This window comes from Dendrobates tinctorius, unplaced genomic scaffold (genome assembly GCF_039654945.1).
Source record: "Dendrobates tinctorius isolate UK_male_01 unplaced genomic scaffold, ASM3965494v1 ptg000109l, whole genome shotgun sequence".
NCBI classification, from domain to species: Eukaryota; Metazoa; Chordata; class Amphibia; order Anura; family Dendrobatidae; genus Dendrobates; species Dendrobates tinctorius.
Window position 1 is genome coordinate 885,539 of NW_027361777.1, and position 72,089 is coordinate 957,627.

Below are 72,089 nucleotides of genomic sequence, written 5' to 3' on the forward strand. Positions count from 1 at the left end.
CATCAAAAATTTCAGTCCTGCATGATTCTACCAAGAAATGTGTGTTCATTCAAACCGCTGGTTTTTGATAGTTTGGGCCCTATTGAATAATGAATGTTTTGAATTTTCTCCAAAAGTAAAGTAGTTGCAAACTCATCCTTTTAGAAACATGTTTGGGCTGTTGAGAGGAGTAAAAAACCATCAAAAATTTCAATCCTGCATGATTTTACCAAGAAATGTGATTCTTCATTCAAAACCTGATTTTTGCTATTGGGCTCTATTGAATAGTGAATGTTTTGAATTTTCTCCAAAAGTAAAGTAGTTGCAAACTCATGCTTTTAGAGACTTGTTTGGGCTCATGAGAGGAGTAGAAACACATCAAAAATTTCAGTCCTGCATGATTCTACCAAGAAATGTGTGTTCATTGAAACCACTGGTTTTTGATAGTTTGGGCCCTATTGAATAATAAATGTTTTGAATTTTCTCCAAAAGTAAAGTAGTTGCAAACTCATCCTTTTAGAAACTTGTTTGGGCTGTTGAGAGGAGTAAAAAACCATCAAAAATTTCAATCCTGCATGATTTTACCAAGAAATGTGATTCTTCATTCAAAACCTGATTTTTGCTATTGGGCTCTATTGAATAGTGAATGTTTTGAATTTTCTCCAAAAGTAAAGTAGTTGCAAACTCATACTTTTAGAGACTCGTTTGGGCTCATGAGAGGAGTAGAAAAACATCAAAAATTTCAGTCCTGCATGATTCTACCAAGAAATGTGTGTTCATTCAAACCGCTGGTTTTTGATAGTTTGGGCCCTATTGAATAATGAATGTTTTGAATTTTCTCCAAAAGTAAAGTAGTTGCAAACTCATGCTTTTAGAAACTTGTTTGGGCTGTTGAGAGGAGTAAAAAACCATCAAAAATTTCAATCCTGCATGATTCTACCAAGAAATGTGATTCTTCATTCAAAACACTGGTTTTTGCTATTGGGCTCTATTGAATAATGAATGTTTTGAATTTTCTCCAAAAGTAAAGTAGTTGCAAACTCATGCTTTTAGAGACTTGTTTGGGCTCATGAGAGGAGTAGAAAAACATCAAAAATTTCAGTCCTGCATGATTCTACCAAGAAATGTGTGTTCATTGAAACCGCTGGTTTTTGATAGTTTGGGCCCTATTGAATAATGAATGTTTTGAATTTTCTCCAAAAGTAAAGTAGTTGCAAACTCATCCTTTTAGAAACTTGTTTGGGCTGTTGAGAGGAGTAAAAAACCATCAAAAATTTCAATCCTGCATGATTTTACCAAGAAATGTGATTCTTCATTCAAAACCTGATTTTTGCTATTGGGCTCTATTGAATAGTGAATGTTTTGAATTTTCTCCAAAAGTAAAGTAGTTGCAAACTCATGCTTTTAGAGACTTGTTTGGGCTCATGAGAGGAGTAGAAACACATCAAAAATTTCAGTCCTGCATGATTCTACCAAGAAATGTGTGTTCATTGAAACCACTGGTTTTTGATAGTTTGGGCCCTATTGAATAATGAATGTTTTGAATTTTCTCCAAAAGTAAAGTAGTTGCAAACTCATCCTTTTAGAAACTTGTTTGGGCTGTTGAGAGGAGTAAAAAACCATCAAAAATTTCAATCCTGCATGATTTTACCAAGAAATGTGATTCTTCATTCAAAACCTGATTTTTGCTATTGGGCTCTATTGAATAGTGAATGTTTTGAATTTTCTCCAAAAGTAAAGTAGTTGCAAACTCATACTTTTAGAGACTCGTTTGGGCTCATGAGAGGAGTAGAAAAACATCAAAAATTTCAGTCCTGCATGATTCTACCAAGAAATGTGTGTTCATTCAAACCGCTGGTTTTTGATAGTTTGGGCCCTATTGAATAATGAATGTTTTGAATTTTCTCCAAAAGTAAAGTAGTTGCAAACTCATCCTTTTAGAAACATGTTTGGGCTGTTGAGAGGAGTAAAAAACCATCAAAAATTTCAATCCTGCATGATTTTACCAAGAAATGTGATTCTTCATTCAAAACCTGATTTTTGCTATTGGGCTCTATTGAACAGTGAATGTTTTGAATTTTCTCCAAAAGTAAAGTAGTTGCAAACTCATGCTTTTAGAGACTTGTTTGGGCTCATGAGAGGAGTAGAAACACATCAAAAATTTCAGTCCTGCATGATTCTACCAAGAAATGTGTGTTCATTGAAACCACTGGTTTTTGATAGTTTGGGCCCTATTGAATAATAAATGTTTTGAATTTTCTCCAAAAGTAAAGTAGTTGCAAACTCATCCTTTTAGAAACTTGTTTGGGCTGTTGAGAGGAGTAAAAAACCATCAAAAATTTCAATCCTGCATGATTTTACCAAGAAATGTGATTCTTCATTCAAAACCTGATTTTTGCTATTGGGCTCTATTGAATAGTGAATGTTTTGAATTTTCTCCAAAAGTAAAGTAGTTGCAAACTCATACTTTTAGAGACTCGTTTGGGCTCATGAGAGGAGTAGAAAAACATCAAAAATTTCAGTCCTGCATGATTCTACCAAGAAATGTGTGTTCATTCAAACCGCTGGTTTTTGATAGTTTGGGCCCTATTGAATAATGAATGTTTTGAATTTTCTCCAAAAGTAAAGTAGTTGCAAACTCATGCTTTTAGAGACTTGTTTGGGCTCATGAGAGGAGTAGAAAAACATCAAAAATTTCAGTCCTGCATGATTCTACCAAGAAATGTGTGTTCATTGAAACCGCTGGTTTTTGATAGTTTGGGCCCTATTGAATAATGAATGTTTTGAATTTTCTCCAAAAGTAAAGTAGTTGCAAACTCATCCTTTTAGAAACTTGTTTGGGCTGTTGAGAGGAGTAAAAAACCATCAAAAATTTCAATCCTGCATGATTTTACCAAGAAATGTGATTCTTCATTCAAAACCTGATTTTTGCTATTGGGCTCTATTGAATAGTGAATGTTTTGAATTTTCTCCAAAAGTAAAGTAGTTGCAAACTCATGCTTTTAGAGACTTGTTTGGGCTCATGAGAGGAGTAGAAACACATCAAAAATTTCAGTCCTGCATGATTCTACCAAGAAATGTGTGTTCATTGAAACCACTGGTTTTTGATAGTTTGGGCCCTATTGAATAATGAATGTTTTGAATTTTCTCCAAAAGTAAAGTAGTTGCAAACTCATCCTTTTAGAAACTTGTTTGGGCTGTTGAGAGGAGTAAAAAACCATCAAAAATTTCAATCCTGCATGATTTTACCAAGAAATGTGATTCTTCATTCAAAACCTGATTTTTGCTATTGGGCTCTATTGAATAGTGAATGTTTTGAATTTTCTCCAAAAGTAAAGTAGTTGCAAACTCATGCTTTTAGAGACTTGTTTGGGCTCATGAGAGGAGTAGAAACACATCAAAAATTTCAGTCCTGCATGATTCTACCAAGAAATGTGTGTTCATTGAAACCACTGGTTTTTGATAGTTTGGGCCCTATTGAATAATGAATGTTTTGAATTTTCTCCAAAAGTAAAGTAGTTGCAAACTCATACTTTTAGAAACTTTTTTGGGCTGTTGAGAGGAGTAAAAAACCATCAAAAATTTCAATCCTGCATGATTCTACCAAGAAATGTGATTCTTCATTGAAAACGCTGGTTTTTGCTATTGGGCTCTATTGAATAATGAATGTTTTGAATTTTCTCCAAAAGTAAAGTAGTTGCAAACTCATGCTTTTAGAGACTTGTTTGGGCTTATGAGAGGAGTAGAAAAACATCAAAAATTTCAGTCCTGCATGATTCTACCAAGAAATGTGTGTTCATTCAAACCGCTGGTTTTTGATAGTTTGGGCCCTATTGAATAATGAATGTTTTGAATTTTCTCCAAAAGTAAAGTAGTTGCAAACTCATCCTTTTAGAAACATGTTTGGGCTGTTGAGAGGAGTAAAAAACCATCAAAAATTTCAATCCTGCATGATTTTACCAAGAAATGTGATTCTTCATTCAAAACCTGATTTTTGCTATTGGGCTCTATTGAATAGTGAATGTTTTGAATTTTCTCCAAAAGTAAAGTAGTTGCAAACTCATGCTTTTAGAGACTTGTTTGGGCTCATGAGAGGAGTAGAAACACATCAAAAATTTCAGTCCTGCATGATTCTACCAAGAAATGTGTGTTCATTGAAACCACTGGTTTTTGATAGTTTGGGCCCTATTGAATAATAAATGTTTTGAATTTTCTCCAAAAGTAAAGTAGTTGCAAACTCATCCTTTTAGAAACTTGTTTGGGCTGTTGAGAGGAGTAAAAAACCATCAAAAATTTCAATCCTGCATGATTTTACCAAGAAATGTGATTCTTCATTCAAAACCTGATTTTTGCTATTGGGCTCTATTGAATAGTGAATGTTTTGAATTTTCTCCAAAAGTAAAGTAGTTGCAAACTCATACTTTTAGAGACTCGTTTGGGCTCATGAGAGGAGTAGAAAAACATCAAAAATTTCAGTCCTGCATGATTCTACCAAGAAATGTGTGTTCATTCAAACCGCTGGTTTTTGATAGTTTGGGCCCTATTGAATAATGAATGTTTTGAATTTTCTCCAAAAGTAAAGTAGTTGCAAACTCATGCTTTTAGAAACTTGTTTGGGCTGTTGAGAGGAGTAAAAAACCATCAAAAATTTCAATCCTGCATGATTCTACCAAGAAATGTGATTCTTCATTCAAAACACTGGTTTTTGCTATTGGGCTCTATTGAATAATGAATGTTTTGAATTTTCTCCAAAAGTAAAGTAGTTGCAAACTCATGCTTTTAGAGACTTGTTTGGGCTCATGAGAGGAGTAGAAAAACATCAAAAATTTCAGTCCTGCATGATTCTACCAAGAAATGTGTGTTCATTGAAACCGCTGGTTTTTGATAGTTTGGGCCCTATTGAATAATGAATGTTTTGAATTTTCTCCAAAAGTAAAGTAGTTGCAAACTCATCCTTTTAGAAACTTGTTTGGGCTGTTGAGAGGAGTAAAAAACCATCAAAAATTTCAATCCTGCATGATTTTACCAAGAAATGTGATTCTTCATTCAAAACCTGATTTTTGCTATTGGGCTCTATTGAATAGTGAATGTTTTGAATTTTCTCCAAAAGTAAAGTAGTTGCAAACTCATGCTTTTAGAGACTTGTTTGGGCTCATGAGAGGAGTAGAAACACATCAAAAATTTCAGTCCTGCATGATTCTACCAAGAAATGTGTGTTCATTGAAACCACTGGTTTTTGATAGTTTGGGCCCTATTGAATAATGAATGTTTTGAATTTTCTCCAAAAGTAAAGTAGTTGCAAACTCATCCTTTTAGAAACTTGTTTGGGCTGTTGAGAGGAGTAAAAAACCATCAAAAATTTCAATCCTGCATGATTCTACCAAGAAATGTGATTCTTCATTCAAAACGCTGGTTTTTGCTATTGGGCTCTATTGAATAATGAATGTTTTGAATTTTCTCCAAAAGTAAAGTAGTTGCAAACTCATGCTTTTAGAGACTTGTTTGGGCTCATGAGAGGAGTAGAAAAACATCAAAAATTTCAGTCCTGCATGATTCTACCAAGAAATGTGTGTTCATTGAAACCGCTGGTTTTTGATAGTTTGGGCCCTATTGAATAATGAATGTTTTGAATTTTCTCCAAAACTAAAGTAGTTGCAAACTCATCCTTTTAGAAACTTGTTTGGGCTGTTGAGAGGAGTAAAAAACCATCAAAAATTTCAATCCTGCATGATTCTACCAAGAAATGTGATTCTTCATTCAAAACACTGGTTTTTGCTATTGGGCTCTATTGAATAATGAATGTTTTGAATTTTCTCCAAAAGTAAAGTAGTTGCAAACTCATGCTTTTAGAGACTTGTTTGGGCTCATGAGAGGAGTAGAAAAACATCAAAAATTTCAGTCCTGCATGATTCTACCAAGAAATGTGTGTTCATTGAAACCGCTGGTTTTTGATAGTTTGGGCCCTATTGAATAATGAATGTTTTGAATTTTCTCCAAAAGTAAAGTAGTTGCAAACTCATCCTTTTAGAAACTTGTTTGGGCTGTTGAGAGGAGTAAAAAACCATCAAAAATTTCAATCCTGCATGATTTTACCAAGAAATGTGATTCTTCATTCAAAACCTGATTTTTGCTATTGGGCTCTATTGAATAGTGAATGTTTTGAATTTTCTCCAAAAGTAAAGTAGTTGCAAACTCATGCTTTTAGAGACTTGTTTGGGCTCATGAGAGGAGTAGAAACACATCAAAAATTTCAGTCCTGCATGATTCTACCAAGAAATGTGTGTTCATTGAAACCACTGGTTTTTGATAGTTTGGGCCCTATTGAATAATGAATGTTTTGAATTTTCTCCAAAAGTAAAGTAGTTGCAAACTCATCCTTTTAGAAACTTGTTTGGGCTGTTGAGAGGAGTAAAAAACCATCAAAAATTTCAATCCTGCATGATTCTACCAAGAAATGTGATTCTTCATTCAAAACGCTGGTTTTTGCTATTGGGCTCTATTGAATAATGAATGTTTTGAATTTTCTCCAAAAGTAAAGTAGTTGCAAACTCATGCTTTTAGAGACTTGTTTGGGCTCATGAGAGGAGTAGAAAAACATCAAAAATTTCAGTCCTGCATGATTCTACCAAGAAATGTGTGTTCATTGAAACCGCTGGTTTTTGATAGTTTGGGCCCTATTGAATAATGAATGTTTTGAATTTTCTCCAAAACTAAAGTAGTTGCAAACTCATCCTTTTAGAAACTTGTTTGGGCTGTTGAGAGGAGTAAAAAACCATCAAAAATTTCAATCCTGCATGATTCTACCAAGAAATGTGATTCTTCATTCAAAACACTGGTTTTTGCTATTGGGCTCTATTGAATAATGAATGTTTTGAATTTTCTCCAAAAGTAAAGTAGTTGCAAACTCATGCTTTTAGAGACTTGTTTGGGCTCATGAGAGGAGTAGAAAAACATCAAAAATTTCAGTCCTGCATGATTCTACCAAGAAATGTGTGTTCATTGAAACCGCTGGTTTTTGATAGTTTGGGCCCTATTGAATAATGAATGTTTTGAATTTTCTCCAAAAGTAAAGTAGTTGCAAACTCATCCTTTTAGAAACTTGTTTGGGCTGTTGAGAGGAGTAAAAAACCATCAAAAATTTCAATCCTGCATGATTTTACCAAGAAATGTGATTCTTCATTCAAAACCTGATTTTTGCTATTGGGCTCTATTGAATAGTGAATGTTTTGAATTTTCTCCAAAAGTAAAGTAGTTGCAAACTCATGCTTTTAGAGACTTGTTTGGGCTCATGAGAGGAGTAGAAACACATCAAAAATTTCAGTCCTGCATGATTCTACCAAGAAATGTGTGTTCATTGAAACCACTGGTTTTTGATAGTTTGGGCCCTATTGAATAATGAATGTTTTGAATTTTCTCCAAAAGTAAAGTAGTTGCAAACTCATCCTTTTAGAAACTTGTTTGGGCTGTTGAGAGGAGTAAAAAACCATCAAAAATTTCAATCCTGCATGATTTTACCAAGAAATGTGATTCTTCATTCAAAACCTGATTTTTGCTATTGGGCTCTATTGAATAGTGAATGTTTTGAATTTTCTCCAAAAGTAAAGTAGTTGCAAACTCATACTTTTAGAGACTCGTTTGGGCTCATGAGAGGAGTAGAAAAACATCAAAAATTTCAGTCCTGCATGATTCTACCAAGAAATGTGTGTTCATTGAAACCGCTGGTTTTTGATAGTTTGGGCCCTATTGAATAATGAATGTTTTGAATTTTCTCCAAAACTAAAGTAGTTGCAAACTCATCCTTTTAGAAACTTGTTTGGGCTGTTGAGAGGAGTAAAAAACCATCAAAAATTTCAATCCTGCATGATTCTACCAAGAAATGTGATTCTTCATTCAAAACACTGGTTTTTGCTATTGGGCTCTATTGAATAATGAATGTTTTGAATTTTCTCCAAAAGTAAAGTAGTTGCAAACTCATGCTTTTAGAGACTTGTTTGGGCTCATGAGAGGAGTAGAAAAACATCAAAAATTTCAGTCCTGCATGATTCTACCAAGAAATGTGTGTTCATTGAAACCGCTGGTTTTTGATAGTTTGGGCCCTATTGAATAATGAATGTTTTGAATTTTCTCCAAAAGTAAAGTAGTTGCAAACTCATCCTTTTAGAAACTTGTTTGGGCTGTTGAGAGGAGTAAAAAACCATCAAAAATTTCAATCCTGCATGATTTTACCAAGAAATGTGATTCTTCATTCAAAACCTGATTTTTGCTATTGGGCTCTATTGAATAGTGAATGTTTTGAATTTTCTCCAAAAGTAAAGTAGTTGCAAACTCATGCTTTTAGAGACTTGTTTGGGCTCATGAGAGGAGTAGAAACACATCAAAAATTTCAGTCCTGCATGATTCTACCAAGAAATGTGTGTTCATTGAAACCACTGGTTTTTGATAGTTTGGGCCCTATTGAATAATGAATGTTTTGAATTTTCTTAAACAATATTTTTATTGAGTTTTCAAAATAATAGAAATGTATAAACATACCTCATATATATCATGTTCGAATAGAGTCAAGGTAATGTACATCAGGACATCATCACATGGTATCTGAACATCATATCATCATTTAAAGTATGTACAATTAACATTAATTGAAATAGATTTGAAAAAACAGTTGCAACAGCACAGGCAAACACCAAATATATGTGAAATTTTGGCACACAAAAAGAGCAAAAATCAAGATATCAAGATATAAATTCTTCTTCTATCTTAGATTTGAGTTTCAACCATCTATGCCATCTGTCGTCAAATAACTTTATTGACATATTGTTGATGTAATGAATTATTTCATAAACACAATGTTTGTCCACCAACATGATCAATGTGGCAATGTTCGGAGGTTGCTTATTGTTCCAACCTTTCGCTATAAGGTATATTGCAGACATGAGAATGTGGGCAACCAAATACTTTGTTGTTTTGAATCTGCAAATATCTATAAGTAGTAAGGCCAAGGCAGGGTGCAACTGAACACGCCAGTTGCATATGATCGAAATCAAATTGGAGACCTTAAGCCAGTATGATTTCAATACCGGGCATCCCCAGAAAATATGGAGTAAGTCAGCCTGAGATCCGCATCCCCTCCAACATAGATCAGATCCCCCTTCCCCAAAATATTTAATCCTGTTTGGAGTCAAGTAATATCTGTGGACTAGTTTGTAATGTGTTTCCAGAATGTTCATGCAATTTGTAGACCTCACTGCAGTTTTAAAAGATAATGTCCACTGTGGGGCATAAATCTGCTTCTGCAGAGTAGTCTCCCATTTTTCAAAGCATCCACCCTTAGAGAAGGTGTATTTGCCGGTCAGGAAGTTATACAGGGGTTTAAGAGAACTCTTGTGCCTGGGGGTTGTGCTGGTTAGGAAATTATAAATGGTATGGTTGACCAAAACTATCTTGCAGAAGTATCTCTTAAATTTATTATATTCCTCTTTGAGTATGAGGTATTTCATATATTCCGTATTAGGGATTTTAAATTTAGCCTTGACCAACTCAAAAGGCATGACTTTATTATTGTCCAGTAAATCATCCACATAAGCAATGGGGAATGTTTTCCAATTATCAAACATGGGTCTCAGAGAAACCTTGACAGGTGCCAAAAAGTGAAGTCTTAGTCTTTTGGTTGTAACAGGGGAGACATTAAACCTTCTCCTGCACATATGTGACCAACTCTGCACAGAGGCTCTGAGTATTGGGTTTTCTATGTCTCCAATCTCTCCTCTGTGCAGAAGAAAATAGGAAACATAAAGTGTCGGTTCTTTATTAGGCATTAAATCTCTTTCAATTTTTGGCCATCCCAACTCTGTCTGTTCTGTGAGCCACATTTTTGTCAATTCAGTTGTGGTGGCAAAGTAATATGCCTCTAAGTCTGGAAGGGCTATCCCCCCATTTTCTCTAGATTTAAGTAATGTGTGTTTCTTTACTCTAGGCTTTTTATTATTCCAAATAAATCTGTTCATTTGATGAGTTAATTTTTGTATGTGTTGCATTGATAGAGGCAGAGGAACATTCCTATACAAAAACAACACTTTTGGGAGGCAGAACATTTTATATAATACTATTCTTCCCAACCAAGTGGCTGGGGCCTTTGACAATTCTCCCAACTTATTGTCAAGAGATTTCAAAAGGCAATCCATGTTTACCTCACTCGTGTGTGTGAGGTCGCTTGTGAGCCAAATTCCTAGATACGGGATTTTAGTGCAGTCCCAAGTAAAAGGGTACTTATCTTGTAGTTGCTGTTTTATAGGGGCTGAAACAAATAGTGACAAAACGTTAGTCTTTTTTACATTGAGTTTATAATATGATATTGAACCAAATAACTCTATGATATCCCAAGTCGCCTTCAATGACTCAACAGGATCTGTCAGTGTAAGTATGATATCGTCTGCATATAAATTTATTTTGTGCTCTACATCTCCCAACCGTACTCCCCTCACCTCACTCGAGTCCCTTATCCTTTGAGCCAGTGGTTCCAGACTCAGGATAAAAATAATTGGGGACAGAGGGCATCCCTGTCTTGTTCCGTTTGTTATGTCAAATTTCCCCGACATCGTGCTATTGACCAGCACAGAGGCAGACGGTTGGGAGTACAGAGTCTGAACACTTTTCAACATCTCCTCACCAAAACCCATCCTCTTTAATACTGCGAATGCATATGTCCAATTGATGCGGTCAAAAGCTTTCTCCGCATCAAGGGCCACAAACAGACTTGGAATTTTTTTCTTGTTACAAAAGTGTATATGGTGCAAGACACTTCTTGAACTGTCAGAAGTCTGTCTAAATTTTACAAAACCCACTTGATCGGGATGTATGAGATATTGGATAACATCTTGCACCCTTTCTGCCAGTATTTTTGCATATACCTTGATGTCTGCGTTCAGGAGGGATATGGGTCTATAGTTTTCTATCTTTGTGGGATCTTTGTCCGGTTTGGGGATTACCACTATGGTGGCTCTCAGCATATCTGCACTACATGTTCCTTTTGATTTTATAAAATTTAGGGTGTTTGTTAAGTGGGGGACCAGATTTTCCTGAAATGTTTTATAATATTCCACAGGGAATCCGTCTGGACCAGGAGCCTTATTACATTTGAGATTTTTTATTGCCAGAGACACCTCTCCCTCAGAGAAGGGTGCATCAAGCATTTCCCTTTGCTCCGAAGACAGAGATCTCAACTCTACTCCTCCCAAGAAATTATCTATCATCTCCTCTGTAGGAGGGGGATAAGTCCCATTTTTTCCTATATTGTAAAGGTTTGAGTAGTATTTTTCAAAAGCCAAAGCTATGTCCCTTGGCTTTTCTATATTCACTAAGTTCTGGGAAAGTTTTTTAATTAAATGCTTTTTATTTATGGGTTTGAATCTATTTGCCATAGTTTTTGAGTTTTTGTTGTTATTTATGTAAAACCCTGCCCTGTTAAACAGAGTCTTTTTTTCGTAAATGTTTATGAGAAGATTTCTAAATTCCAATCTAAGGGAGTATAACTCCTTGTATTTAGTAAAAAATTTTTCCACTTTGGCCTGGTCTTCTAGTTTTTTGATTTGTTCTAGTAACAACCTCTGTTTGCTCTCTCTTTCCCTCTTTTGTCTTGAGGCCATCTGAATTAAGTGGCCTCTGATGACACACTTATGTGCTAACCATAAGGTTTCAGGGGAGATTTCCTGGGAGTCATTTTCTTTAAAATAATTCATTATAGTGTTTTTTATTGTTGCTATATTATCTGGGGAGTCTACTACAAATTTGCTATATCTCCAATTGTAGTGTCTTTGAGTCGAAGAGGAAACCTGTAATGTTAATAGAATTGGAGCATGGTCCGACCATGTGATGGGGCCAGTTTGGAAATCTATATACGAATCTAGTAAGGAAAAACTGGTAAATATATGATCTATTTTGGTATAAGATCTGTTGTGTGGGCAGAATCTGGTGTATTCTCTAGAATTAGGGTTCAATATTTTACAACTGTCGTGTAGGTTAGCATTGCTCAGCCACCTCCCCAGATTCACACTTCTGTAGTATGGAGCAGAGGATGAGCAATCAGTGCTTGGGTCAACAATACAATTAAAGTCTCCCCCCCATATGATTTGTCCCTTGCTAAATTTAGATAATTTTCTTTTGACTTTATTGAGAAAGTTAATTTGTCTCACATTAGGGGCGTATACATTAACCACAGTGTATTCCATTCCCTCCAAGGTAAAATTGATGATTAAATATCTGCCTTTATTGTCTTTATAAACACCTGAAATAACCACTGGTAGGTCCCTGTGGAAGGCAATGGCCACCCCAGCTTTTTTCCCTCCCTCGTTATTGGAGAAGAAAATCTGAGGATAATCTTTGTTTTTAAATCTGTTATTATCAGTTTCCAGGAGGTGGGTTTCCTGTATCATAGCAACATTTGCTTTCAATCTTTTGATCTCCTTCCACAAAGCATACCTTTTAAAGGGACTATTAAGCCCATTTACATTAAATGATAGGATTTTCAACTCCATAATATATCAAAAAGAAAGAAATGTGTTAAATAACTCAATAAGATAGAATAGTCCATCTGGACATATATCCAAAAAGAGTGGTACTTCTCTAGAAATTTGTTGTCAGTGCCTGGTGTGCCTGTGAATAGAAACATGTTATAACCTGGAATAACCTAAAACAAAACAAACTTGTTAACAAGGAAGTTGAATTTCTCAAAAGAAATGATACCAAGAGAAATCTCTCGGTTAGTGTTTGGGGATAAAAGTTCAGGCCAAGAGCCAGGGTCAACACCTACCAAGTCCATTATCTTTTCTTTTGTGTGGTCCAGGACTGTGACAGACGTCTTGGCTGTTGTGAAGAGTTGCTCCTCTCTTGATTGTAGGATAAAGATGAGTTCTTCATTGGAGGAATACCAAGGTCCTGAAAGAATCTATCACAGTTATCAATGTTAGACAAGGCAAAAGTAGTGTTTTCCTTCATGACCAATATTTTTGTAGGAAAGCCCCATCTGTATAGCACCCTGTGCTCCCTTAGGTGTGCAGTGATAGGGAAAAAGTCTCTCCTTTTTTGCAACGTGGCTTTTGAAAAGTCTGCAAAGATCTTAATACCCTCATATGGTCTTGGTAAGATGGGTGACTGCTTGCTTTTCCTCAAAATGTCCTCCTTTGTCAGAAAATAGTGAAAAAATGCAATAACATCCCGTGGAGCTCTTTCAGGGGCATATTTGGACTTAGGTAGTCTGTGTATGCGTTCTATTAAGAGGTCTCCTTTGGAAGCACCTGGGAGCATAGCATGGAGCATTTTTTGCACATATGAATCAAGATCTCTGTCCTTGACATTCTCAGGTATTCCTCTGAATTTAAGGTTGTTTCTCCTACTCCTGTCCTCTTGTTCTATCAGTCTTGACTTTAGGAAGGTAACTTCTTTCTCTAAGGCATAATGTTCGTCTATCAAATTGTTGTGAGACTGGACTATCTCCTCCATTTTCGACTCCAAGTGATTCACCCTCTGGCCCAGACTGTCTATATTGTTTTGGAGGTTTGTATTATATCCCTCTAGTTGTTTTTGGAATGTCTTTGCAAGAAGGCATACCATATTTTTTATGAACAATTCTGAAGCTGCTTTGTTGGTAGCCTCTACCTCAGTCAAAACATGTAAAATGTTTTCAGGCATGGGGTTATCTGGAGTGCAGAAGTCCTCCATCTGCGTCTCACTTTGCAGCTCAGCCGAGCTACTGCTTAATCTGCAGCTATTTTGTGAGGCAGGGGACAGTTCCCTCTGTGGTGGCGTTAGAGGGGTGTCTGAAATGGTGGAGATATCTGGACAAGATGAGGAGGCCCTTATTGTATTTGTGGCCTCCATAGCAGCTGTGAGCGTTGCTGCTGTGCAAGATTTCACAGGCTGCGCAAGATTTTTGCTTAAGGTACGCAATTTGCGTACTTGCTGCGCAATCCCGTCTGTTTCCCGGTTAATCTCACGATATTTTGCCTCCTTCTTCTCAGCGCTACTTTTAACACTGGATTTAGCGCTTTCTTTAATATATGGAGCGGCGGTTTTTGCAAGGATGGGGGCAGACTTACCCCCTGACTTGAATACTGCATGTTTCAGTCTCTGTGGCGTTCTATCCCGCTGTGCGCCGCTCAGGCTGGGGCTGCAGGCTGTGGCTGCTGTGTGGCGGGCGCCATCTTGGCTCCTCAGCATGAGGGGAGAGCGCTCCAGATTTTTTGATTTTCCTGCTTTTCTATTAAGCGGATCCATTATGTGGGGGCACCGCTGGTGTCTATGGAGGTTCCCACAAGTTTTCAGCCAGTCCTGGCTTGTAAGTCGCTTGTTAATAGCGCTTGGTAGGCTGCCCTGTGGAGGAGCTCAGAGCTCAGGCTTCCATTCAGCTCAGACGCTGGCCACGCCCCCCCAATGTTTTGAATTTTCTCCAAAAGTAAAGTAGTTGCAAACTCATGCTTTTAGAGACTTGTTTGGGCTCATGAGAGGAGTGTAAAAACATCAAAAATTTCAGTCCTGCATGATTCTACCAAGAAATGTGTGTTCATTCAAACCGCTGGTTTTTGATAGTTTGGGCCCTATGGAATAATGAATGTTTTGAATTTTCTCCAAAAGTAAAGTAGTTGCAAACTCATCCTTTTAGAAACTTGTTTGGGCTTTTGAGAGGAGTAAAAAACCATCAAAAATTTCAATCCTGCATGATTCTACCAAGAAATGTGATTCTTCATTCAAAACGCTGGTTTTTGCTATTGGGCTCTATTGAATAATGAATGTTTTGAATTTTCTCCAAAAGTAAAGTAGTTGCAAACTCATCCTTTTAGAGACTTGTTTAAGCTCATGAGAGGAGTAGAAAAACATCAAAAATTTCAGTCCTGCACGATTCTACCAAGAAATGTGTGTTCATTCAAACCGCTGGCTTTTGATATTTTGGGCCCTATTGAATAATGAATGTTTTGAATTTTCTCCAAAAGTAAAGTAGTTGCAAACTCATCCTTTTAGAAACTTGTTTGGGCTGTTGAGAGGAGTAAAAAACCATCAAAAATTTCAATCCTGCATGATTCTACCAAGAAATGTGATTCTTCATTCAAAACCTGATTTTTGCTATTGGGCTCTATTGAATAATGAATGTTTTGAATTTTCTGCAAAAGTAAAGTAGTTGCAAACTCATGCTTTTAGAGACTTGTTTGGGCTCATGAGAGGAGTAGAAAAACATAAAAAATTTCAGTCCTGCATGATTCTACCAAGAAATGTGTGTTCATTGAAACCGCTGGTTTTGATAGTTTGGGCCCTATTGAATAATGAATGTTTTGAATTTTCTCCAAAAGTAAAGTAGTTGCAAACTCATCCTTTTAGAAACTTGTTTGTGCTGTTGAGAGGAGTAAAAAACCATCAACAATTTCAATCCTGCATGATTTTACCAAGAAATGTGATTCTTCATTCAAAACCTGATTTTTGCTATTGTGCTCTATTGAATAGTGAATGTTTTGAACTTTCTCCAAAAGTAAAGTAGTTGCAAACTCAAGATTTTAGAGACTTGTTTGGGCTCATGAGAGGAGTAGAAAAACATCAAAAATTTCAGTCCTGCATGATTCTACCAAGAAATGTGTGTTCATTGAAACCGCTGGTTTTTGATAGTTTTGGCCCTATTGAATAATGAATGTTTTGAATTTTCTCCAAAAGTAAAGTAGTTGCAAACTCATCCTTTTATAAACTTGTTTGGGCTGTTGAGAGGAGTAAAAAACCATCAAAAATTTCAATCCTGCATGATTTTACCAAGAAATGTGATTCTTCATTCAACACCTGATTTTTGCTATTGGGCTCTATTGAATAGTGAATGTTTTGAATTTTCTCCAAAAGTAAAGTAGTTGCAAACTCATGATTTTAGAGACTTGTTTGGGCTCATGATAGGAGTAGAAAAACATCAAAAATTTCAGTCCTGCATGATTCTACCAAGAAATGTGATTCTTCATTCAAAACCTGATTTTTGCTATTGGGCTCTATTGAATAATGAATGTTTTGAATTTTCTCCAAAAGTAAAGTAGTTGCAAACTCATCCTTTTAGAAACTTGTTTGGGCTGTTGAGAGGAGTAAAAAACCATCAAAAATTTCAATCCTGCATGATTCTACCAAGAAATGTGATTCTTCATTCAAAACGCTGGTTTTTGCTATTGGGCTCTATTGAATAATGAATGTTTTGAATTTTCTCCAAAAGTAAAGTAGTTGCAAACTCATGCTTTTAGAGACTTGTTTGGGCTCATGAGAGGAGTAGAAAAACATCAAAAATTTCAGTCCTGCATGATTCTACCAAGAAATGTGTGTTCATTGAAACCGCTGGTTTTTGATAGTTTGGGCCCTATTGAATAATGAATGTTTGGAATTTTCTCCAAAAGTAAAGTAGTTGCAAACTCATCCTTTTAGAAACTTGTTTGGGCTGTTGAGAGGAGTAAAAAACCATCAAAAATTTCAATCCTGCATGATTCTACCAAGAAATGTGATTCTTCATTCAAAACGCTGGTTTTTGCTATTGGGCTCTATTGAATAATGAATGTTTTGAATTTTCTCCAAAAGTAAAGTAGTTGCAAACTCATGCTTTTAGAGAGTTGTTTGGGCTCATGAGAGGAGTAGAAAAACATCAAAAATTTCAGTCCTGCATGATTCTACCAAGAAATGTGATTCTTCATTCAAAACCTGATTTTTGCTATTGGGCTCTATTGAATAATGAATGTTTTGAATTTTCTCCAAAAGTAAAGTAGTTGCAAACTCATCCTTTTAGAAACTTGTTTGGGCTGTTGAGAGGAGTAAAAAAACATCAAAAATTTCAATCCTGCATGATTCTACCAAGAAATGTGATTCTTCATTCAAAACGCTGGTTTTTGCTATTGGGCTCTATTGAATAATGAATGTTTTGAATTTTCTCCAAAAGTAAAGTAGTTGCAAACTCATGCTTTTAGAGACTTGTTTGGGCTCATGAGAGGAGTAGAAAAACATCAAAAATTTCAGTCCTGCATGATTCTACCAAGAAATGTGTGTTCATTGAAACCGCTGGTTTTTGATAGTTTGGGCCCTATTGAATAATGAATGTTTTGAATTTTCTCCAAAAGTAAAGTAGTTGCAAACTCATCGTTTTAGAAACTTGTTTGGGCTGTTGAGAGGAGTAAAAAACCATCAAAAATTTCAATCCTGCATGATTTTACCAAGAAATGTGATTCTTCATTCAAAACCTGATTTTGGCTATTGGGCTCTATTGAATAGTGAATGTTTTGAATTTTCTCCAAAAGTAAAGTAGTTGCAAACTCATGATTTTAGAGACTTGTTTGGGCTCATGAGAGGAGTAGAAAAACATCAAAAACTTCAGTCCTGCATGATTCTACCAAGAAATGTGATTCTTCATTCAAAACGCTGGTTTTTGCTATTGGGCTCTATTGAATAATGAATGTTTTGAATTTTCTCCAAAAGTAAAGTAGTTGCAAACTCATGCTTTTAGAGCCTTGTTTGGGCTCATGAGAGGAGTAGAAAAATATCAAAAATTTCAGTCCTGCATGATTCTACCAAGAAATGTGTGTTCATTGAAACCGCTGGTTTTTGATAGTTTGGGCCCTATTGAATAATGAATGTTTTGAATTTTCTCCAAAAGTAAAGTAGTTGCAAACTCATCCTTTTAGAAACTTGTTTGGGCTTTTGAGAGGAGTAAAAAACCATCAAAAATTTCAATCCTGCATGATTCTACCAAGAAATGTGTTTCTTCATTCAAAACGCTGGTTTTTGCTATTGGGCTCTATTGAATAGTGAATGTTTTGAATTTTCTCCAAAAGTAAAGTAGTTGCAAACTCATGCTTTTAGAAACTTGTTTGGGCTCATGAGCGGAGTAGAAAAACATCAAAAATTTCAGTCCTGCATGATTCTACCAAGAAATGTGTGTTCATTGAAACCGCTGGTGTTTGATAGTTTGGGCCCTATTGAATAATGAATGTTTTGAATTTTCTCCAAAAGTAAAGTAGTTGCAAACTCATCCTTTTAGAAACTTGTTTGGGCTGTTGAGAGGAGTAAAAAACCATCAAAGATTTCAATCCTGCATGATTTTACCAAGAAATGTGATTCTTCATTCAAAACCTGATTTTTGCTATTGGGCTCTATTGAATAGTGAATGTTTTGAATTTTCTCCAAAAGTAAAGTAGTTGCAAACTCATGCTTGTAGAGACTTGTTTGGGCTCATGAGAGGAGTGTAAAACATCAAAAATTTCAGTCCTGCATGATTCTACCAAGAAATGTGTGTTCATTCAAACCGCTGGTTTTTGATAGTTTGGGCCCTATGGAATAATGAATGTTTTGAATTTTCTCCAAAAGTAAAGTAGTTGCAAACTCATCCTTTTAGAAACTTGTTTGGGCTTTTGAGAGGAGTAAAAAACCATCAAAAATTTCAATCCTGCATGATTCTACCAAGAAATGTGATTCTTCATTCAAAACGCTGGTTTTTGCTATTGGGCTCTATTGAATAATGAATGTTTTGAATTTTCTCCAAAAGTAAAGTAGTTGCAAACTCATCCTTTTAGAGACTTGCTTGGGCTCATGAGAGGAGTAGAAAAACATCAAAAATTTCAGTCCTGCACGATTCTACCAAGAAATGTGTGTTCGTTCAAACCGCTGGCTTTTGATATTTTGGGCCCTATTGAATAATGAATGTTTTGAATTTTCTCCAAAAGTAAAGTAGTTGCAAACTCATCCTTTTAGAAACTTGTTTGGGCTGTTGAGAGGAGTAAAAAAACCATCAAAAATTTCAATCCTGCATGATTCTACCAAGAAATGTGATTCTTCATTCAAAACCTGATTTTTGCTATTGGGCTCTAATGAATAATGAATGTTTTGAATTTTCTGCAAAAGTAAAGTAGTTGCAAACTCATGCTTTTAGAGACTTGTTTGGGCTCATGAGAGGAGTAGAAAAACATCAAAAATTTCAGTCCTGCATGATTCTACCAAGAAATGTGTGTTCATTGAAACCGCTGGTTTTTGATAGTTTGGGCCCTATTGAATAATGAATGTTTTGAATTTTCTCCAAAAGTAAAGTAGTTGCAAACTCATCCTTTTAGAAACTTGTTTGGGCTGTTGAGAGGAGTAAAAAACCATCAAAAATTTCAATCCTGCATGATTTTACCAAGAAATGTGATTCTTCATTCAAAACCTGATTTTTCTATTGGGCTCTATTGAATAGTGAATGTTTTGAATTTTCTCCAAAAGTAAAGTAGTTGCAAACTCATGCTTTTAGAGACTTGTTTGGGCTCATGAGAGGAGTAGAAAAACATCAAAAATTTCAGTCCTGCATGATTCTACCAAGAAATGTGATTCTTCATTCAAAACCTGATTTTTGCTATTGGGCTCTATTGAATAATGAATGTTTTGAATTTTCTCCAAAAGTAAAGTAGTTGCAAACTCATCCTTTTAGAAACTTGTTTGGGCTGTTGAGAGGAGAAAAAAACCATCAAAAATTTCAATCCTGCATGATTCTACCAAGAAATGTGATTCTTCATTCAAAACGCTGGTTTTTGTTATTGGGCTCTATTGAATAATGAATGTTTTGAATTTTCTCCAAAAGTAAAGTAGTTGCAAACTCATGTTTTTAGAGACTTGTTTGGGCTCATGAGAGGAGTAGAAAAACATCAAAAATTTCAGTCCTGCATGATTCTACCAAGAAATGTGTGTTCATTGAAACCGCTGGTTTTTGATAGTTTGGGCCCTATTGAATAATGAATGTTTTGAATTTTCTCCAAAAGTAAAGTAGCTGCAAACTCATCCTTTTAGAAACTTGTTTGGGCTGTTGAGAGGAGTAAAAAACCATCAAAAATTTCAATCCTGCATGATTCTACCAAGAAATGTGATTCTTCATTCAAAACGCTGGTTTTTGCTATTGGGCTCTATTGAATAATGAATGTTTTGAATTTTCTCCAAAAGTAACGTAGTTGCAAACTCATGCTTTTAGAGACTTGTTTGGGATCATGAGAGGAGTAGAAAAACATCAAAAATTTCAGTCCTGCATGATTCTACCAAGAAATGTGTGTTCATTGAAACCACTGGTTTTTGATAGTTTGGGCCCTATTGAATAATGAATGTTTTGAATTTTCTCCAAAAGTAAAGTAGTTGCAAACTCATCCTTTTAGAAACTTGTTTGGGCTCTTGAGAGGAGTAAAAAACAATCAAAAATTTCAATCCTGCATGATTTTACCAAGAAATGTGATTCTTCATTCAAAACCTGATTTTTGCTATTGGGCTCTATTGAATAGTGAATGTTTTGAATTTTCTCCAAAAGTAAAGTAGTTGCAAACTCATGCTTTTAGAGACTTGTTTGGGCTCATGAGAGGAGTAGAAAAACATCAAAAATTTCAGTCCTGCATGATTCTACCAAGAAATGTGTGTTCATTCAAACCGCTGGTTTTTGATAGTTTGGGCCCTATTGAATAATGAATGTTTTGAATTTTCTCCAAAAGTAAAGTAGTTGCAAACTCATCCTTTTAGAAACTTGTTTGGGCTGTTGAGAGGAGTAAAAAACCATCAAAAATTTCAATCCTGCATGATTTTACCAAGAAATGTGATTCTTCATTCAACACCTGATTTTTGCTATTGGGCTCTATTGAATAGTGAATGTTTTGAATTTTCTCCAAAAGTAAAGTAGTTGCAAACTCATGATTTTAGAGACTTGTTTGGGCTCATGAGAGGAGTAGAAAAACATCAAAAATTTCAGTCCTGCATGATTCTACCAAGAAATGTGATTCTTCATTCAAAACCTGATTTTTGCTATTGGGCTCTATTGAATAATGAATGTTTTGAATTTTCTCCAAAAGTAAAGTAGTTGCAAACTCATCCTTTTAGAAACTTGTTTGGGCTGTTGAGAGGAGTAAAAAACCATCAAAAATATCAATCCTGCATGATTCTACCAAGAAATGTGATTCTTCATTCAAAACGCTGGTTTTTGCTATTGGGCTCTATTGAATAATGAATGTTTTGAATTTTCTCCAAAAGTAAAGTAGTTGCAAACTCATGCTTTTAGAGACTTGTTTGGGCTCATGAGAGGAGTAGAAAAACATCAAAAATTTCAGTCCTGCATGATTCTACCAAGAAATGTGTGTTCATTGAAACCGCTGGTTTTTGATAGTTTGGGCCCTATTGAATAATGAATGTTTTGAATTTTCTCCATAAGTAAAGTAGTTGCAAACTCATCCTTTTAGAAACTTGTTTGGGCTGTTGAGAGGAGTAAAAAACCATCAAAAATTTCAATCCTGCATGATTCTACCAAGAAATGTGATTCTTCATTCAAAACGCTGGTTTTTGCTATTGGGCTCTATTGAATAATGAATGTTTTGAATTTTCTCCAAAAGTAAAGTAGTTGCAAACTCATGCTTTTAGAGACTTGTTTGGGCTCATGAGAGGAGTAGAAAAACATCAAAAATTTCAGTCCTGCATGATTCTACCAAGAAATGTGTGTTCATTGAAACCGCTGGTTTTTGATAGTTTGGGCCCTATTGAATAATGAATGTTTTGAATTTTCTCCAAAAGTAAAGTAGTTGCAAACTCATCGTTTTAGAAACTTGTTTGGGCTGTTGAGAGGAGTAAAAAACCATCAAAAATTTCAATCCTGCATGATTTTACCAAGAAATGTGATTCTTCATTCAAAACCTGATTTTGGCTATTGGGCTCTATTGAATAGTGAATGTTTTGAATTTTCTCCAAAAGTAAAGTAGTTGCAAACTCATGATTTTAGAGACTTGTTTGGGCTCATGAGAGGAGTAGAAAAACATCAAAAACTTCAGTCCTGCATGATTCTACCAAGAAATGTGATTCTTCATTCAAAACGCTGGTTTTTGCTATTGGGCTCTATTGAATAATGAATGTTTTGAATTTTCTCCAAAAGTAAAGTAGTTGCAAACTCATGCTTTTAGAGCCTTGTTTGGGCTCATGAGAGGAGTAGAAAAATATCAAAAATTTCAGTCCTGCATGATTCTACCAAGAAATGTGTGTTCATTGAAACCGCTGGTTTTTGATAGTTTGGGCCCTATTGAATAATGAATGTTTTGAATTTTCTCCAAAAGTAAAGTAGTTGCAAACTCATCCTTTTAGAAACTTGTTTGGGCTTTTGAGAGGAGTAAAAAACCATCAAAAATTTCAATCCTGCATGATTCTACCAAGAAATGTGTTTCTTCATTCAAAACGCTGGTTTTTGCTATTGGGCTCTATTGAATAGTGAATGTTTTGAATTTTCTCCAAAAGTAAAGTAGTTGCAAACTCATGCTTTTAGAAACTTGTTTGGGCTCATGAGCGGAGTAGAAAAACATCAAAAATTTCAGTCCTGCATGATTCTACCAAGAAATGTGTGTTCATTGAAACCGCTGGTGTTTGATAGTTTGGGCCCTATTGAATAATGAATGTTTTGAATTTTCTCCAAAAGTAAAGTAGTTGCAAACTCATCCTTTTAGAAACTTGTTTGGGCTGTTGAGAGGAGTAAAAAACCATCAAAGATTTCAATCCTGCATGATTTTACCAAGAAATGTGATTCTTCATTCAAAACCTGATTTTTGCTATTGGGCTCTATTGAATAGTGAATGTTTTGAATTTTCTCCAAAAGTAAAGTAGTTGCAAACTCATGCTTGTAGAGACTTGTTTGGGCTCATGAGAGGAGTGTAAAACATCAAAAATTTCAGTCCTGCATGATTCTACCAAGAAATGTGTGTTCATTCAAACCGCTGGTTTTTGATAGTTTGGGCCCTATGGAATAATGAATGTTTTGAATTTTCTCCAAAAGTAAAGTAGTTGCAAACTCATCCTTTTAGAAACTTGTTTGGGCTTTTGAGAGGAGTAAAAAACCATCAAAAATTTCAATCCTGCATGATTCTACCAAGAAATGTGATTCTTCATTCAAAACGCTGGTTTTTGCTATTGGGCTCTATTGAATAATGAATGTTTTGAATTTTCTCCAAAAGTAAAGTAGTTGCAAACTCATCCTTTTAGAGACTTGCTTGGGCTCATGAGAGGAGTAGAAAAACATCAAAAATTTCAGTCCTGCACGATTCTACCAAGAAATGTGTGTTCGTTCAAACCGCTGGCTTTTGATATTTTGGGCCCTATTGAATAATGAATGTTTTGAATTTTCTCCAAAAGTAAAGTAGTTGCAAACTCATCCTTTTAGAAACTTGTTTGGGCTGTTGAGAGGAGTAAAAAAACCATCAAAAATTTCAATCCTGCATGATTCTACCAAGAAATGTGATTCTTCATTCAAAACCTGATTTTTGCTATTGGGCTCTAATGAATAATGAATGTTTTGAATTTTCTGCAAAAGTAAAGTAGTTGCAAACTCATGCTTTTAGAGACTTGTTTGGGCTCATGAGAGGAGTAGAAAAACATCAAAAATTTCAGTCCTGCATGATTCTACCAAGAAATGTGTGTTCATTGAAACCGCTGGTTTTTGATAGTTTGGGCCCTATTGAATAATGAATGTTTTGAATTTTCTCCAAAAGTAAAGTAGTTGCAAACTCATCCTTTTAGAAACTTGTTTGGGCTGTTGAGAGGAGTAAAAAACCATCAAAAATTTCAATCCTGCATGATTTTACCAAGAAATGTGATTCTTCATTCAAAACCTGATTTTTCTATTGGGCTCTATTGAATAGTGAATGTTTTGAATTTTCTCCAAAAGTAAAGTAGTTGCAAACTCATGCTTTTAGAGACTTGTTTGGGCTCATGAGAGGAGTAGAAAAACATCAAAAATTTCAGTCCTGCATGATTCTACCAAGAAATGTGATTCTTCATTCAAAACCTGATTTTTGCTATTGGGCTCTATTGAATAATGAATGTTTTGAATTTTCTCCAAAAGTAAAGTAGTTGCAAACTCATCCTTTTAGAAACTTGTTTGGGCTGTTGAGAGGAGAAAAAAACCATCAAAAATTTCAATCCTGCATGATTCTACCAAGAAATGTGATTCTTCATTCAAAACGCTGGTTTTTGTTATTGGGCTCTATTGAATAATGAATGTTTTGAATTTTCTCCAAAAGTAAAGTAGTTGCAAACTCATGTTTTTAGAGACTTGTTTGGGCTCATGAGAGGAGTAGAAAAACATCAAAAATTTCAGTCCTGCATGATTCTACCAAGAAATGTGTGTTCATTGAAACCGCTGGTTTTTGATAGTTTGGGCCCTATTGAATAATGAATGTTTTGAATTTTCTCCAAAAGTAAAGTAGCTGCAAACTCATCCTTTTAGAAACTTGTTTGGGCTGTTGAGAGGAGTAAAAAACCATCAAAAATTTCAATCCTGCATGATTCTACCAAGAAATGTGATTCTTCATTCAAAACGCTGGTTTTTGCTATTGGGCTCTATTGAATAATGAATGTTTTGAATTTTCTCCAAAAGTAACGTAGTTGCAAACTCATGCTTTTAGAGACTTGTTTGGGATCATGAGAGGAGTAGAAAAACATCAAAAATTTCAGTCCTGCATGATTCTACCAAGAAATGTGTGTTCATTGAAACCACTGGTTTTTGATAGTTTGGGCCCTATTGAATAATGAATGTTTTGAATTTTCTCCAAAAGTAAAGTAGTTGCAAACTCATCCTTTTAGAAACTTGTTTGGGCTCTTGAGAGGAGTAAAAAACAATCAAAAATTTCAATCCTGCATGATTTTACCAAGAAATGTGATTCTTCATTCAAAACCTGATTTTTGCTATTGGGCTCTATTGAATAGTGAATGTTTTGAATTTTCTCCAAAAGTAAAGTAGTTGCAAACTCATGCTTTTAGAGACTTGTTTGGGCTCATGAGAGGAGTAGAAAAACATCAAAAATTTCAGTCCTGCATGATTCTACCAAGAAATGTGTGTTCATTCAAACCGCTGGTTTTTGATAGTTTGGGCCCTATTGAATAATGAATGTTTTGAATTTTCTCCAAAAGTAAAGTAGTTGCAAACTCATCCTTTTAGAAACTTGTTTGGGCTGTTGAGAGGAGTAAAAAACCATCAAAAATTTCAATCCTGCATGATTTTACCAAGAAATGTGATTCTTCATTCAACACCTGATTTTTGCTATTGGGCTCTATTGAATAGTGAATGTTTTGAATTTTCTCCAAAAGTAAAGTAGTTGCAAACTCATGATTTTAGAGACTTGTTTGGGCTCATGAGAGGAGTAGAAAAACATCAAAAATTTCAGTCCTGCATGATTCTACCAAGAAATGTGATTCTTCATTCAAAACCTGATTTTTGCTATTGGGCTCTATTGAATAATGAATGTTTTGAATTTTCTCCAAAAGTAAAGTAGTTGCAAACTCATCCTTTTAGAAACTTGTTTGGGCTGTTGAGAGGAGTAAAAAACCATCAAAAATATCAATCCTGCATGATTCTACCAAGAAATGTGATTCTTCATTCAAAACGCTGGTTTTTGCTATTGGGCTCTATTGAATAATGAATGTTTTGAATTTTCTCCAAAAGTAAAGTAGTTGCAAACTCATGCTTTTAGAGACTTGTTTGGGCTCATGAGAGGAGTAGAAAAACATCAAAAATTTCAGTCCTGCATGATTCTACCAAGAAATGTGTGTTCATTGAAACCGCTGGTTTTTGATAGTTTGGGCCCTATTGAATAATGAATGTTTTGAATTTTCTCCATAAGTAAAGTAGTTGCAAACTCATCCTTTTAGAAACTTGTTTGGGCTGTTGAGAGGAGTAAAAAACCATCAAAAATTTCAATCCTGCATGATTCTACCAAGAAATGTGATTCTTCATTCAAAACGCTGGTTTTTGCTATTGGGCTCTATTGAATAATGAATGTTTTGAATTTTCTCCAAAAGTAAAGTAGTTGCAAACTCATGCTTTTAGAGAGTTGTTTGGGCTCATGAGAGGAGTAGAAAAACATCAAAAATTTCAGTCCTGCATGATTCTACCAAGAAATGTGATTCTTCATTCAAAACCTGATTTTTGCTATTGGGCTCTATTGAATAATGAATGTTTTGAATTTTCTCCAAAAGTAAAGTAGTTGCAAACTCATCCTTTTATAAACTTGTTTGGGCTGTTGAGAGGAGTAAAAAACCATCAAAAATTTCAATCCTGCATGATTCTACCAAGAAATGTGATTCTTCATTCAAAACGCTGGTTTTTGCTATTGGGCTCTATTGAATAATGAATGTTTTGAATTTTCTCCAAAAGTAAAGTAGTTGCAAACTCATGCTTTTAGAGACTTGTTTGGGCTCATGAGAGGAGTAGAAAAACATCAAAAATTTCAGTTCTGCATGATTCTACCAAGAAATGTGTGTTCATTGAAACCGCTGGTTTTAGATAGTTTGGGCCCTATTAAATAATGAATGTTTTGAATTTTCTCCAAAAGTAAAGTAGTTGCAAACTCATCCTTTTAGAAACTTGTTTGGGCTGTTGAGAGGAGTAAAAAACCATCAAAAATTTCAATCCTGCATGATTTTACCAACAAATGTGATTCTTCATTCAAAACCTGATTTTTGCTATTGGGCTCTATTGAATAGTGAATGTTTTGAATTTTCTCCAAAAGTAAAGTAGTTGCAAACTCATGCTTTTAGAGACTTGTTTGGGCTCATGAGAGGAGTAGAAAAACATCAAAAATTTCAGTCCTGCATGATTCTACCAAGAAATGTGTGTTCATTCAAACCGCTGGTTTTTGATAGTTTGGGCCCTATTGAATAATGAATGTTTTGAATTTTCTCCAAAAGTAAAGTAGTTGCAAACTCATCCTTTTAGAAACTTGTTTGGGCTGTTGAGAGGAGTAAAAAAACATCAAAAATTTCAATCCTGCATGATTCTACCAAGAAATGTGTTTCTTCATTCAAAACGCTGGTTTTTGCTATTGGGCTCTATTGAATAATGAATGTTTTGAATTTTCTCCAAAAGTAAAGTAGTTGCAAACTCATGCTTTTAGAAACTTGTTTGGGCTCATGAGAGGAGTAGAAAAACATCAAAAATTTCAGTCCCGCATGATTCTACCAAGAAATGTGTGTTCATTGAAACCGCTGGTGTTTGATAGTTTGGGCCCTATTGAATAATGAATGTTTTGAATTTTCTCCAAAAGTAAAGTAGTTGCAAACTCATCCTTTTAGAAACTTGTTTGGGCTGTTGAGAGGAGTAAAAAACCATCAAAAATTTCAATCCTGCATGATTTTACCAAGAAATGTGATTCTTCATTCAAAACCTGATTTTTGCTATTGGGCTCTATTGAATAGTGAATGTTTTGAATTTTCTCCAAAAGTAAAGTAGTTGCAAACTCATGATTTTAGAGACTTGTTTGGGCTCATGAGAGGAGTAGAAAAACATCAAAAATTTCAGTCCTGCATGATTCTACCAAGAAATGTGATTCTTCATTCAAAACCTGATTTTTGCTATTGGGCTCTATTGAATAATGAATGTTTTGAATTTTCTCCAAAAGTAAAGTAGTTGCAAACTCATCCTTTTAGAAACTTGTTTGGGCTGTTGAGAGGAGTAAAAAACCATCAAAAATATCAATCCTGCATGATTCTACCAAGAAATGTGATTCTTCATTCAAAACGCTGGTTTTTGCTATTGGGCTCTATTGAATAATGAATGTTTTGAATTTTCTCCAAAAGTAAAGTAGTTGCAAACTCATGCTTTTAGAGACTTGTTTGGGCTCATGAGAGGAGTAGAAAAACATCAAAAATTTCAGTCCTGCATGATTCTACCAAGAAATGTGTGTTCATTGAAACCGCTGGTTTTTGATAGTTTGGGCCCTATTGAATAATGAATGTTTTGAATTTTCTCCATAAGTAAAGTAGTTGCAAACTCATCCTTTTAGAAACTTGTTTGGGCTGTTGAGAGGAGTAAAAAACCATCAAAAATTTCAATCCTGCATGATTCTACCAAGAAATGTGATTCTTCATTCAAAACGCTGGTTTTTGCTATTGGGCTCTATTGAATAATGAATGTTTTGAATTTTCTCCAAAAGTAAAGTAGTTGCAAACTCATGCTTTTAGAGAGTTGTTTGGGCTCATGAGAGGAGTAGAAAAACATCAAAAATTTCAGTTCTGCATGATTCTACCAAGAAATGTGTGTTCATTGAAACCGCTGGTTTTAGATAGTTTGGGCCCTATTGAATAATGAATGTTTTGAATTTTCTCCAAAAGTAAAGTAGTTGCAAACTCATCCTTTTAGAAACTTGTTTGGGCTGTTGAGAGGAGTAAAAAACCATCAAAAATTTCAATCCTGCATGATTTTACCAAGAAATGTGATTCTTCATTCAAAACCTGATTTTTGCTATTGGGCTCTATTGAATAATGAATGTTTTGAATTTTCTCCAAAAGTAAAGTAGTTGCAAACTCATCCTTTTAGAAACTTGTTTGGGCTGTTGAGAGGAGTAAAAAACCATCAAAAATTTCAATCCTGCATAATTCCACCAAGAAATGTGATTCTTCATTCAAAACGCTGGTTTTTGCTATTGGGCTCTATTGAATAATGAATGTTTTGAATTTTCTCCAAAAGTAAAGTAGTTGCAAACTCATGCTTTTAGAGACTTGTTTGGGCTCATGAGAGGAGTAGAAAAACATCAAAAATTTCAGTCCTGCATGATTCTACCAAGAAATGTGTGTTCATTCAAACCGCTGGTTTTTGATAGTTTGGGCCCTATTGAATAATGAATGTTTTGAATTTTCTCCAAAAGTAAAGTAGTTGCAAACTCATCCTTTTAGAAACTTGTTTGGGCTGTTGAGAGGAGTAAAAAACCATCAAAAATTTCAATCCTGCATGATTTTACCAAGAAATGTGATTCTTCATTCAAAACCTGATTTTTGCTATTGGGCTCTATTGAATAGTGAATGTTTTGAATTTTCTCCAAAAGTAAAGTAGTTGCAAACTCATGCTTTTAGAGACTTGTTTGGGCTCATGAGAGGAGTAGAAAAACATCAAAAATTTCAGTCCTGCATGATTCTACCAAGAAATGTGTGTTCATTGAAACCGCTGGTTTTTCATAGTTTGGGCCCTATTGAATAATGAATGTTTTAAATTTTCTCCAAAAGTAAAGTATTTGCAAACTCATCCTTTTAGAAACTTGTTTGGGCTGTTGAGAGGAGTAAAAAACCATCAACAATTTCAATCCTGCATGATTTTACCAAGAAATGTGATTCTTCATTCAAAACCTGATTTTTGCTATTGGGCTCTATTGAATAGTGAATGTTTTGAATTTTCTCCAAAAGTAAAGTAGTTGCAAACTCATGATTTTAGAGACTTGTTTGGGCTCATGAGAGGAGTAGAAAAACATCAAAAATTTCAGTCCTGCATGATTCTACCAAGAAATGTGTGTTCATTCAAACCGCTGGTTTTTGATAGTTTGGGCCCTATTGAATAATGAATGTTTTGAATTTTCTCCAAAAGTAAAGTAGTTGCAAACTCATCCTTTTAGAAACTTGTTTGGGCTGTTGAGAGGAGTAAAAAAACATCAAAAATTTCAATCCTGCATGATTCTACCAAGAAATGTGATTCTTCATTCAAAACCTGATTTTTGCTATTGGGCTCTATTGAATAGTGAATGTTTTGAATTTTCTCCAAAAGTAAAGTAGTTGCAAACTCATGCTTTTAGAGACTTGTTTGGGCTCATGAGAGGAGTAGAAAAACATCAAAAATTTCAGTCCTGCATGATTCTACCAAGAAATGTGATTCTTCATTCAAAACCTGATTTTTGCTATTGGGCTCTATTGAATAATGAATGTTTTGAATTTTCTCCAAAAGTAAAGTAGTTGCAAACTCATCCTTTTAGAAACTTGTTTGGGCTGTTGAGAGGAGTAAAAAACCATCAAAAATTTCAATCCTGCATGATTCTACCAAGAAATGTGATTCTTCATTCAAAACGCTGGTTTTTGCTATTGGGCTCTATTGAATAATGAATGTTTTGAATTTTCTCCAAAAGTAAAGTAGTTGCAAACTCATGCTTTTAGAGACTTGTTTGGGCTCATGAGAGGAGTAGAAAAACATCAAAAATTTCAGTCCTGCATGATTCTACCAAGAAATGTGTGTTCATTCAAACCGCTGGTTTTTGATAGTTTGGGCCCTATTGAATAATGAATGTTTTGAATTTTCTCCAAATGTAAAGTAGTTGCAAACTCATCCTTTTAGAAACTTGTTTGGGCTGTTGAGAGGAGTAAAAAACCATCAAAAATTTCAATCCTGCATGATTTTACCAAGAAATGTGATTCTTCATTCAAAACCTGATTTTTGCTATTGGGCTCTATTGAATAGTGAATGTTTTGAATTTTCTCCAAAAGTAAAGTAGTTGCAAACTCATGCTTTTAGAGACTTGTTTGGGCTCATGAGGAGTAGAAAAACATCAAAAATTTCAGTCCTGCATAATTCTACCAAGAAATGTGTGTTCATTCAAACCGCTGGTTTTTGATAGTTTGGGCCCTATTGAATAATGAATGTTTTGAATTTTCTCCAAAAGTAAAGTAGTTGCAAACTCATCCTTTTAGAAACTTGTTTGGGCTGTTGAGAGGAGTAAAAAACCATCAAAAATTTCAATCCTGCATGATTCTACCAAGAAATGTGATTCTTCATTCAAAACGCTGGTTTTTGCTATTGGGCTCTATTGAATAATGAATGTTTTGAATTTTCTCCAAAAGTAAAGTAGTTGCAAACTCATGCTTTTAGAGACTTGTTTGGGCTCATGAGAGGAGTAGAAAAACATCAAAAATTTCAGTCCTGCATGATTCTATCAAGAAATGTGTGTTCATTGAAACCGCTGGTTTTTGATAGTTTGGGCCCTATTGAATAATGAATGTTTTGAATTTTCTCCAAAAGTAAAGTAGTTGCAAACTCATCCTTTTAGAAACTTGTTTGGGCTGTTGAGAGGAGTAAAAAACCATCAAAAATTTCAATCCTGCATGATTCTACCAAGAAATGTGATTCTTCATTCAAAACGCTGGTTTTTGCTATTGGGCTCTATTGAATAATGAATGTTTTGAATTTTCTCCAAAAGTAAAGTAGTTGCAAACTCATGCTTTTAGAGACTTGTTTGGGCTCATGAGAGGAGTAGAAAAACATCAAAAATTTCAGTCCTGCATGATTCTACCAAGAAATGTGTGTTCATTGAAACCGCTGGTTTTTGATAGTTTGGGCCCTATTGAATAATGAATGTTTTGAATTTTCTCCAAAAGTAAAGTAGTTGCAAACTCATCCTTTTAGAAACTTGTTTGGGCTGTTGAGAGGAGTAAAAAACCATCAAAAATTTCAATCCTGCATGATTTTACCAAGAAATGTGATTCTTCATTCAAAACCTGATTTTTGCTATTGGGCTCTATTGAATAGTGAATGTTTTGAATTTTTTCCAAAAGTAAAGTAGTTGCAAACTCATGCTTTTAGAGACTTGTTTGGGCTCATGAGAGTAGAAAAACATCAAAAATTTCAGTCCTGCATGATTCTACCAAGAAATGTGTGTTCATTCAAACCGCTGGTTTTTGATAGTTTGGGCCCTATTGAATAATGAATGTTTTGAATTTTCTCCAAAAGTAAAGTAGTTGCAAACTCATCCTTTTAGAAACTTGCTTGGGCTGTTGTGAGGAGTAAAAAACCATCAACAATTTCAATCCTGCATGATTTTACCAAGAAATGTGATTCTTCATTCAAAACCTGATTTTTGCTATTGGGCTCTATTGAATAGTGAATGTTTTGAATTTTCTCCAAAAGTAAAGTAGTTGCAAAGTCATGATTTTAGAGACTTGTTTGGGCTCATGAGAGGAGTAGAAAAACATCAAAAATTTCAGTCCTGCATGATTCTACCAAGAAATGTGATTCTTCATTCAAAACCTGATTTTTGCTATTGGGCTCTATTGAATAATGAATGTTTTGAATTTTCTCCAAAAGTAAAGTAGTTGCAAACTCATCCTTTTAGAAACTTTTTTGGGCTGTTGAGAGGAGTAAAAAACCATCAAAAATTTCAATCCTGCATGATTCTACCAAGAAATGTGATTCTTCATTCAAAACCTGATTTTTGCTATTGGGCTCTATTGAATAATGAATGTTTTGAATTTTCTCCAAAAGTAAAGTAGTTGCAAACTCATGCTTTTAGAGACTTGTTTGGGCTCATGAGAGGAGTAGAAAAACATCAAAAATTTCAGTCCTGCATGATTCTACCAAGAAATGTGTGTTCATTGAAACCGCTGGTTTTTGATAGTTTGGGCCCTATTTAATAATGAATGTTTTGAATTTTCTCCAAAAGTAAAGTAGCTGCAAACTCATCATTTTAGAAACTTGTTTGGGCTGTTGAGAGGAGTAAAAAACCATCAAAAATTTCAATCCTGCATGATTCTACCAAGAAATGTGATTCTTCATTCAAAACGCTGGTTTTTGCTATTGGGCTCTATTGAATAATGAATGTTTTGAATTTTCTCCAAAAGTAAAGTAGTTGCAAACTCATGCTTTTAGAGACTTGTTTGGGCTCATGAGAGGAGTAGAAAAACATCAAAAATTTCAGTCCTGCATGATTCTACCAAGAAATGTGTGTTCATTGAAACCGCTGGTGTTTGATAGTTTGGGCCCTATTGAATAATGAATGTTTTGAATTTTCTCCAAAAGTAAAGTAGTTGCAAACTCATCCTTTTAGAAACTTGTTTGGGCTGTTGAGAGGAGTAAAAAACCATCAAAAATTTCAATCCTGCATGATTTTACCAAGAAATGTGATTCTTCATTCAAAACCTGATTTTTGCTATTGGGCTCTATTGAATAGTGAATGTTTTGAATTTTCTCCAAAAGTAAAGTAGTTGCAAACTCATGCTTTTAGAGACTTGTTTGGGCTCATGAGAGGAGTAGAAAAACATCAAAAATTTCAGTCCTGCATGATTCTACCAAGAAATATGTGTTCATTGAAACCGCTGGTTTTAGATTGTTTGGGCCCTATTGAATAATGAATGTTTTGAATTTTCTCCAAAAGTAAAGTAGTTGCAAACTCATCCTTTTAGAAACTTGTTTGGGCTGTTGAGAGGAGTAAAAAACCATCAAAAATTTCAATCCTGCATGATTTTACCAAGAAATGTGATTCTTCATTCAAAACCTGATTTTTGCTATTGGGCTCTATTGAATAGTGAATGTTTTGAATTTTCTCCAAAAGTAAAGTAGTTGCAAACTCATGCTTTTAGAGACTTGTTTGGGCTCATGAGAGGAGTAGAAAAACATCAAAAATTTCAGTCCTGCATGATTCTACCAAGAAATGTGTGTTCATTCAAACCGCTGGTTTTTGATAGTTTGGGCCCTATTGAATAATGAATGTTTTGAATTTTCTCCAAAAGTAAAATAGTTGCAAACTCATCCTTTTAGAAACTTGTTTGGGCTGTTGAGAGGAGTAAAAAACCATCAAAAATTTCAATCCTGCATGATTTTACCAAGAAATGTGATTCTTCATTCAAAACCTGATTTTTGCTATTGGGCTCTATTGAATAGTGAATGTTTTGAATTTTCTCCAAAAGTAAAGTAGTTGCAAACTCATGCTTTTAGAGACTTGTTTGGGCTCATGAGAGGAGTGTAAAAACATCAAAAATTTCAGTCCTGCATGATTCTACCAAGAAATGTGTGTTCATTCAAACCGCTGGTTTTTGATAGTTTGGGCCCTATTGAATAATGAATGTTTTGAATTTTCTCCAAAAGTAAAGTAGTTGCAAACTCATCCTTTTAGAAACTTGTTTGGGCTTTTGAGAGGAGTAAAAAACCATCAAAAATTTCAATCCTGCATGATTCTACCAAGAAATGTGATTCTTCATTCAAAACTCTGGTTTTTGCTATTGGGCTCTATTGAATAATGAATGTTTTGAATTTTCTCCAAAAGTAAAGTAGTTGCAAACTCATCCTTTTAGAGACTTGTTTGGGCTCATGAGAGGAGTAGAAAAACATCAAAAATTTCAGTCCTGCACGATTCTACCAAGAAATGTGTGTTCATTCAAACCGCTGGCTTTTGATATTTTGGGCCCTATTGAATAATGAATGTTTTGAATTTTCTCCAAAAGTAAAGTAGTTGCAAACTCATCCTTTTAGAAACTTGTTTGGGCTGTTGAGAGGAGTAAAAAACCTTCAAAAATTTCAATCCTGCATGATTCTACCAAGAAATGTGATTCTTCATTCAAAACCTGATTTTTGCTATTGGGCTCTATTGAATAATGAATGTTTTGAATTTTCTGCAAAAGTAAAGTAGTTGCAAACTCATGCTTTTAGAGACTTGTTTGGGCTCATGAGAGAAGTAGAAAAACATCAAAAATTTCAGTCCTGCATGATTCTACCAAGAAATGTGTGTTCATTGAAACCGCTGGTTTTTGATAGTTTGGGCCCTATTGAATAATGAATGTTTTGAATTTTCTCCAAAAGTAAAGTAGTTGCAAACTCATCCTTTTAGAAACTTGTTTGGGCTGTTGAGAGGAGTAAAAAACCATCAACAATTTCAATCCTGCATGATTTTACCAAGAAATGTGATTCTTCATTCAAAACCTGATTTTTGCTATTGGGCTCTATTGAATAGTAAATGTTTTGAATTTTCTCCAAAAGTAAAGTAGTTGCAAACTCATGCTTTTAGAGACTTGTTTGGGCTCATGAGAGGAGTAGAAAAACATCAAAAATTTCAGTCCTGCATGATTCTACCAAGAAACGTGTGTTCATTCAAACCGCTGGTTTTTGATAGTTTGGGCCCTATTGAATAATGAATGTTTTGAATTTTCTCCAAAAGTAAAGTAGTTGCAAACATCCTTTTAGAAACTTGCTTGGGCTATTGAGAGGAGTAAAAAACCATCAAAAATTTCAATCCTGCATGATTTTACCAAGAAATGTGATTCTTCATTCAAAACCTGATTTTTGCTATTGGGCTCTATTGAATTGTGAATGTTTTGAATTTTCTCCAAAAGTAAAGTAGTTGCAAACTCATGATTTTAGAGACTTGTTTGGGCTCATGAGAGGAGTAGAAAAACATCAAAAATTTCAGTCCTGCATGATTCTACCAAGAAATGTGATTCTTCATTCAAAACCTGATTTTTGCTATTGGGCTCTACTGAATAATGAATGTTTTGAATTTTCTCCAAAAGTAAAGTAGTTGCAAACTCATCCTTTTAGAAACTTGTTTGGGCTGTTGAGAGGAGTAAAAAACCATCAAAAATTTCAATCCTGCATGATTCTACCAAGAAATGTGATTCTTCATTCAAAACGCTGGTTTTTGTTATTGGGCTCTATTGAATAATGAATGTTTTGAATTTTGTCCAAAAGTAAACTAGTTGCAAACTCATGCTTTTAGAGACTTGTTTGGGCTCATGAGAGGAGTAGAAAAACATCAAAAATTTCAGTCCTGCATGATTCTACCAAGAAATGTGTGTTCAGTGAAACCACTGGTTTTTGATAGTTTGGGCCCTATTGAATAATGAATGTTTTGAATTTTCTCTAAAAGTAAAGTAGCTGCAAACTCATCCTTTTAGAAACTTGTTTGGGCTGTTGAGAGGAGTAAAAAACCATCAAAAATTTCAATCCTGCATGATTCTACCAAGAAATGTGATTCTTCATTCAAAACGCTGGTTTTTGCTATTGGGCTCTATTGAATAATGAATGTTTTGAATTTTCTCCAAAAGTAAAGTAGTTGCAAACTCATGCTTTTAGAGACTTGTTTGGGCTCATGAGAGGAGTAGAAAAACATCAAAAATTTCAGTCCTGCATGATTCTACCAAGAAATGTGTGTTCATTGAAACCACTGGTTTTTGATAGTTTTGGCCCTATTGAATAATGAATGTTTTGAATTTTCTCCAAAAGTAAAGTAGTTGCAAACTCATCCTTTTAGAAACTTGTTTGGGCTGTTGAGAGGAGTAAAAAACCATCAAAAATTTCAATCCTGCATGATTCTACCAAGAAATGTGATTCTTCATTCAAAACGCTGGTTTTTGCTATTGGGCTCTATTGAATAATGAATGTTTTGAATTTTCTCCAAAAGTAAAGTAGTTGCAAACTCATGCTTTTAGAGACTTGTTTGGGCTCATGAGAGGAGTAGAAAAACATCAAAAATTTCAGTCCTGCATGATTCTACCAAGAAATGTGTGTTCATTCAAACCGCTGGTTTTTGATAGTTTGGGCCCTATTGAATAATGAATGTTTTGAATTTTCTCCAAAAGTAAAGTAGTTGCAAATTCATCCTTTTAGAAACTTGTTTGGGCTGTTGAGAGGAGTAAAAAACCATCAAAAATTTCAATCCTGCATGATTTTACCAAGAAATGTGATTCTTCATTCAAAACCTGATTTTTGCTATTGGGCTCTATTGAATAGTGAATGTTTTGAATTTTCTCCAAAAGTAAAGTAGTTGCAAACTCGTGCTTTTAGAGACTTGTTTGGGCTCATGAGAGGAGTAGAAAAACATCAAAAATTTCAGTCCTGCATGATTCTACCAAGAAATGTGTGTTCATTCAAACCGCTGGTTTTTGATAGTTTGGGCCCTATTGAATAATGAATGTTTTGAATTTTCTCCAAAAGTAAAGTAGTTGCAAACTCATCCTTTTAGAAACTTGCTTGGGCTGTTGAGAGGAGTAAAAAACCATCAAAAATTTCAATCCTGCATGATTTTACCAAGAAATGTGATTCTTCATTCAAAACCTGATTTTTGCTATTGGGCTCTATTGAATAGTGAATGTTTTGAATTTTCTCCAAAAGTAAAGTAGTTGCAAACTCATGATTTTAGAGACTTGTTTGGGCTCATGAGAGGAGTAGAAAAACATCAAAAATTTCAGTCCTGCATGATTCTACCAAGAAATGTGATTCTTCATTCAAAACCTGATTTTTGCTATTGGGCCCTATTGAATAATGAATGTTTTGAATTTTCTCCAAAAGTAAAGTAGTTGCAAACTCATCCTTTTAGAAACTTGTTTGGGCTTTTGAGAGGAGTAAAAAACCATCAAAAATTTCAATCCTGCATGATTCTACCAAGAAATGTGATTCTTCATTCAAAACTCTGGTTTTTGCTATTGGGCTCTATTGAATAATGAATGTTTTGAATTTTCTCCAAAAGTAAAGTAGTTGCAAACTCATCCTTTTAGAGACTTGTTTGGGCTCATGAGAGGAGTAGAAAAACATCAAAAATTTCAGTCCTGCACGATTCTACCAAGAAATGTGTGTTCATTCAAACCGCTGGCTTTTGATATTTTGGGCCCTATTGAATAATGAATGTTTTGAATTTTCTCCAAAAGTAAAGTAGTTGCAAACTCATCCTTTTAGAAACTTGTTTGGGCTGTTGAGAGGAGTAAAAAACCATCAAAAATTTCAATCCTGCATGATTCTACCAAGAAATGTGATTCTTCATTCAAAACCTGATTTTTGCTATTGGGCTCTATTGAATAATGAATGTTTTGAATTTTCTGCAAAAGTAAAGTAGTTGCAAACTCATGCTTTTAGAGACTTGTTTGGGCTCATGAGAGAAGTAGAAAAACATCAAAAATTTCAGTCCTGCATGATTCTACCAAGAAATGTGTGTTCATTGAAACCGCTGGTTTTTGATAGTTTGGGCCCTATTGAATAATGAATGCTTTGAATTTTCTCCAAAAGTAAAGTAGTTGCAAACTCATCCTTTTAGAAACTTGTTTGGGCTGTTGAGAGGAGTAAAAAACCATCAACAATTTCAATCCTGCATGATTTTACCAAGAAATGTGATTCTTCATTCAAAACCTGATTTTTGCTATTGGGCTCTATTGAATAGTAAATGTTTTGAATTTTCTCCAAAAGTAAAGTAGTTGCAAACTCATGCTTTTAGAGACTTGTTTGGGCTCATGAGAGGAGTAGAAAAACATCAAAAATTTCAGTCCTGCATGATTCTACCAAGAAACGTGTGTTCATTCAAACCGCTGGTTTTTGATAGTTTGGGCCCTATTGAATAATGAATGTTTTGAATTTTCTCCAAAAGTAAAGTAGTTGCAAACATCCTTTTAGAAACTTGCTTGGGCTATTGAGAGGAGTAAAAAACCATCAAAAATTTCAATCCTGCATGATTTTACCAAGAAATGTGATTCTTCATTCAAAACCTGATTTTTGCTATTGGGCTCTATTGAATTGTGAATGTTTTGAATTTTCTCCAAAAGTAAAGTAGTTGCAAACTCATGATTTTAGAGACTTGTTTGGGCTCATGAGAGGAGTAGAAAAACATCAAAAATTTCAGTCCTGCATGATTCTACCAAGAAATGTGATTCTTCATTCAAAACCTGATTTTTGCTATTGGGCTCTACTGAATAATGAATGTTTTGAATTTTCTCCAAAAGTAAAGTAGTTGCAAACTCATCCTTTTAGAAACTTGTTTGGGCTGTTGAGAGGAGTAAAAAACCATCAAAAATTTCAATCCTGCATGATTCTACCAAGAAATGTGATTCTTCATTCAAAACGCTGGTTTTTGTTATTGGGCTCTATTGAATAATGAATGTTTTGAATTTTGTCCAAAAGTAAACTAGTTGCAAACTCATGCTTTTAGAGACTTGTTTGGGCTCATGAGAGGAGTAGAAAAACATCAAAAATTTCAGTCCTGCATGATTCTACCAAGAAATGTGTGTTCAGTGAAACCACTGGTTTTTGATAGTTTGGGCCCTATTGAATAATGAATGTTTTGAATTTTCTCTAAAAGTAAAGTAGCTGCAAACTCATCCTTTTAGAAACTTGTTTGGGCTGTTGAGAGGAGTAAAAAACCATCAAAAATTTCAATCCTGCATGATTCTACCAAGAAATGTGATTCTTCATTCAAAACGCTGGTTTTTGCTATTGGGCTCTATTGAATAATGAATGTTTTGAATTTTCTCCAAAAGTAAAGTAGTTGCAAACTCATGCTTTTAGAGACTTGTTTGGGCTCATGAGAGGAGTAGAAAAACATCAAAAATTTCAGTCCTGCATGATTCTACCAAGAAATGTGTGTTCATTGAAACCACTGGTTTTTGATAGTTTTGGCCCTATTGAATAATGAATGTTTTGAATTTTCTCCAAAAGTAAAGTAGTTGCAAACTCATCCTTTTAGAAACTTGTTTGGGCTGTTGAGAGGAGTAAAAAACCATCAAAAATTTCAATCCTGCATGATTCTACCAAGAAATGTGATTCTTCATTCAAAACGCTGGTTTTTGCTATTGGGCTCTATTGAATAATGAATGTTTTGAATTTTCTCCAAAAGTAAAGTAGTTGCAAACTCATGCTTTTAGAGACTTGTTTGGGCTCATGAGAGGAGTAGAAAAACATCAAAAATTTCAGTCCTGCATGATTCTACCAAGAAATGTGTGTTCATTCAAACCGCTGGTTTTTGATAGTTTGGGCCCTATTGAATAATGAATGTTTTGAATTTTCTCCAAAAGTAAAGTAGTTGCAAATTCATCCTTTTAGAAACTTGTTTGGGCTGTTGAGAGGAGTAAAAAACCATCAAAAATTTCAATCCTGCATGATTTTACCAAGAAATGTGATTCTTCATTCAAAACCTGATTTTTGCTATTGGGCTCTATTGAATAGTGAATGTTTTGAATTTTCTCCAAAAGTAAAGTAGTTGCAAACTCGTGCTTTTAGAGACTTGTTTGGGCTCATGAGAGGAGTAGAAAAACATCAAAAATTTCAGTCCTGCATGATTCTACCAAGAAATGTGTGTTCATTCAAACCGCTGGTTTTTGATAGTTTGGGCCCTTTTGAATAATGAATGTTTTGAATTTTCTCCAAAAGTAAAGTAGTTGCAAACTCATCCTTTTAGAAACTTGCTTGGGCTGTTGAGAGGAGTAAAAAACCATCAAAAATTTCAATCCTGCATGATTTTACCAAGAAATGTGATTCTTCATTCAAAACCTGATTTTTGCTATTGGGCTCTATTGAATAGTGAATGTTTTGAATTTTCTCCAAAAGTAAAGTAGTTGCAAACTCATGATTTTAGAGACTTGTTTGGGCTCATGAGAGGAGTAGAAAAACATCAAAAATTTCAGTCCTGCATGATTCTACCAAGAAATGTGATTCTTCATTCAAAACCTGATTTTTGCTATTGGGCACTATTGAATAATGAATGTTTTGAATTTTCTCCAAAAGTAAAGTAGTTGCAAACTCATCCTTTTAGAAACTTGTTTGGGCTGTTGAGAGGAGTAAAAAACCATCAAAAATTTCAATCCTGCATGATTTTACCAAGAAATGTGATTCTTCATTCAAAACCTGATTTTTGCTATTGGGCTCTATTGAATAGTGAATGTTTTGAATTTTCTCCAAAAGTAAAGTAGTTGCAAACTCATGCTTTTAGAGACTTGTTTGGGCTCATGAGAGGAGTAGAAAAACATCAAAAATTTCAGTCCTGCATGATTCTACCAAGAAATGTGTGTTCATTGAAACCGCTGGTTTTAGATTGTTTGGGCCCTATTGAATAATGAATGTTTTGAATTTTCTCCAAAAGTAAAGTAGTTGCAAACTCATCCTTTTAGAAACTTGTTTGGGCTGTTGAGAGGAGTAAAAAACCATCAAAAATTTCAATCCTGCATGATTTTACCAAGAAATGTGATTCTTCATTCAAAACCTGATTTTTGCTATTGGGCTCTATTGAATAGTGAATGTTTTGAATTTTCTCCAAAAGTAAAGTAGTTGCAAACTCATGCTTTTAGAGACTTGTTTGGGCTCATGAGAGGAGTAGAAAAACATCAAAAATTTCAGTCCTGCATGATTCTACCAAGAAATGTGTGTTCATTCAAATCGCTGGTTTTTGATAGTTTGGGCCCTATTGAATAATGAATGTTTTGAATTTTCTCCAAAAGTAAAGTAGTTGCAAACTCATCCTTTTAGAAACTTGTTTGGGCTGTTGAGAGGAGTAAAAAACCATCAAAAATTTCAATCCTGCATGATTTTACCAAGAAATGTGATTCTTCATTCAAAACCTGATTTTTGCTATTGGGCTCTATTGAATAGTGAATGTTTTGAATTTTCTCCAAAAGTAAAGTAGTTGCAAACTCATGCTTTTAGAGACTTGTTTGGGCTCATGAGAGGAGTGTAAAAACATCAAAAATTTCAGTCCTGCATGATTCTACCAAGAAATGTGTGTTCATTCAAACCGCTGGTTTTTGATAGTTTGGGCCCTATTGAATAATGAATGTTTTGAATTTTCTCCAAAAGTAAAGTAGTTGCAAACTCATCCTTTTAGAAACTTGTTTGGGCTTTTGAGAGGAGTAAAAAACCATCAAAAATTTCAATCCTGCATGATTCTACCAAGAAATGTGATTTTTCATTCAAAACTCTGGTTTTTGCTATTGGGCTCTATTGAATAATGAATGTTTTGAATTTTCTCCAAGAGTAAAGTAGTTGCAAACTCATCCTTTTAGAGACTTGTTTGGGCTCATGAGAGGAGTAGAAAAACATCAAAAATTTCAGTCCTGCACGATTCTACCAAGAAATGTGTGTTCATTCAAACCGCTGGCTTTTGATATTTTGGGCCCTATTGAATAATGAATGTTTTGAATTTTCTCCAAAAGTAAAGTAGTTGCAAACTCATCCTTTTAGAAACTTGTTTGGGCTGTTGAGAGGAGTAAAAAACCATCAAAAATTTCAATCCTGCATGATTCTACCAAGAAATGTGATTCTTCATTCAAAACCTGATTTTTGCTATTGGGCTCTATTGAATAATGAATGTTTTGAATTTTCTGCAAAAGTAAAGTAGTTGCAAACTCATGCTTTTAGAGACTTGTTTGGGCTCATGAGAGAAGTAGAAAAACATCAAAAATTTCAGTCCTGCATGATTCTACCAAGAAATGTGTGTTCATTGAAACCGCTGGTTTTTGATAGTTTGGGCCCTATTGAATAATGAATGTTTTGAATTTTCTCCAAAAGTAAAGTAGTTGCAAACTCATCCTTTTAGAAACTTGTTTGGGCTGTTGAGAGGAGTAAAAAACCATCAACAATTTCAATCCTGCATGATTTTACCAAGAAATGTGATTCTTCATTCAAAACCTGATTTTTGCTATTGGGCTCTATTGAATAGTGAATGTTTTGAATTTTCTCCAAAAGTAAAGTAGTTGCAAACTCATGCTTTTAGAGACTTGTTTGGGCTCATGAGAGGAGTAGAAAAACATCAAAAATTTCAGTCCTGCATGATTCTACCAAGAAATGTGTGTTCATTGAAACCGCTGGTTTTAGATTGTTTGGGCCCTATTGAATAATGAATGTTTTGAATTTTCTCCAAAAGTAAAGTAGTTGCAAACTCATCCTTTTAGAAACTTGTTTGGGCTGTTGAGAGGAGTAAAAAACCATCAAAAATTTCAATCCTGCATGATTTTACCAAGAAATGTGATTCTTCATTCAAAACCTGATTTTTGCTATTGGGCTCTATTGAATAGTGAATGTTTTGAATTTTCTCCAAAAGTAAAGTAGTTGCAAACTCATGCTTTTAGAGACTTGTTTGGGCTCATGAGAGGAGTAGAAAAACATCAAAAATTTCAGTCCTGCATGATTCTACCAAGAAACGTGTGTTCATTCAAACCGTTGGTTTTTGATAGTTTGGGCCCTATTGAATAATGAATGTTTTGAATTTTCTCCAAAAGTAAAGTAGTTGCAAACATCCTTTTAGAAACTTGCTTGGGCTATTGAGAGGAGTAAAAAACCATCAAAAATTTCAATCCTGCATGATTTTACCAAGAAATGTGATTCTTCATTCAAAACCTGATTTTTGCTATTGGGCTCTATTGAATTGTGAATGTTTTGAATTTTCTCCAAAAGTAAAGTAGTTGCAAACTCATGATTTTAGAGACTTGTTTGGGCTCATGAGAGGAGTAGAAAAACATCAAAAATTTCAGTCCTGCATGATTCTACCAAGAAATGTGATTCTTCATTCAAAACCTGATTTTTGCTATTGGGCTCTACTGAATAATGAATGTTTTGAATTTTCTCCAAAAGTAAAGTAGTTGCAAACTCATCCTTTTAGAAACTTGTTTGGGCTGTTGAGAGGAGTAAAAAACCATCAAAAATTTCAATCCTGCATGATTCTACCAAGAAATGTGATTCTTCATTCAAAACGCTGGTTTTTGTTATTGGGCTCTATTGAATAATGAATGTTTTGAATTTTGTCCAAAAGTAAAGTAGTTGCAAACTCATGCTTTTAGAGACTTGTTTGGGCTCATGAGAGGAGTAGAAAAACATCAAAAATTTCAGTCCTGCATGATTCTACCAAGAAATGTGTGTTCAGTGAAACCACTGGTTTTTGATAGTTTGGGCCCTATTGAATAATGAATGTTTTGAATTTTCTCTAAAAGTAAAGTAGCTGCAAACTCATCCTTTTAGAAACTTGTTTGGGCTGTTGAGAGGAGTAAAAAACCATCAAAAATTTCAATCCTGCATGATTCTACCAAGAAATGTGATTCTTCATTCAAAACGCTGGTTTTTGCTATTGGGCTCTATTGAATAATGAATGTTTTGAATTTTCTCCAAAAGTAAAGTAGTTGCAAACTCATGCTTTTAGAGACTTGTTTGGGCTCATGAGAGGAGTAGAAAAACATCAAAAATTTCAGTCCTGCATGATTCTACCAAGAAATGTGTGTTCATTGAAACCACTGGTTTTTGATAGTTTTGGCCCTATTGAATAATGAATGTTTTGAATTTTCTCCAAAAGTAAAGTAGTTGCAAACTCATCCTTTTAGAAACTTGTTTGGACTGTTGAGAGGAGTAAAAAACCATCAAAAATTTCAATCCTGCATGATTCTACCAAGAAATGTGATTCTTCATTCAAAACGCTGGTTTTTGCTATTGGGCTCTATTGAATAATGAATGTTTTGAATTTTCTCCAAAAGTAAAGTAGTTGCAAACTCATGCTTTTAGAGACTTGTTTGGGCTCATGAGAGGAGTAGAAAAACATCAAAAATTTCAGTCCTGCATGATTCTACCAAGAAATGTGTGTTCATTCAAACCGCTGGTTTTTGATAGTTTGGGCCCTATTGAATAATGAATGTTTTGAATTTTCTCCAAAAGTAAAGTAGTTGCAAATTCATCCTTTTAGAAACTTGTTTGGGCTGTTGAGAGGAGTAAAAAACCATCAAAAATTTCAATCCTGCATGATTTTACCAAGAAATGTGATTCTTCATTCAAAACCTGATTTTTGCTATTGGGCTCTATTGAATAGTGAATGTTTTGAATTTTCTCCAAAAGTAAAGTAGTTGCAAACTCGTGCTTTTAGAGACTTGTTTGGGCTCATGAGAGGAGTAGAAAAACATCAAAAATTTCAGTCCTGCATGATTCTACCAAGAAATGTGTGTTCATTCAAACCGCTGGTTTTTGATAGTTTGGGCCCTATTGAATAATGAATGTTTTGAATTTTCTCCAAAAGTAAAGTAGTTGCAAACTCATCCTTTTAGAAACTTGCTTGGGCTGTTGAGAGGAGTAAAAAACCATCAAAAATTTCAATCCTGCATGATTTTACCAAGAAATGTGATTCTTCATTCAAAACCTGATTTTTGCTATTGGGCTCTATTGAATAGTGAATGTTTTGAATTTTCTCCAAAAGTAAAGTAGTTGCAAACTCATGATTTTAGAGACTTGTTTGGGCTCATGAGAGGAGTAGAAAAACATCAAAAATTTCAGTCCTGCATGATTCTACCAAGAAATGTGATTCTTCATTCAAAACCTGATTTTTGCTATTGGGCACTATTGAATAATGAATGTTTTGAATTTTCTCCAAAAGTAAAGTAGTTGCAAACTCATCCTTTTAGAAACTTGTTTGGGCTGTTGAGAGGAGTAAAAAACCATCAAAAATTTCAATCCTGCATGATTTTACCAAGAAATGTGATTCTTCATTCAAAACCTGATTTTTGCTATTGGGCTCTATTGAATAGTGAATGTTTTGAATTTTCTCCAAAAGTAAAGTAGTTGCAAACTCATGCTTTTAGAGACTTGTTTGGGCTCATGAGAGGAGTAGAAAAACATCAAAAATTTCAGTCCTGCATGATTCTACCAAGAAATGTGTGTTCATTGAAACCGCTGGTTTTAGATTGTTTGGGCCCTATTGAATAATGAATGTTTTGAATTTTCTCCAAAAGTAAAGTAGTTGCAAACTCATCCTTTTAGAAACTTGTTTGGGCTGTTGAGAGGAGTAAAAAACCATCAAAAATTTCAATCCTGCATGATTTTACCAAGAAATGTGATTCTTCATTCAAAACCTGATTTTTGCTATTGGGCTCTATTGAATAGTGAATGTTTTGAATTTTCTCCAAAAGTAAAGTAGTTGCAAACTCATGCTTTTAGAGACTTGTTTGGGCTCATGAGAGGAGTAGAAAAACATCAAAAATTTCAGTCCTGCATGATTCTACCAAGAAATGTGTGTTCATTCAAATCGCTGGTTTTTGATAGTTTGGGCCCTATTGAATAATGAATGTTTTGAATTTTCTCCAAAAGTAAAGTAGTTGCAAACTCATCCTTTTAGAAACTTGTTTGGGCTGTTGAGAGGAGTAAAAAACCATCAAAAATTTCAATCCTGCATGATTTTACCAAGAAATGTGATTCTTCATTCAAAACCTGATTTTTGCTATTGGGCTCTATTGAATAGTGAATGTTTTGAATTTTCTCCAAAAGTAAAGTAGTTGCAAACTCATGCTTTTAGAGACTTGTTTGGGCTCATGAGAGGAGTGTAGAAACATCAAAAATTTCAGTCCTGCATGATTCTACCAAGAAATGTGTGTTCATTCAAACCGCTGGTTTTTGATAGTTTGGGCCCTATTGAATAATGAATGTTTTGAATTTTCTCCAAAAGTAAAGTAGTTGCAAACTCATCCTTTTAGAAACTTGTTTGGGCTTTTGAGAGGAGTAAAAAACCATCAAAAATTTCAATCCTGCATGATTCTACCAAGAAATGTGATTTTTCATTCAAAACTCTGGTTTTTGCTATTGGGCTCTATTGAATAATGAATGTTTTGAATTTTCTCCAAAAGTAAAGTAGTTGCAAACTCATCCTTTTAGAGACTTGTTTGGGCTCATGAGAGGAGTAGAAAAACATCAAAAATTTCAGTCCTGCACGATTCTACCAAGAAATGTGTGTTCATTCAAACCGCTGGCTTTTGATATTTTGGGCCCTATTGAATAATGAATGTTTTGAATTTTCTCCAAAAGTAAAGTAGTTGCAAACTCATCCTTTTAGAAACTTGTTTGGGCTGTTGAGAGGAGTAAAAAACCATCAAAAATTTCAATCCTGCATGATTCTACCAAGAAATGTGATTCTTCATTCAAAACCTGATTTTTGCTATTGGGCTCTATTGAATAATGAATGTTTTGAATTTTCTGCAAAAGTAAAGTAGTTGCAAACTCATGCTTTTAGAGACTTGTTTGGGCTCATGAGAGAAGTAGAAAAACATCAAAAATTTCAGTCCTGCATGATTCTACCAAGAAATGTGTGTTCATTGAAACCGCTGGTTTTTGATAGTTTGGGCCCTATTGAATAATGAATGTTTTGAATTTTCTCCAAAAGTAAAGTAGTTGCAAACTCATCCTTTTAGAAACTTGTTTGGGCTGTTGAGAGGAGTAAAAAACCATCAACAATTTCAATCCTGCATGATTTTACCAAGAAATGTGATTCTTCATTCAAAACCTGATTTTTGCTATTGGGCTCTATTGAATAGTGAATGTTTTGAATTTTCTCCAAAAGTAAAGTAGTTGCAAACTCATGCTTTTAGAGACTTGTTTGGGCTCATGAGAGGAGTAGAAAAACATCAAAAATTTCAGTCCTGCATGATTCTACCAAGAAATGTGTGTTCATTCAAATCGCTGGTTTTTGATAGTTTGGGCCCTATTGAATAATGAATGTTTTGAATTTTCTCCAAAAGTAAAGTAGTTGCAAACTCATCCTTTTAGAAACTTGTTTGGGCTGTTGAGAGGAGTAAAAAACCATCAAAAATTTCAATCCTGCATGATTTTACCAAGAAATGTGATTCTTCATTCAAAACCTGATTTTTGCTATTGGGCTCTATTGAATAGTAAATGTTTTGAATTTTCTCCAAAAGTAAAGTAGTTGCAAACTCATGCTTTTAGAGACTTGTTTGAGCTCATGAGAGGAGTAGAAAAACATCAAAAATTTCAGTCCTGCATGATTCTACCAAGAAACGTGTGTTCATTCAAACCGCTGGTTTTTGATAGTTTGGGCCCTATTGAATAATGAATGTTTTGAATTTTCTCCAAAAGTAAAGTAGTTGCAAACATCCTTTTAGAAACTTGCTTGGGCTGTTGAGAGGAGTAAAAAACCATCAAAAATTTCAATCCTGCATGATTTTACCAAGAAATGTGATTCTTCATTCAAAACCTGATTTTTGCTATTGGGCTCTATTGAATTGTGAATGTTTTGAATTTTCTCCAAAAGTAAAGTAGTTGCAAACTCATGATTTTAGAGACTTGTTTGGGCTCATGAGAGGAGTAGAAAAACATCAAAAATTTCAGTCCTGCATGATTCTACCAAGAAATGTGATTCTTCATTCAAAACCTGATTTTTGCTATTGGGCTCTACTGAATAATGAATGTTTTGAATTTTCTCCAAAAGTAAAGTAGTTGCAAACTCATCCTTTTAGAAACTTGTTTGGGCTGTTGAGAGGAGTAAAAAACCATCAAAAATTTCAATCCTGCATGATTCTACCAAGAAATGTGATTCTTCATTCAAAACGCTGGTTTTTGTTATTGGGCTCTATTGAATAATGAATGTTTTGAATTTTGTCCAAAAGTAAAGTAGTTGCAAACTCATGCTTTTAGAGACTTGTTTGGGCTCATGAGAGGAGTAGAAAAACATCAAAAATTTCAGTCCTGCATGATTCTACCAAGAAATGTGTGTTCAGTGAAACCACTGGTTTTTGATAGTTTGGGCCCTATTGAATAATGAATGTTTTGAATTTTCTCTAAAAGTAAAGTAGCTGCAAACTCATCCTTTTAGAAACTTGTTTGGGCTGTTGAGAGGAGTAAAAAACCATCAAAAATTTCAATCCTGCATGATTCTACCAAGAAATGTGATTCTTCATTCAAAACGCTGGTTTTTGCTATTGGGCTCTATTGAATAATGAATGTTTTGAATTTTCTCCAAAAGTAAAGTAGTTGCAAACTCATGCTTTTAGAGACTTGTTTGGGCTCATGAGAGGAGTAGAAAAACATCAAAAATTTCAGTCCTGCATGATTCTACCAAGAAATGTGTGTTCATTGAAACCACTGGTTTTTGATAGTTTGGGCCCTATTGAATAATGAATGTTTTGAATTTTCTCCAAAAGTAAAGTAGTTGCAAACTCATCCTTTTAGAAACTTGTTTGGGCTGTTGAGAGGAGTAAAAAACCATCAAAAATTTCAATCCTGCTTGATTTTACCAAGAAATGTGATTCTTCATTCAAAACGCTGGTTTTTGCTATTGGGCTCTATTGAATAATGAATGTTTTGAATTTTCTCCAAAAGTAAAGTAGTTGCAAACTCATGCTTTTAGAGACTTGTTTGGGCTCATGAGAGGAGTAGAAAAACATCAAAAATTTCAGTCCTGCATGATTCTACCAAGAAATGTGTGTTCATTCAAACCGCTGGTTTTTGATAGTTTGGGCCCTATTGAATAATGAATGTTTTGAATTTTCTCCAAAAGTAAAGTAGTTGCAAATTCATCCTTTTAGAAACTTGTTTGGGCTGTTGAGAGGAGTAAAAAACCATCAAAAATTTCAATCCTGCATGATTTTACCAAGAAATGTGATTCTTCATTCAAAACCTGATTTTTGCTATTGGGCTATATTGAATAGTGAATGTTTTGAATTTTCTCCAAAAGTAAAGTAGTTGCAAACTCGTGCTTTTAGAGACTTGTTTGGGCTCATGAGAGGAGTAGAAAAACATCAAAAATTTCAGTCCTGCATGATTCTACCAAGAAATGTGTGTTCATTCAAACCGCTGGTTTTTGATAGTTTGGGCCCTATTGAATAATGAATGTTTTGAATTTTCTCCAAAAGTAAAGTAGTTGCAAACTCATCCTTTTAGAAACTTGTTTGGGCTGTTGAGAGGAGTAAAAAACCATCAAAAATTTCAATCCTGCATGATTTTACCAAGAAATGTGATTCTTCATTCAAAACCTGATTTTTGCTATTGGGCTCTATTGAATAGTGAATGTTTTGAATTTTCTCCAAAAGTAAAGTAGTTGCAAACTCATCCTTTTAGAAACTTGTTTGGGCTGTTGAGAGGAGTAAAAAACCATCAAAAATTTCAGTCCTGCATGATTCTACCAAGAAATGTGTGTTCATTCAAATCGCTGGTTTTTGATAGTTTGGGCCCTATTGAATAATGAATGTTTTGAATTTTCTCCAAAAGTAAAGTAGTTGCAAACTCATCCTTTTAGAAACTTGTTTGGGCTGTTGAGAGGAGTAAAAAACCATCAAAAATTTCAATCCTGCATGATTTTACCAAGAAATGTGATTCTTCATTCAAAACCTGATTTTTGCTATTGGGCTCTATTGAATAGTGAATGTTTTGAATTTTCTCCAAAAGTAAAGTAGTTGCAAACTCATGCTTTTAGAGACTTGTTTGGGCTCATGAGAGGAGTGTAGAAACATCAAAAATTTCAGTCCTGCATGATTCTACCAAGAAATGTGTGTTCATTCAAACCGCTGGTTTTTGATAGTTTGGGCCCTATTGAATAATGAATGTTTTGAATTTTCTCCAAAAGTAAAGTAGTTGCAAACTCATCCTTTTAGAAACTTGTTTGGGCTTTTGAGAGGAGTAAAAAACCATCAAAAATTTCAATCCTGCATGATTCTACCAAGAAATGTGATTTTTCATTCAAAACTCTGGTTTTTGCTATTGGGCTCTATTGAATAATGAATGTTTTGAATTTTCTCCAAAAGTAAAGTAGTTGCAAACTCATCCTTTTAGAGACTTGTTTGGGCTCATGAGAGGAGTAGAAAAACATCAAAAATTTCAGTCCTGCACGATTCTACCAAGAAATGTGTGTTCATTCAAACCGCTGGCTTTTGATATTTTGGGCCCTATTGAATAATGAATGTTTTGAATTTTCTCCAAAAGTAAAGTAGTTGCAAACTCATCCTTTTAGAAACTTGTTTGGGCTGTTGAGAGGAGTAAAAAACCATCAAAAATTTCAATCCTGCATGATTCTACCAAGAAATGTGATTCTTCATTCAAAACCTGATTTTTGCTATTGGGCTCTATTGAATAATGAATGTTTTGAATTTTCTGCAAAAGTAAAGTAGTTGCAAACTCATGCTTTTAGAGACTTGTTTGGGCTCATGAGAGAAGTAGAAAAACATCAAAAATTTCAGTCCTGCATGATTCTACCAAGAAATGTGTGTTCATTGAAACCGCTGGTTTTTGATAGTTTGGGCCCTATTGAATAATGAATGTTTTGAATTTTCTCCAAAAGTAAAGTAGTTGCAAACTCATCCTTTTAGAAACTTGTTTGGGCTGTTGAGAGGAGTAAAAAACCATCAACAATTTCAATCCTGCATGATTTTACCAAGAAATGTGATTCTTCATTCAAAACCTGATTTTTGCTATTGGGCTCTATTGAATAGTGAATGTTTTGAATTTTCTCCAAAAGTAAAGTAGTTGCAAACTCATGCTTTTAGAGACTTGTTTGGGCTCATGAGAGGAGTAGAAAAACATCAAAAATTTCAGTCCTGCATGATTCTACCAAGAAATGTGTGTTCATTGAAACCGCTGGTTTTAGATTGTTTGGGCCCTATTGAATAATGAATGTTTTGAATTTTCTCCAAAAGTAAAGTAGTTGCAAACTCATCCTTTTAGAAACTTGTTTGGGCTGTTGAGAGGAGTAAAAAACCATCAAAAATTTCAATCCTGCATGATTTTACCAAGAAATGTGATTCTTCATTCAAAACCTGATTTTTGCTATTGGGCTCTATTGAATAGTGAATGTTTTGAATTTTCTCCAAAAGTAAAGTAGTTGCAAACTCATGCTTTTAGAGACTTGTTTGGGCTCATGAGAGGAGTAGAAAAACATCAAAAATTTCAGTCCTGCATGATTCTACCAAGAAATGTGTGTTCATTCAAATCGCTGGTTTTTGATAGTTTGGGCCCTATTGAATAATGAATGTTTTGAATTTTCTCCAAAAGTAAAGTAGTTGCAAACTCATCCTTTTAGAAACTTGTTTGGGCTGTTGAGAGGAGTAAAAAACCATCAAAAATTTCAATCCTGCATGATTTTACCAAGAAATGTGATTCTTCATTCAAAACCTGATTTTTGCTATTGGGCTCTATTGAATAGTAAATGTTTTGAATTTTCTCCAAAAGTAAAGTAGTTGCAAACTCATGCTTTTAGAGACTTGTTTGAGCTCATGAGAGGAGTAGAAAAACATCAAAAATTTCAGTCCTGCATGATTCTACCAAGAAACGTGTGTTCATTCAAACCGCTGGTTTTTGATAGTTTGGGCCCTATTGAATAATGAATGTTTTGAATTTTCTCCAAAAGTAAAGTAGTTGCAAACATCCTTTTAGAAACTTGCTTGGGCTGTTGAGAGGAGTAAAAAACCATCAAAAATTTCAATCCTGCATGATTTTACCAAGAAATGTGATTCTTCATTCAAAACCTGATTTTTGCTATTGGGCTCTATTGAATTGTGAATGTTTTGAATTTTCTCCAAAAGTAAAGTAGTTGCAAACTCATGATTTTAGAGACTTGTTTGGGCTCATGAGAGGAGTAGAAAAACATCAAAAATTTCAGTCCTGCATGATTCTACCAAGAAATGTGATTCTTCATTCAAAACCTGATTTTTGCTATTGGGCTCTACTGAATAATGAATGTTTTGAATTTTCTCCAAAAGTAAAGTAGTTGCAAACTCATCCTTTTAGAAACTTGTTTGGGCTGTTGAGAGGAGTAAAAAACCATCAAAAATTTCAATCCTGCATGATTCTACCAAGAAATGTGATTCTTCATTCAAAACGCTGGTTTTTGTTATTGGGCTCTATTGAATAATGAATGTTTTGAATTTTGTCCAAAAGTAAAGTAGTTGCAAACTCATGCTTTTAGAGACTTGTTTGGGCTCATGAGAGGAGTAGAAAAACATCAAAAATTTCAGTCCTGCATGATTCTACCAAGAAATGTGTGTTCAGTGAAACCACTGGTTTTTGATAGTTTGGGCCCTATTGAATAATGAATGTTTTGAATTTTCTCTAAAAGTAAAGTAGCTGCAAACTCATCCTTTTAGAAACTTGTTTGGGCTGTTGAGAGGAGTAAAAAACCATCAAAAATTTCAATCCTGCATGATTCTACCAAGAAATGTGATTCTTCATTCAAAACGCTGGTTTTTGCTATTGGGCTCTATTGAATAATGAATGTTTTGAATTTTCTCCAAAAGTAAAGTAGTTGCAAACTCATGCTTTTAGAGACTTGTTTGGGCTCATGAGAGGAGTAGAAAAACATCAAAAATTTCAGTCCTGCATGATTCTACCAAGAAATGTGTGTTCATTGAAACCGCTGGTTTTTGATAGTTTGGGCCCTATTGAATAATGAATGTTTTGAATTTTCTCCAAAAGTAAAGTAGTTGCAAACATCCTTTTAGAAACTTGCTTGGGCTGTTGAGAGGAGTAAAAAAACATCAAAAATTTCAATCCTGCATGATTTTACCAAGAAATGTGATTCTTCATTCAAAACCTGATTTTTGCTATTGGGCTCTATTGAATAGTGAATGTTTTGAATTTTCTCCAAAAGTAAAGTAGTTGCAAACTCATGATTTTAGAGACTTGTTTGGGCTCATGAGAGGAGTAGAAAAACATCAAAAATTTCAGTCCTGCATGATTCTACCAAGAAATGTGATTCTTCATTCAAAACCTGATTTTTGCTATTGGGCTCTATTGAATAATGAATGTTTTGAATTTTCTCCAAAAGTAAAGTAGTTGCAAACTCATCCTTTTAGAAACTTGTTTGGGCTGTTGAGAGGAGTAAAAAACCATCAAAAATTTCAATCCTGCATGATTCTACCAAGAAATGTGATTCTTCATTCAAAACGCTGGTTTTTGTTATTGGGCTCTATTGAATAATGAATGTTTTGAATTTTCTCCAAAAGTAAAGTAGTTGCAAACTCATGCTTTTAGAGACTTGTTTGGGCTCATGAGAGGAGTAGAAAAACATCAAAAATTTCAGTCCTGCATGATTCTACCAAGAAATGTGTGTTCATTGAAACCGCTGGTTTTTGATAGTTTGGGCCCTATTGAATAATGAATGTTTTGAATTTTCTCCAAAAGTAAAGTAGCTGCAAACTCATCCTTTTAGAAACTTGTTTGGGCTGTTGAGAGGAGTAAAATACCATCAAAAATTTCAATCCTGCATGATTCTACCAAGAAATGTGATTCTTCATTCAAAACGCTGGTTTTTGCTATTGGGCTCTATTGAATAATGAATGTTTTGAATTTTCTCCAAAAGTAAAGTAGTTGCAAACTCATGCTTTTAGAGACTTGTTTGGGCTCATGAGAGGAGTAGAAAAACATCAAAAATTTCAGTCCTGCATGATTCTACCAAGAAATGTGTGTTCATTGAAACCACTGGTTTTTGATAGTTTGGGCCCTATTGAATAATGAATGTTTTGAATTTTCTCCAAAAGTAAAGTAGTTGCAAACTCATCCTTTTAGAAACTTGCTTGGGCTGTTGAGAGGAGTAAAAAAACATCAAAAATTTCAATCCTGCATGATTTTACCAAGAAATGTGATTCTTCATTCAAAACCTGATTTTTGCTATTGGGCTCTATTGAATAGTGAATGTTTTGAATTTTCTCCAAAAGTAAAGTAGTTGCAAACTCATGATTTTAGAGACTTGTTTGGGCTCATGAGAGGAGTAGAAAAACATCAAAAATTTCAGTCCTGCATGATTCTACCAAGAAATGTGATTCTTCATTCAAAACCTGATTTTTGCTATTGGGCACTATTGAATAATGAATGTTTTGAATTTTCTCCAAAAGTAAAGTAGTTGCAAACTCATCCTTTTAGAAACTTGTTTGGGCTGTTGAGAGGAGTAAAAAACCATCAAAAATTTCAATCCTGCATGATTTTACCAAGAAATGTGATTCTTCATTCAAAACCTGATTTTTGCTATTGGGCTCTATTGAATAGTGAATGTTTTGAATTTTCTCCAAAAGTAAAGTAGTTGCAAACTCATGCTTTTAGAGACTTGTTTGGGCTCATGAGAGGAGTAGAAAAACATCAAAAATTTCAGTCCTGCATGATTCTACCAAGAAATGTGTGTTCATTGAAACCGCTGGTTTTAGATTGTTTGGGCCCTATTGAATAATGAATGTTTTGAATTTTCTCCAAAAGTAAAGTAGTTGCAAACTCATCCTTTTAGAAACTTGTTTGGGCTGTTGAGAGGAGTAAAAAACCATCAAAAATTTCAATCCTGCATGATTTTACCAAGAAATGTGATTCTTCATTCAAAACCTGATTTTTGCTATTGGGCTCTATTGAATAGTGAATGTTTTGAATTTTCTCCAAAAGTAAAGTAGTTGCAAACTCATGCTTTTAGAGACTTGTTTGGGCTCATGAGAGGAGTAGAAAAACATCAAAAATTTCAGTCCTGCATGATTCTACCAAGAAATGTGTGTTCATTCAAATCGCTGGTTTTTGATAGTTTGGGCCCTATTGAATAATGAATGTTTTGAATTTTCTCCAAAAGTAAAGTAGTTGCAAACTCATCCTTTTAGAAACTTGTTTGGGCTGTTGAGAGGAGTAAAAAACCATCAAAAATTTCAATCCTGCATGATTTTACCAAGAAATGTGATTCTTCATTCAAAACCTGATTTTTGCTATTGGGCTCTATTGAATAGTGAATGTTTTGAATTTTCTCCAAAAGTAAAGTAGTTGCAAACTCATGCTTTTAGAGACTTGTTTGGGCTCATGAGAGGAGTGTAAAAACATCAAAAATTTCAGTCCTGCATGATTCTACCAAGAAATGTGTGTTCATTCAAACCGCTGGTTTTTGATAGTTTGGGCCCTATTGAATAATGAATGTTTTGAATTTTCTCCAAAAGTAAAGTAGTTGCAAACTCATCCTTTTAGAAACTTGTTTGGGCTTTTGAGAGGAGTAAAAAACCATCAAAAATTTCAATCCTGCATGATTCTACCAAGAAATGTGATTTTTCATTCAAAACTCTGGTTTTTGCTATTGGGCTCTATTGAATAATGAATGTTTTGAATTTTCTCCAAAAGTAAAGTAGTTGCAAACTCATCCTTTTAGAGACTTGTTTGGGCTCATGAGAGGAGTAGAAAAACATCAAAAATTTCAGTCCTGCACGATTCTACCAAGAAATGTGTGTTCATTCAAACCGCTGGCTTTTGATATTTTGGGCCCTATTGAATAATGAATGTTTTGAATTTTCTCCAAAAGTAAAGTAGTTGCAAACTCATCCTTTTAGAAACTTGTTTGGGCTGTTGAGAGGAGTAAAAAACCATCAAAAATTTCAATCCTGCATGATTCTACCAAGAAATGTGATTCTTCATTCAAAACCTGATTTTTGCTATTGGGCTCTATTGAATAATGAATGTTTTGAATTTTCTGCAAAAGTAAAGTAGTTGCAAACTCATGCTTTTAGAGACTTGTTTGGGCTCATGAGAGAAGTAGAAAAACATCAAAAATTTCAGTCCTGCATGATTCTACCAAGAAATGTGTGTTCATTGAAACCGCTGGTTTTTGATAGTTTGGGCCCTATTGAATAATGAATGTTTTGAATTTTCTCCAAAAGTAAAGTAGTTGCAAACTCATCCTTTTAGAAACTTGTTTGGGCTGTTGAGAGGAGTAAAAAACCATCAACAATTTCAATCCTGCATGATTTTACCAAGAAATGTGATTCTTCATTCAAAACCTGATTTTTGCTATTGGGCTCTATTGAATAGTAAATGTTTTGAATTTTCTCCAAAAGTAAAGTAGTTGCAAACTCATGCTTTTAGAGACTTGTTTGGGCTCATGAGAGGAGTAGAAAAACATCAAAAATTTCAGTCCTGCATGATTCTACCAAGAAACGTGTGTTCATTCAAACCGCTGGTTTTTGATAGTTTGGGCCCTATTGAATAATGAATGTTTTGAATTTTCTCCAAAAGTAAAGTAGTTGCAAACATCCTTTTAGAAACTTGCTTGGGCTGTTGAGAGGAGTAAAAAACCATCAAAAATTTCAATCCTGCATGATTTTACCAAGAAATGTGATTCTTCATTCAAAACCTGATTTTTGCTATTGGGCTCTATTGAATTGTGAATGTTTTGAATTTTCTCCAAAAGTAAAGTAGTTGCAAACTCATGATTTTAGAGACTTGTTTGGGCTCATGAGAGGAGTAGAAAAACATCAAAAATTTCAGTCCTGCATGATTCTACCAAGAAATGTGATTCTTCATTCAAAACCTGATTTTTGCTATTGGGCTCTACTGAATAATGAATGTTTTGAATTTTCTCCAAAAGTAAAGTAGTTGCAAACTCATCCTTTTAGAAACTTGTTTGGGCTGTTGAGAGGAGTAAAAAACCATCAAAAATTTCAATCCTGCATGATTCTACCAAGAAATGTGATTCTTCATTCAAAACGCTGGTTTTTGTTATTGGGCTCTATTGAATAATGAATGTTTTGAATTTTGTCCAAAAGTAAAGTAGTTGCAAACTCATGCTTTTAGAGACTTGTTTGGGCTCATGAGAGGAGTAGAAAAACATCAAAAATTTCAGTCCTGCATGATTCTACCAAGAAATGTGTGTTCAGTGAAACCACTGGTTTTTGATAGTTTGGGCCCTATTGAATAATGAATGTTTTGAATTTTCTCTAAAAGTAAAGTAGCTGCAAACTCATCCTTTTAGAAACTTGTTTGGGCTGTTGAGAGGAGTAAAAAACCATCAAAAATTTCAATCCTGCATGATTCTACCAAGAAATGTGATTCTTCATTCAAAAGGCTGGTTTTTGCTATTGGGCTCTATTGAATAATGAATGTTTTGAATTTTCTCCAAAAGTAAAGTAGTTGCAAACTCATGCTTTTAGAGACTTGTTTGGGCTCATGAGAGGAGTAGAAAAACATCAAAAATTTCAGTCCTGCATGATTCTACCAAGAAATGTGTGTTCATTGAAACCACTGGTTTTTGATAGTTTGGGCCCTATTGAATAATGAATGTTTTGAATTTTCTCCAAAAGTAAAGTAGTTGCAAACTCATCCTTTTAGAAACTTGTTTGGGCTGTTGAGAGGAGTAAAAAACCATCAAAAATTTCAATCCTGCTTGATTTTACCAAGAAATGTGATTCTTCATTCAAAACCTGATTTTTGCTATTGGGCTCTATTGAATAGTGAATGTTTTGAATTTTCTCCAAAAGTAAAGTAGTTGCAAACTCATGCTTTTAGAGACTTGTTTGGGCTCATGAGAGGAGTAGAAAAACATCAAAAATTTCAGTCCTGCATGATTCTACCAAGAAATGTGTGTTCATTCAAACCGCTGGTTTTTGATAGTTTGGGCCCTATTGAATAATGAATGTTTTGAATTTTCTCCAAAAGTAAAGTAGTTGCAAATTCATCCTTTTAGAAACTTGTTTGGGCTGTTGAGAGGAGTAAAAAACCATCAAAAATTTCAATCCTGCATGATTCTACCAAGAAATGTGATTCTTCATTCAAAACGCTGGTTTTTGCTATTGGGCTCTATTGAATAATGAATGTTTTGAATTTTCTCCAAAAGTAAAGTAGTTGCAAACTCATGCTTTTAGAGACTTGTTTGGGCTCATGAGAGGAGTAGAAAAACATCAAAAATTTCAGTCCTGCATGATTCTACCAAGAAATGTGTGTTCATTGAAACCGCTGGTTTTTGATAGTTTGGGCCCTATTGAATAATGAATGTTTTGAATTTTCTCCAAAAGTAAAGTAGTTGCAAACATCCTTTTAGAAACTTGCTTGGGCTGTTGAGAGGAGTAAAAAAACATCAAAAATTTCAATCCTGCATGATTTTACCAAGAAATGTGATTCTTCATTCAAAACCTGATTTTTGCTATTGGGCTCTATTGAATAGTGAATGTTTTGAATTTTCTCCAAAAGTAAAGTAGTTGCAAACTCATGATTTTAGAGACTTGTTTGGGCTCATGAGAGGAGTAGAAAAACATCAAAAATTTCAGTCCTGCATGATTCTACCAAGAAATGTGATTCTTCATTCAAAACCTGATTTTTGCTATTGGGCTCTATTGAATAATGAATGTTTTGAATTTTCTCCAAAAGTAAAGTAGTTGCAAACTCATCCTTTTAGAAACTTGTTTGGGCTGTTGAGAGGAGTAAAAAACCATCAAAAATTTCAATCCTGCATGATTCTACCAAGAAATGTGATTCTTCATTCAAAACGCTGGTTTTTGTTATTGGGCTCTATTGAATAATGAATGTTTTGAATTTTCTCCAAAAGTAAAGTAGTTGCAAACTCATGCTTTTAGAGACTTGTTTGGGCTCATGAGAGGAGTAGAAAAACATCAAAAATTTCAGTCCTGCATGATTCTACCAAGAAATGTGTGTTCATTGAAACCGCTGGTTTTTGATAGTTTGGGCCCTATTGAATAATGAATGTTTTGAATTTTCTCCAAAAGTAAAGTAGCTGCAAACTCATCCTTTTAGAAACTTGTTTGGGCTGTTGAGAGGAGTAAAATACCATCAAAAATTTCAATCCTGCATGATTCTACCAAGAAATGTGATTCTTCATTCAAAACGCTGGTTTTTGCTATTGGGCTCTATTGAATAATGAATGTTTTGAATTTTCTCCAAAAGTAAAGTAGTTGCAAACTCATGCTTTTAGAGACTTGTTTGGGCTCATGAGAGGAGTAGAAAAACATCAAAAATTTCAGTCCTGCATGATTCTACCAAGAAATGTGTGTTCATTCAAACCGCTGGTTTTTGATAGTTTGGGCCCTATTGAATAATGAATGTTTTGAATTTTCTCCAAAAGTAAAGTAGTTGCAAACTCATCCTTTTAGAAACTTGTTTGGGCTGTTGAGAGGAGTAAAAAACCATCAAAAATTTCAATCCTGCATGATTCTACCAAGAAATGTGATTCTTCATTCAAAACGCTGGTTTTTGCTATTGGGCTCTATTGAATAATGAATGTTTTGAATTTTCTCCAAAAGTAAAGTAGTTGCAAACTCATGCTTTTAGAGACTTGTTTGGGCTCATGAGAGGAGTAGAAAAACATCAAAAATTTCAGTCCTGCATGATTCTACCAAGAAATGTGTGTTCATTGAAACCACTGGTTTTTGATAGTTTGGGCCCTATTGAATAATGAATGTTTTGAATTTTCTCCAAAAGTAAAGTAGTTGCAAACTCATCCTTTTAGAAACTTGTTTGGGCTGTTGAGAGGAGTAAAAAACCATCAAAAATTTCAATCCTGCATGATTCTACCAAGAAATGTGATTCTTCATTCAAAACGCTGGTTTTTGCTATTGGGCTCTATTGAATAATGAATGTTTTGAATTTTCTCCAAAAGTAAAGTAGTTGCAAACTCATGCTTTTAGAGACTTGTTTGGGCTCATGAGAGGAGTAGAAAAACATCAAAAATTTCAGTCCTGCATGATTCTACCAAGAAATGTGTGTTCATTGAAACCGCTGGTTTTTGATAGTTTGGGCCCTATTGAATAATGAATGTTTTGAATTTTCTCCAAAAGTAAAGTAGTTGCAAACTCATGCTTTTAGAGACTTGTTTGGGCTCATGAGAGGAGTAGAAAAACATCAAAAATTTCAGTCCTGCATGATTCTACCAAGAAATGTGTGTTCATTGAAACCGCTGGTTTTTGATAGTTTGGGCCCTATTGAATAATGAATGTTTTGAATTTTCTCCAAAAGTAAAGTAGTTGCAAACTCATCCTTTTAGAAACTTGTTTGGGCTGTTGAGAGGAGTAAAAAACCATCAAAAATTTCAATCCTGCATGATTCTACCAAGAAATGTGATTCTTCATTCAAAACGCTGGTTTTTGCTATTGGGCTCTATTGAATAATGAATGTTTTGAATTTTCTCCAAAAGTAAAGTAGTTGCAAACTCATGCTTTTAGAGACTTGTTTGGGCTCATGAGAGGAGTAGAAAAACATCAAAAATTTCAGTCCTGCATGATTCTACCAAGAAATGTGTGTTCATTGAAACCGCTGGTTTTTGATAGTTTGGGCCCTATTGAATAATGAATGTTTTGAATTTTCTCCAAAAGTAAAGTAGTTGCAAACTCATCCTTTTAGAAACTTGTTTGGGCTGTTGAGAGGAGTAAAAAACCATCAAAAATTTCAATCCTGCATGATTCTACCAAGAAATGTGATTCTTCATTCAAAACGCTGGTTTTTGCTATTGGGCTCTATTGAATAATGAATGTTTTGAATTTTCTCCAAAAGTAAAGTAGTTGCAAACTCATGCTTTTAGAGACTTGTTTGGGCTCATGAGAGGAGTAGAAAAACATCAAAAATTTCAGTCCTGCATGATTCTACCAAGAAATGTGTGTTCATTGAAACCGCTGGTTTTTGATAGTTTGGGCCCTATTGAATAATGAATGTTTTGAATTTTCTCCAAAAGTAAAGTAGTTGCAAACATCCTTTTAGAAACTTGCTTGGGCTGTTGAGAGGAGTAAAAAAACATCAAAAATTTCAATCCTGCATGATTTTACCAAGAAATGTGATTCTTCATTCAAAACCTGATTTTTGCTATTGGGCTCTATTGAATAGTGAATGTTTTGAATTTTCTCCAAAAGTAAAGTAGTTGCAAACTCATGATTTTAGAGACTTGTTTGGGCTCATGAGAGGAGTAGAAAAACATCAAAAATTTCAGTCCTGCATGATTCTACCAAGAAATGTGATTCTTCATTCAAAACCTGATTTTTGCTATTGGGCTCTATTGAATAATGACTGTTTTGAATTTTCTCCAAAAGTAAAGTAGTTGCAAACTCATCCTTTTAGAAACTTGTTTGGGCTGTTGAGAGGAGTAAAAAACCATCAAAAATTTCAATCCTGCATGATTCTACCAAGAAATGTGATTCTTCATTCAAAACGCTGGTTTTTGTTATTGGGCTCTATTGAATAATGAATGTTTTGAATTTTCTCCAAAAGTAAAGTAGTTGCAAACTCATGCTTTTAGAGACTTGTTTGGGCTCATGAGAGGAGTAGAAAAACATCAAAAATTTCAGTCCTGCATGATTCTACCAAGAAATGTGTGTTCATTGAAACCGCTGGTTTTTGATAGTTTGGGCCCTATTGAATAATGAATGTTTTGAATTTTCTCCAAAAGTAAAGTAGCTGCAAACTCATCCTTTTAGAAACTTGTTTGGGCTGTTGAGAGGAGTAAAATACCATCAAAAATTTCAATCCTGCATGATTCTACCAAGAAATGTGATTCTTCATTCAAAACGCTGGTTTTTGCTATTGGGCTCTATTGAATAATGAATGTTTTGAATTTTCTCCAAAAGTAAAGTAGTTGCAAACTCATGCTTTTAGAGACTTGTTTGGGCTCATGAGAGGAGTAGAAAAACATCAAAAATTTCAGTCCTGCATGATTCTACCAAGAAATGTGTGTTCATTGAAACCACTGGTTTTTGATAGTTTGGGCCCTATTGAATAATGAATGTTTTGAATTTTCTCCAAAAGTAAAGTAGTTGCAAACTCATCCTTTTAGAAACTTGTTTGGGCTGTTGAGAGGAGTAAAAAACCATCAAAAATTTCAATCCTGCATGATTTTACCAAGAAATGTGATTCTTCATTCAAAACCTGATTTTTGCTATTGGGCTCTATTGAATAGTGAATGTTTTGAATTTTCTCCAAAAGTAAAGTAGTTGCAAACTCATGCTTTTAGAGACTTGTTTGGGCTCATGAGAAGAGTAGAAAAACATCAAAAATTTCAGTCCTGCATGATTCTACCAAGAAATGTGTGTTCATTCAAACCGCTGGTTTTTGATAGTTTGGGCCCTATTGAATAATGAATGTTTTGAATTTTCTCCAAAAGTAAAGTAGTTGCAAACTCATCCTTTTAGAAACTTGTTTGGGCTGTTGAGAGGAGTAAAAAACCATCAAAAATTTCAATCCTGCATGATTCTACCAAGAAATGTGATTCTTCATTCAAAACGCTGGTTTTTGCTATTGGGCTCTATTGAATAATGAATGTTTTGAATTTTCTCCAAAAGTAAAGTAGTTGCAAACTCATGCTTTTAGAGACTTGTTTGGGCTCATGAGAGGAGTAGAAAAACATCAAAAATTTCAGTCCTGCATGATTCTACCAAGAAATGTGTGTTCATTGAAACCACTGGTTTTTGATAGTTTGGGCCCTATTGAATAATGAATGTTTTGAATTTTCTCCAAAAGTAAAGTAGTTGCAAACTCATCCTTTTAGAAACTTGTTTGGGCTGTTGAGAGGAGTAAAAAACCATCAAAAATTTCAATCCTGCATGATTCTACCAAGAAATGTGATTCTTCATTCAAAACGCTGGTTTTTGCTATTGGGCTCTATTGAATAATGAATGTTTTGAATTTTCTCCAAAAGTAAAGTAGTTGCAAACTCATGCTTTTAGAGACTTGTTTGGGCTCATGAGAGGAGTAGAAAAACATCAAAAATTTCAGTCCTGCATGATTCTACCAAGAAATGTGTGTTCATTGAAACCGCTGGTTTTTGATAGTTTGGGCCCTATTGAATAATGAATGTTTTGAATTTTCTCCAAAAGTAAAGTAGTTGCAAACTCATCCTTTTAGAAACTTGTTTGGGCTGTTGAGAGGAGTAAAAAACCATCAAAAATTTCAATCCTGCATGATTTTACCAAGAAATGTGATTCTTCATTCAACACCTGATTTTTGCTTTTGGGCTCTATTGAATAGTGAATGTTTTGAATTTTCTCCAAAAGTAAAGTAGTTGCAAACTCATGATTTTAGAGACTTGTTTGGGCTCATGAGAGGAGTAGAAAAACATCAAAAATTTCAGTCCTGCATGATTCTACCAAGAAATGTGATTCTTCATTCAAAACCTGATTTTTGCTATTGGGCTCTATTGAATAATGAATGTTTTGAATTTTCTCCAAAAGTAAAGTAGTTGCAAACTCATCCTTTTAGAAACTTGTTTGGGCTGTTGAGAGGAGTAAAAAACCATCAAAAATTTCAATCCTGCATGATTCTACCAAGAAATGTGATTCTTCATTCAAAACGCTGGTTTTTGCTATTGGGCTCTATTGAATAATGAATGTTTTGAATTTTCTCCAAAAGTAAAGTAGTTGCAAACTCATGCTTTTAGAGACTTGTTTGGGCTCATGAGAGGAGTAGAAAAACATCAAAAATTTCAGTCCTGCATGATTCTACCAAGAAATGTGTGTTCATTGAAACCGCTGGTTTTTGATAGTTTGGGCCCTATTGAATAATGAATGTTTTGAATTTTCTCCAAAAGTAAAGTAGCTGCAAACTCATCCTTTTAGAAACTTGTTTGGGCTGTTGAGAGGAGTAAAATACCATCAAAAATTTCAATCCTGCATGATTCTACCAAGAAATGTGATTCTTCATTCAAAACGCTGGTTTTTGCTATTGGGCTCTATTGAATAATGAATGTTTTGAATTTTCTCCAAAAGTAAAGTAGTTGCAAACTCATGCTTTTAGAGACTTGTTTGGGCTCATGAGAGGAGTAGAAAAACATCAAAAATTTCAGTCCTGCATGATTCTACCAAGAAATGTGTGTTCATTGAAACCACTGGTTTTTGATAGTTTGGGCCCTATTGAATAATGAATGTTTTGAATTTTCTCCAAAAGTAAAGTAGTTGCAAACTCATCCTTTTAGAAACTTGTTTGGGCTGTTGAGAGGAGTAAAAAACCATCAAAAATTTCAATCCTGCATGATTTTACCAAGAAATGTGATTCTTCATTCAAAACCTGATTTTTGCTATTGGGCTCTATTGAATAGTGAATGTTTTGAATTTTCTCCAAAAGTAAAGTAGTTGCAAACTCATGCTTTTAGAGACTTGTTTGGGCTCATGAGAGGAGTAGAAAAACATCAAAAATTTCAGTCCTGCATGATTCTACCAAGAAATGTGTGTTCATTCAAACCGCTGGTTTTTGATAGTTTGGGCCCTATTGAATAATGAATGTTTTGAATTTTCTCCAAAAGTAAAGTAGTTGCAAACTCATCCTTTTAGAAACTTGTTTGGGCTGTTGAGAGGAGTAAAAAACCATCAAAAATTTCAATCCTGCATGATTCTACCAAGAAATGTGATTCTTCATTCAAAACGCTGGTTTTTGCTATTGGGCTCTATTGAATAATGAATGTTTTGAATTTTCTCCAAAAGTAAAGTAGTTGCAAACTCATGCTTTTAGAGACTTGTTTGGGCTCATGAGAGGAGTAGAAAAACATCAAAAATTTCAGTCCTGCATGATTCTACCAAGAAATGTGTGTTCATTGAAACCGCTGGTTTTTGATAGTTTGGGCCCTATTGAATAATGAATGTTTTGAATTTTCTCCAAAAGTAAAGTAGTTGCAAACTCATCCTTTTAGAAACTTGTTTGGGCTGTTGAGAGGAGTAAAAAACCATCAAAAATTTCAATCCTGCATGATTCTACCAAGAAATGTGATTCTTCATTCAAAACGCTGGTTTTTGCTATTGGGCTCTATTGAATAATGAATGTTTTGAATTTTCTCCAAAAGTAAAGTAGTTGCAAACTCATGCTTTTAGAGACTTGTTTGGGCTCATGAGAGGAGTAGAAAAACATCAAAAATTTCAGTCCTGCATGATTCTACCAAGAAATGTGTGTTCATTGAAACCGCTGGTTTTTGATAGTTTGGGCCCTATTGAATAATGAATGTTTTGAATTTTCTCCAAAAGTAAAGTAGTTGCAAACTCATCCTTTTAGAAACTTGTTTGGGCTGTTGAGAGGAGTAAAAAACCATCAAAAATTTCAATCCTGCATGATTTTACCAAGAAATGTGATTCTTCATTCAACACCTGATTTTTGCTTTTGGGCTCTATTGAATAGTGAATGTTTTGAATTTTCTCCAAAAGTAAAGTAGTTGCAAACTCATGATTTTAGAGACTTGTTTGGGCTCATGAGAGGAGTAGAAAAACATCAAAAATTTCAGTCCTGCATGATTCTACCAAGAAATGTGATTCTTCATTCAAAACCTGATTTTTGCTATTGGGCTCTATTGAATAATGAATGTTTTGAATTTTCTCCAAAAGTAAAGTAGTTGCAAACTCATCCTTTTAGAAACTTGTTTGGGCTGTTGAGAGGAGTAAAAAACCATCAAAAATTTCAATCCTGCATGATTCTACCAAGAAATGTGATTCTTCATTCAAAACGCTGGTTTTTGCTATTGGGCTCTATTGAATAATGAATGTTTTGAATTTTCTCCAAAAGTAAAGTAGTTGCAAACTCATGCTTTTAGAGACTTGTTTGGGCTCATGAGAGGAGTAGAAAAACATCAAAAATTTCAGTCCTGCATGATTCTACCAAGAAATGTGTGTTCATTGAAACCGCTGGTTTTTGATAGTTTGGGCCCTATTGAATAATGAATGTTTTGAATTTTCTCCAAAAGTAAAGTAGTTGCAAACTCATCCTTTTAGAAACTTGTTTGGGCTGTTGAGAGGAGTAAAAAACCATCAAAAATTTCAATCCTGCATGATTCTACCAAGAAATGTGATTCTTCATTCAAAACGCTTGTTTTTGCTATTGGGCTCTATTGAATAATGAATGTTTTGAATTTTCTCCAAAAGTAAAGTAGTTGCAAACTCATGCTTTTAGAGAGTTGTTTGGGCTCATGAGAGGAGTAGAAAAACATCAAAAATTTCAGTCCTGCATGATTCTACCAAGAAATGTGATTCTTCATTCAAAACCTGATTTTTGCTATTGGGCTCTATTGAATAATGAATGTTTTGAATTTTCTCCAAAAGTAAAGTAGTTGCAAACTCATCCTTTTAGAAACTTGTTTGGGCTGTTGAGAGGAGTAAAAAACCATCAAAAATTTCAATCCTGCATGATTCTACCAAGAAATGTGATTCTTCATTCAAAACGCTGGTTTTTGCTATTGGGCTCTATTGAATAATGAATGTTTGAATTTTCTCCAAAAGTAAAGTAGTTGCAAACTCATGCTTTTAGAGACTTGTTTGGGCTCATGAGAGGAGTAGAAAAACATCAAAAATTTCAGTTCTGCATGATTCTACCAAGAAATGTGTGTTCATTGAAACCGCTGGTTTTAGATAGTTTGGGCCCTATTGAATAATGAATGTTTTGAATTTTCTCCAAAAGTAAAGTAGTTGCAAACTCATCCTTTTAGAAACTTGTTTGGGCTGTTGAGAGGAGTAAAAAACCATCAAAAATTTCAATCCTGCATGATTTTACCAAGAAATGTGATTCTTCATTCAAAACCTGATTTTTGCTATTGGGCTCTATTGAATAGTGAATGTTTTGAATTTTCTCCAAAAGTAAAGTAGTTGCAAACTCATGCTTTTAGAGACTTGTTTGGGCTCATGAGAGGAGTAGAAAAACATCAAAAATTTCAGTCCTGCAGGATTCTACCAAGAAATGTGTGTTCATTCAAACCGCTGGTTTTTGATTGTTTGGGCCCTATTGAATAATGAATGTTTTGAATTTTCTCGAAAAGTAAAGTAGTTGCAAACTCATCCTTTTAGAAAATTGTTTGGGCTGTTGAGAGGAGTAAAAAACCATCAAAAATTTCAATCCTGCATGATTTTACCAAGAAATGTGATTCTTCATTCAAAACCTGATTTTGGCTATTGGGCTCTATTGAATAGTGAATGTTTTGAATTTTCTCCAAAAGTAAAGTAGTTGCAAACTCATGATTTTAGAGACTTGTTTGGGCTCATGAGAGGAGTAGAAAAACATCAAAAATTTCAGTCCTGCATGATTCTACCAAGAAATGTGATTCTTCATTCAAAACGCTGGTTTTTGCTATTGTGCTCTATTGAATAATGAATGTTTTGAATTTTCTCCAAAAGGAAAGTAGTTGCAAACTCATGCTTTTAGAGACTTGTTTGGGCTCATGAGAGGAGTAGAAAAATATCAAAAATTTCAGTCCTACATGATTCTACCAAGAAATGTGTGTTCATTGAAACCGCTGGTTTTTGATAGTTTGGGCCCTATTGAATAATGAATGTTTTGAATTTTCTCCAAAGGTAAAGTAGTTGCAAACTCATCCTTTTAGAAACTTGTTTGGGCTGTTGAGAGGAGTAAAAAACCATCAAAAATTTCAATCCTGCATGATTCTACCAAGAAATGTGTTTCTTCATTCAAAACGCTGGTTTTTGCTATTGGGCTCTATTGAATAATGAATGTTTTGAATTTTCTCCAAAAGTAAAGTAGTTGTAAACTCATGCTTTTAGAAACTTGTTTGGGCTCATGAGAGGAGTAGAAAAACATCAAAAATTTCAGTCCCGCATGATTCTACCAAGAAATGTGTGTTCATTGAAACCGCTGGTGTTTGTTAGTTTGGGCCCTATTGAATAATGAATGTTTTGAATTTTCTCCAAAAGTAAAGTAGTTGCAAACTCATCCTTTTAGAAACTTGTTTGGGCTGTTGAGAGGAGTAAAAAACCATCACAAATTTCAATCCTGCATGATTTTACCAAGAAATGTGATTCTTCATTCAAAACCTGATTTTTGCTATTGGGCTCTATTGAATAGTGAATGTTTTGAATTTTCTCCAAAAGTAAAGTAGTTGCAAACTCATGCTTTTAGAGACTTGTTTGGGCTCATGAGAGGAGTGTAAAAACATCAAAAATTTCAGTCCTGCATGATTCTACCAAGAAATGTGTGTTCATTCAAACCGCTGGTTTTTGATAGTTTGGGCCCTATGGAATAATGAATGTTTTGAATTTTCTCCAAAAGTAAAGTAGTTGCAAACTCATCCTTTTAGAAACTTGTTTGGGCTTTTGAGAGGAGTAAAAAACCATCAAAAATTTCAATCCTGCTTGATTCTACCAAGAAATGTGATTCTTCATTCAAAACGCTGGTTTTTGCTATTGGGCTCTATTGAATAATGAATGTTTTGAATTTTCTCCAAAAGTAAAGTAGTTGCAAACTCATCCTTTTAGAGACTTGTTTGGGCTCATGAGAGGAGTAGAAAAACATCAAAAATTTCAGTCCTGCACAATTCTAAAAAGAAATGTGTGTTCATTCAAACCGCTGGCTTTTGATATTTTGGGCCCTATTGAATAATGAATGTTTTGAATTTTCTCCAAAAGTAAAGTAGTTGCAAACTCATCCTTTTAGAAACTTGTTTGGGCTGTTGAGAGGAGTAAAAAACCATCAAAAATTTCAATCCTGCATGATTCTACCAAGAAATGTGATTCTTCATTCAAAACCTGATTTTTGCTATTGGGCTGTATTGAATAATGAATGTTTTGAATTTTCTGCAAAAGTAAAGTAGTTGCAAACTCATGCTTTTAGAGACTTGTTTGGGCTCATGAGAGGAGTAGAAAAACATCAAAAATTTCAGTCCTGCATGATTCTACCAAGAAATGTGTGTTCATTGAAACCGCTGGTTTTGATAGTTTGGGCCCTATTGAATAATGAATGTTTTGAATTTTCTCCAAAAGTAAAGTAGTTGCAAACTCATCCTTTTAGAAACTTGTTTGGGCTGTTGAGAGGAGTAAAAAACCATCAACAATTTCAATCCTGCATGATTTTACCAAGAAATGTGATTCTTCATTCAAAACCTGATTTTTGCTATTGGGCTCTATTGAATAGTGAATGTTTTGAATTTTCTCCAAAAGTAAAGTAGTTGCAAACTCATGATTTTAGAGACTTGTTTGGGCTCATGAGAGGAGTAGAAAAACATCAAAAATTTCAGTCCTGCATGATTCTACCAAGAAATGTGATTCTTCATTCAAAACCTGATTTTTGCTATTGGGCTCTATTGAATAATGAATGTTTTGAATTTTCTCCAAAAGTAAAGTAGTTGCAAACTCATCCTTTTAGAAACTTGTTTGGGCTGTTGAGAGGAGTAAAAAACCATCAAAAATTTCAATCCTGCATGATTCTACCAAGAAATGTGATTCTTCATTCAAAACGCTGGTTTTTGCTATTGGGCTCTATTGAATAATGAATGTTTTGAATTTTCTCCAAAAGTAAAGTAGTTGCAAACTCATGCTTTTAGAGACTTGTTTGGGCTCATGAGAGGAGTAGAAAAACATCAAAAATTTCAGTCCTGCATGATTCTACCAAGAAATGTGTGTTCATTGAAACCGCTGGTTTTTGATAGTTTGGGCCCTATTGAATAATGAATGTTTTGAATTTTCTCCAAAAGTAAAGTAGTTGCAAACTCATCCTTTTAGAAACTTGTTTGGGCTGTTGAGAGGAGTAAAAAACCATCAAAAATTTCAATCCTGCATGATTCTACCAAGAAATGTGATTCTTCATTCAAAACGCTTGTTTTTGCTATTGGGCTCTATTGAATAATGAATGTTTTGAATTTTCTCCAAAAGTAAAGTAGTTGCAAACTCATGCTTTTAGAGAGTTGTTTGGGCTCATGAGAGGAGTAGAAAAACATCAAAAATTTCAGTCCTGCATGATTCTACCAAGAAATGTGATTCTTCATTCAAAACCTGATTTTTGCTATTGGGCTCTATTGAATAATGAATGTTTTGAATTTTCTCCAAAAGTAAAGTAGTTGCAAACTCATCCTTTTAGAAACTTGTTTGGGCTGTTGAGAGGAGTAAAAAACCATCAAAAATTTCAATCCTGCATGATTCTACCAAGAAATGTGATTCTTCATTCAAAACGCTGGTTTTTGCTATTGGGCTCTATTGAATAATGAATGTTTTGAATTTTCTCCAAAAGTAAAGTAGTTGCAAACTCATGCTTTTAGAGACTTGTTTGGGCTCATGAGAGGAGTAGAAAAACATCAAAAATTTCAGTTCTGCATGATTCTACCAAGAAATGTGTGTTCATTGAAACCGCTGGTTTTATATAGTTTGGGCCCTATTGAATAATGAATGTTTTGAATTTTCTCCAAAAGTAAAGTAGTTGCAAACTCATCCTTTTAGAAACTTGTTTGGGCTGTTGAGAGGAGTAAAAAACCATCAAAAATTTCAATCCTGCATGATTTTACCAAGAAATGTGATTCTTCATTCAAAACCTGATTTTTGCTATTGGGCTCTATTGAATAGTGAATGTTTTGAATTTTCTCCAAAAGTAAAGTAGTTGCAAACTCATGCTTTTAGAGACTTGTTTGGGCTCATGAGAGGAGTAGAAAAACATCAAAAATTTCAGTCCTGCAGGATTCTACCAAGAAATGTGTGTTCATTCAAACCGCTGGTTTTTGATAGTTTGGGCCCTATTGAATAATGAATGTTTTGAATTTTCTCCAAAAGTAAAGTAGTTGCAAACTCATCCTTTTAGAAACTTGTTTGGGCTGTTGAGAGGAGTAAAAAACCATCAAAAATTTCAATCCTGCATGATTTTACCAAGAAATGTGATTCTTCATTCAAAACCTGATTTTGGCTATTGGGCTCTATTGAATAGTGAATGTTTTGAATTTTCTCCAAAAGTAAAGTAGTTGCAAACTCATGATTTTAGAGACTTGTTTGGGCTCATGAGAGGAGTAGAAAAACATCAAAAATTTCAGTCCTGCATGATTCTACCAAGAAATGTGATTCTTCATTCAAAACGCTGGTTTTTGCTATAGGGCTCTATTGAATAATGAATGTTTTGAATTTTCTCCAAAAGTAAAGTAGTTGCAAACTCATGCTTTTAGAGACTTGTTTGGGCTCATGAGAGGAGTAGAAAAATATCAAAAATTTCAGTCCTGCATGATTCTACCAAGAAATGTGTGTTCATTGAAACCGCTGGTTTTTGATAGTTTGGGCCCTATTGAATAATGAATGTTTTGAATTTTCTCCAAAAGTAAAGTAATTGCAAACTCATCCTTTTAGAAACTTGTTTGGGCTGTTGAGAGGAGTAAAAAACCATCAAAAATTTCAATCCTGCATGATTCTACCAAGAAATGTGTTTCTTCATTCAAAACGCTGGTTTTTGCTATTGGGCTCTATTGAATAATGAATGTTTTGAATTTTCTCCAAAAGTAAAGTAGTTGCAAACTCATGCTTTTAGAAACTTGTTTGGGCTCATGAGAGGAGTAGAAAAACATCAAAAATTTCAGTCCCGCATGATTCTACCAAGAAATGTGTGTTCATTGAAACCGCTGGTGTTTGATAGTTTGGGCCCTATTGAATAATGAATGTTTTGAATTTTCTCCAAAAGTAAAGTAGTTGCAAACTCATCCTTTTAGAAACTTGTTTGGGCTGTTGAGAGGAGTAAAAAACCATCAAAAATTTCAAACCTGCATGATTTTACCAAGAAATGTGATTCTTCATTCAAAACCTGATTTTTGCTATTGGGCTCTATTGAATAGTGAATGTTTTGAATTTTCTCCAAAAGTAAAGTAGTTGCAAACTCATTCTTTTAGAGACTTGTTTGGGCTCATGAGAGGAGTGTAAAAACATCAAAAATTTCAGTCCTGCATGATTCTACCAAGAAATGTGTGTTCATTCAAACCACTGGATTTTGATAGTTTGGGCCCTATGGAATAATGAATGTTTTGAATTTTCTCCAAAAGTAAAGTAGTTGCAAACTCATCCTTTTAGAAACTTGTTTGGGCTTTTGAGAGGAGTAAAAAACCATCAAAAATTTCAATCCTGCTTGATTCTACCAAGAAATGTGATTCTTCATTCAAAACGCTGGTTTTTGCTATTGGGCTCTATTGAATAATGAATGTTTTGAATTTTCTCCAAAAGTAAAGTAGTTGCAAACTCATCCTTTTAGAGACTTGTTTGGGCTCATGAGAGGAGTAGAAAAACATCAAAAATTTCAGTCCTGCACAATTCTAAAAAGAAATGTGTGTTCATTCAAACCGCTGGCTTTTGATATTTTGGGCCCTATTGAATAATGAATGTTTTGAATTTTCTCCAAAAGTAAAGTAGTTGCAAACTCATCCTTTTAGAAACTTGTTTGGGCTGTTGAGAGGAGTAAAAAACCATCAAAAATTTCAATCCTGCATGATTCTACCAAGAAATGTGATTCTTCATTCAAAACCTGATTTTTGCTATTGGGCTCTATTGAATAATGAATGTTTTGAATTTTCTGCAAAAGTAAAGTAGTTGCAAACTCATGCTTTTAGAGACTTGTTTGGGCTCATGAGAGGAGTAGAAAAACATCAAAAATTTCAGTCCTGCATGATTCTACCAAGAAATGTGTGTTCATTGAAACCGCTGGTTTTGATAGT